This window comes from Ochotona curzoniae, unplaced genomic scaffold (assembly GCF_017591425.1).
Source record: "Ochotona curzoniae isolate NIBS_2020 unplaced genomic scaffold, NIBS_Ocur_1.0 contig_2874, whole genome shotgun sequence".
Lineage (NCBI taxonomy): Eukaryota > Metazoa > Chordata > Mammalia > Lagomorpha > Ochotonidae > Ochotona > Ochotona curzoniae.
Window position 1 is genome coordinate 1 of NW_024465628.1, and position 62,611 is coordinate 62,611.

The 62,611-nt window shown below is 41.9% G+C and overlaps 2 protein-coding genes across 3 annotated transcripts; one reads left to right on the forward strand and one right to left on the reverse strand.

Annotated features, from left to right (window-relative positions):
• Positions 1–401: 401 nt before the first annotated feature.
• On the reverse strand, positions 402–21,066 carry LOC121155203 (protein O-glucosyltransferase 1-like). The gene is made up of 7 exons (XM_040978376.1): positions 20,922–21,066; positions 20,206–20,296; positions 19,209–19,352; positions 11,428–11,563; positions 8,442–8,563; positions 2,600–2,659; positions 402–573 (listed from the first exon to the last, which is right to left on the reverse strand). Exons 1-7 carry the CDS (start codon positions 21,004–21,006, stop codon positions 402–404), a joined length of 810 nt encoding a protein of 269 aa, XP_040834310.1. The 5' UTR covers positions 21,007–21,066.
• A 5,461-nt stretch (positions 21,067–26,527) lies between these two features.
• LOC121155202 (transmembrane protein 39A) lies at positions 26,528–55,808 on the forward strand. 2 transcript variants are annotated; one of them, XM_040978375.1, is made up of 9 exons: positions 26,528–26,613; positions 27,801–27,943; positions 33,222–33,444; positions 37,489–37,572; positions 45,742–45,896; positions 48,798–49,146; positions 49,916–50,103; positions 51,939–52,059; positions 55,260–55,808. In XM_040978375.1, the coding sequence occupies exons 2-9, from the start codon at positions 27,831–27,833 to the stop codon at positions 55,491–55,493; spliced, it is 1,467 nt and encodes a 488-aa protein (XP_040834309.1). In that variant the 5' UTR covers positions 26,528–26,613; positions 27,801–27,830; the 3' UTR covers positions 55,494–55,808. The 2 variants fall into 2 exon arrangements, with proteins under 2 accessions (XP_040834309.1, XP_040834308.1); XM_040978374.1 differs by having other exon boundaries at positions 26,531–26,613; positions 27,757–27,943.
• Positions 55,809–62,611: the final 6,803 nt, after the last annotated feature.

Genomic DNA, 62,611 nt, shown 5'->3' on the forward strand with positions numbered 1-62,611 from the left:
TGAACCACTGGGTAAAAAAATCTCTCTCACCATGTTTATTCCCCTCTTTCTGCAACTCTGCTTTTCAAATAAATCTTAAAAAAGAATAGGGGGGATACATCCACGGTCATTTGGCCACATGCTGTCTATGACTGTTTTGCTATTCAAACAGCAGAGCTGATTAATCACAATGATCACAGACCTCCATAGTCTAAAATAAAATATCCACTGTCTGGCATTTACAGATGTTTGGGTCCTCTGGGTGATGGGTGAAACTATCAGAGGAGTATAATATATTATTCATAACATAACCAGAAAAAACAATGTGAGACTAAAAAAAGAATTTACATGAATGCTAACACCAGTTCATGGAACTTTCTCTATACTCATCTCACCACTGAGAGGAAACCTAGTCACAAATTCTAGCCAGTTGGCAAAGTCCTTTGAGTGAGAATGTTCACTGCTGTAGTTCTATTCGGATGATTGTTGATTACTTTCATAGATTTCCAGGCCTGATTTTTGGTATACTCTGCATCAACAAGTTTTGGATTTTTCCGAGATAGAAGGATGAGAGGATCTCGTTCTGGACTTGTCCTGTAGAAGAAACACAGAACATAAAATTATGTGGCTTATTCCTTAACACTGTTTCCAATCTCTCAAGGGTAAGCAGCACTAGAACCAAACCCACTGCCCAGACGGAGCGCACAGAAGCCTAAGTCACTGGCTGTCGTGACAGTGGAGGAGGAGCAAATGGTACAGTGGCACAGAGATGGCCCAAGACTGTTCCCCACTTTTCCCTTCATGAATTGGTGAGTTTCATCCTTCGTGTTTTTTTTCTTTTTTTATTATATTTTTGACAATCTTTACATAGTTAATTAGGGTAAAAAGGTTCAAGGGCTAAAGGACACTCTTCGTGTTTTATACTTGAACTTTAATAATTAGAGTGTGTCATTCTGGCCCCAAGAGCCATTTTTCAAGGAATAATTTCTTTTTTAGGAAGGTTTATGTCACCTCTGTGGTCACTGGTACTGAACAGCTGGGTGACTAGGTAGTCACCATTCATCAAAATAATTACATGAACTCTGTGGCAAATGCTCAATAGAATCCAGGTTAACATTTAAATTTAAAAACAAAATTTAAAAAATGAATAGGTTTAAAAACCTGAAGACTATACACGAATGAAAGCCCTCCTGCTGGCCCAGCTATTGGAGGGTCTTGACTTGATAGGTGAGAGTCCCTAAATCCGCTGAGAATCAAATCAGAACTGTGAATCAGTGCCCTTCCCACACCCTGGTAAAGCAAGCACATAGACTCATATCATGTGAAGGAGGTCCTCAAACTCCAGAGGTGGGCCCCAAGTTAAGAACCTAAGACCTCAACCGAAGAAACACGTTGGTAAAGGAACACTAATGTTGGCTCGGCAGCAGTCTGTCCACTGGAGGGTGGACAGAAGCTATGAGCTCTGACCAGGATTCACCACAAAACATGATCTATCTCTATTCGTGTGTTCCTAATATAAGGGGACCTAAAAAGAACTCTTGGAGAAACTGAACTAAAAGATATACTTATTCTGGTGCAAAATAGTTTGAAATCTGTGCACAGTCTTATCACAAACTTTTTGATGGCCCTCATATACACAATTTCAAACATTTTGCAGCAGAACAAAGTTATCTTTTAATTTCACTTTACACACACTGCTTAAAGTGCTTTCAATGTGTGGCTTATCTACTTGGTCCTGGCACCCAGGTAGATAACCTGAACAACCTATGCAGAGTCCTTCCATTACTTTTTCACTTTCTTCTTCTCTTCCTTCCCTCCTTCCCTGTCCATTTACACCAGCCTCAGTCTCTGCTCTTTTTTTTTTTTTAATTTTATTGCAAAGTTAGATATACAGAGAGGAGGAGAGACAGAGAAGAAGATCTTCTGTCCATTGATTCACTCTGTAAGTGGCCGCAAAGGCCGGTGCTGAACCAATCCGAAGCCAGGAGTTTGGAGCCTCCTCTGGGTCTCCCACACAGATCCCAAGGCTTTGGGCTGTCCTCAACTGCTTTCCCAGGCCACAAGCAGGGAGCTGGATGGGAAGTGAGGCCTCCAGGATTAGAACCAGTGTCCATATGGGATCCCAGCACATGCAAGCAAGGAATTTAGCAGCACCGCACCAGGCCTGGTCTCTGCTCTTAATCCTCTTAATTACCATTTTGCAGCTACATGGTCTGATGGAAACAGCAATCAGAAGATTTGGTGAGACTTAGCATTAGTCAGGAGGCTGACCACGGTAGGACCATCAGTTTACCGGAGGCTTCTGTAACAAGAAGTCATTCACTTGCTCTGTCAGCCTGAGATAATCAATGTTGAACCCTGTTCTGACACTCTGCAAATATCTAACCAAATGAACCTTACCTCTTTCAATTTCAGTTCAATTAAGAGTGATGTGTGAAAATAATCTGGATTCTTCTCTAGTGTAAGACTCTGATTCCACGTGTATTTCTTAATTATCTCAGCTTCTCTGAGCTACAGTTTATCACACATGCAAGATTAGGTGTACTTTGCACATTAATTGGAAGATTATCTTTGTAAAATGCAAAAAAAAAAAAAAAAGAAAGAAAAACAATAGAATCACCTTGATCCTCGGAAATATGCTGTAGAATTTTTCTTATTCCATGGCCACTGTGCTGCTGACCTAAAATATACAGATTTTGATTAGTTTCTCTCTCCCTCTCTCTCTTTTTTTTTTTTTTTCACTATATAAGGAAGCGTTTTAACCATTTCTAAAGATTGCCCTGGAAACTCACACCCCATTTTGGGGGTCTTGGCCTCAGTCCTGGCTCCTCTACTCCCAGTCAACCTTCCTGATGATGCACATCCTGGGAGCAGCGTGATGGCTCAAATTCTAGCCAATTGCAAAGTGACCCAGCAGAGAGAAACTCTCTACTTTTCTCTTTCTCTCTACCTTTCATGGAAAAAGAAAAAAGAAACCCAGGAATTCTTTGAAAATTTCTGTATGACAATATGTTCTCTTTTGTTATCAGTCCATGGCTTGGAGGTGGTAGCCAATATTATCTAAAAATCTATTTTTCCAAACTATGGCTTGAAAATGTTTTGGACCTCATAATCACAAAGGCCTTTAAACTTCAAAACCCTGAGTGAATGTTACTAAGAGCTTGGAAACTTAACACAATTATGTTTAACGGGTAGGAATTAATGAGAGGTTCACAGGTCATCAGGAAAAGTAGGTCTCCTGTGAGAGTTGTAAAAACCAGAGTTTGGGCCCAAATTTCTGTCTTTGTATCCTAGCTTCCCACATGCTCCTTCCTTCCTAAGCATTCCTATTAGAGGTCAATGCTATTGGAGCCACTGGACCTTGGACCTGAAGCTTCAAAATCTTTTTTGTATGAATATCTCAGGTATTTCAGTGTGGTGACAAAAAGTTGCCTAATGCACCTTGTCAGTAAGTTAACAATCCTGAAAGAAAAATTTCTAAACCAAGGATGACACATTTGGTATTGTTTATTTTGGCACCATGAGAAATTCTGCCCTAGTTTCTGCAGAGGGCTATGAATAAGATTAATATGTGGAGAGAATTACCCCAAATAACAGAAATGGAATGAAAAGGAAACCACTCTGATTTCATTTTTTGGATGTGATAAATTTATTTCTCTGTGCTATGGTTTGAATATGATTAGGCCCCAAACTCACCTAAGACTTTGAATTCCTTAGCCATGATTTAATGGCCTTAAGAGGTTGGAAACTTGATCTCATTTAAGAATAACAGCCTCTGATACTTGTTTAACAGAGACCTATTTATTTTCTGAACGATTTGAGAGAGAGAGGGGGAGATCTTTCACTCATTGTTTCAGACTCTAGATGATTACAATGGGCAGGGCTACACCAGGCTGAAGAGATTCTTCCAGGTCTCCCACGTGTGTCTTCTCAGGCACATTAGCAGAGAGCAGGATCAGAAGCAGAACAGCTAGGACTCCAACCAGCATTCTAAAAGGGATGCTCTGGAGGAATAAGTGTGGCTTATTCCCCTGTGTAACAATGCCATCTCCAGAGATACATACTTCTTTATTTTCTTTATAGGAATACTCACTGCATAAAAAGTCTGTGGGTTGTCTTTCTCTGAAAAAGGAAGAGAAGCCTAAACCACAGTTAAGGAGGCTTTGGTGGGGTATTTTACGGAGAAAATTAGGATATGAACAACTTAGTATGAGCCTTTTCAGATACACATGGTACTTACGTCGTTCAGCTGAAAGCACTGTTCAGTATTTTCTGAGCCTTCACACTTCTCAGCTAACCCAACTCATCATCTCTCCCTCACTGGGTTACCTTTTCTGGATCTTTAGTCCAACGTCAAAATTATCTTTTATTCCCCCCACACTTCCTCCCTCCTACCAAAATATAAACCACAGCACTGGAATTTTTTTGTTTGTTTGTTTTTAGTGGAAAAATAACACATAGTCATTATACAAAATTCTTTTTTCTTTTTTAGATTTATTGATTTTTATTGGAAAGGCAGATTTACAGAGAAGAGAGAGAAAGATCTTCCATCTGCTAGTTTACTTCTCAAGTGGCTGCAATGGCCAGAGCTGAGCGAATCCAAAGTCAGGAGCCAGGAGCTTTGTCTGGGTCTCCCATACAGGTACAGGAATTCAAGGCTTTGGGTCATCATCCATTGCCTTCCTAGGCCACAAGCAGGGATTTGGATGGGAAGTGGAGCAACCAGGACAAGAACTGGCACCCATATGAGATTCTGGGGCTTGCAAGGGGATGATTTTTGAGCCATCATGCTGGACCCCATTATACAAAATTCTAATGGAGAGGCTGGCATTGTGGCATACTACATTAAACCACTATCTGAAATGCTGATTTGAGCCTGGCTGCTCCACTTCCAATCCAAATCTCTGCTAATGTGCCTGGGAAAACAGCAGAAGATGGCCCACAGGCCTGGACTCATGCACCCATGTGGGAGACACAGAAAAAGCTCCTAACCTCAATGTAGACCAAGAACAACTCAAACTCTAATATCCAGAGTCATGAAACTACTAAAAGAAACTATAAGAGCAATACTGCAAGAAACTATAAGAGCAATACTGCATAGGCAAAAATTTTTGGATGCAATCCCAAAAACATAAGAACAGAAGTAAAAATAGAGCAATGAGATTATATTAAGGTAAGGAGCTTCTGCAGGCAAAAGAATCACCAAAGTGAGGAGACAGCCGAGAGAATGGAAGAACATGTTTGCAAACTATTCACCCGACAAAAGATTAATACCCAAATTATATAAGAAATAAGAAAAAACAAACAAGCCAGTTAAGAAATGGGAGAGTATACCTTTCCTGCACTGTAAGAAGAGGGAGCACAGACTCAAGTGTTGCCAGGGTTCAGAGAGGTAACAGAACTAAAGAGACTGAGGGAAAATCTGACAACAACCAGTTAGGAGCCAATTCCCAGCCCAGCATAGTCAGAGCATCTGATTTCGTTTTAAGAATCTGCAAGTTGATATTGTCAGGTGATATTTTGTCATTTTTAAATGTTAGCAACTTAATCAAAAATTTTTAAGTAGCAGATCTGGCACTGTGGTATACAAGTTAAGCTGCTGTTTGCAATGTCAGCATCCCATATGGGCAGAGGTTCAATTCCCAGCTGCTCCACTTCCAGTCCAGTTCCCTGCTAATGTCTGAGAAAGCAATGGAGGATGGCCTGAGTGCTTGGACACTTACACACAGATGGGAGAGCTGGATAAAGCTTCTGGCTGCTGGTATCAGCCCAGACTGTTGTGGTTATCTGGGGAGTGAACCAACAACTTTGACTTTCAGTAACTAAATAAATATTAAAAGAAAAAAAAAATGGGGAAGGATTTTGATATACATTTCTCAGAAAAAATAAAAATGACCAGTACAGGAGAAAATCATCCAATATCAAAAGCCAACAGATAGGGCCCTACACCATGGAACAGCGGCTAAAGTCCTGGCCTTGAAAGCACTGGGATCCCATATAGGCGCAGGTTCTAATCCTCGCAGCTCCACTCCCCATCCAGCTTCCTGCTTATGGTCTGGGAAAGCAATCAAAGACGGCCCAAAGCGTTGGGACCCTGCACTCATGTGGGATACCTGGAAGAAGTTCCTGGCTCCTGGCTTTGGAATGGCACAGCACCGGCCGTTGCGGTCACTTGGGGAGTGAATCATCGGACAGAAGATCTTCCTCTCTGTCTCTCCTCCTCTCTGTATATCTGCCTTTGCAATAAAAATAAATAAAGCCTAAAAATTGAAGAACTATACTTTAGTAATGATATAGAGGAACTAGGTTGGGGGGAATTGGGGCTGGGATAAGGGAAATACCAGGAGCCTATGGAACTGTATCATAAAATAATAATAAAAATAAATAAAAAAGGAGAATATTTTAAAAAACCAACAGATAAACATAAATCAACTGCAAAATGAGGTGTCTATCTCACCTCAGTCAGAATAGCTATTAGAAAGAGACAAATAACAAACAGTATCAAGGATGTGGAAAAAAAAGAACTATTCTACACTGCTTGTGGGAATGCAAATATGAAGAACAGTATGGAGGTTCCTCAAAAACACAAGATATCTACCATTACTAACTAACTATCTCACTTGTATGTGTATCTGAAGGAAATGCAATCAGTATATCTAAGAGATGCTGGCACTTCCAGGTTCATTGCAGCACTATCCACATATGGAATCCACCTAGATGTTCATCAACAGAGGGATAAAGGAAAACATGGTATATATGCACAATGAAATACTATTCAGCCATAAAAACAAAATTCTGACATTTGCAGCAAAATGGATGGAAGTAGAGATCATTATATGAAACAAGCCAGACAAAGAAAGACAAATACTGCATGTTCTCTCTCATTTGTGGTAGTTAAAAAAGAAAGCATTGATCTAAATTTGGAATACTAACTATTAATACATTCGAAAACTGGGACAGGCAAAGGAGGGTTAGATAGCAGGTACCAAAACGCAATCAAACATTCACTAGTTCTTGGGATCGGTGTTTGATGCAGCACCGGACACTGCTTGGGATGCCCACATCCCATTTTGGAGAGCCTGGGTTCAGGTTCCAGCTCTGCTTTCACTTTTAGCTTCCTGAAAATGCACACACGGGGAGGCAGCAGATGACAGGCAGCTCGAGTACTAGGCTCCTTGCCATCCGTATGGCAGACTCAGATTGAGTTCCAGTTCCCCTACCTTCAACTGGCCCAACTGTACAACACTATATAACAAAAACATGGAACAGCAAGGGAGGAGCTGGTGAGAGACAGAGAAATGGAAACCTAACCACCTGGCTTGTTGGCTCATACTATGTACATATAGAAACACTGCACTGAGCTACATAAAGGCATACCAAAAAAGCTGAAAATAAAATAAGAAGCAGCAATTGCATCCTGAAAGCTAAGACCTCCGTGTTTCTAAGAAGTTCCTTAATTAAGCACCAAAACCACTTGAATCGTTAATGTACTATACAACTAGAGAAACAAAACCTACAGCTTGGATGTACCAGAAAATCTAAATCCTAACACAGCAGGAAGGAGTCAACAGGCCCAGGCACGTCTCCGGCATGAATCAGAGAGGATCTGGAATCATGTTATACTGGAGACACCTCTGGGAGAGTCACGCCCTCCACCCCCATCCCAGGGACTCAGCTCTTAACCATCAGCTACTATTACGTTCTTCCAAGAAATTTCCTCTCCTGCACAACATGATCCTTCATTTTTTTTCTTAGCTTGAAAATGATTCAATCTTACTCAAAGAATGTCACAGAAAAAGAAGAAAACAAAAGTTCTCCTCCTTCACTCCCATAGTTTTTTCTCCTCTTTTCTACAGTTATGTAAACATTATTATATGTGTATTGCAAGTTTACCTTGCACGTCCTTGTGGAGGAGAACAACCTAAAAGAAATGGAGGGACAGTGCTCTCTTGGGCAACTGACAAAGTTTATTTCCAGAGTTCCAGTTCTCACACATTTAGCAGATAGTTGAAACACAACTCAGACTTTGGTCATGTCTGTAAGCAGGGAGTTCAAGGAAAGTTAACAAGGTGCCTTGATCAAAGCACTATTGAAATAGGGAATAGATAAGGAGTACTGTCTGCCCTTGGTGAGCTGACAAGACAGAGCACAGATGTTCACCTATCATCAAGAAGAGCACAAAAACACCTCCAAGGACTCACGGGGTACAGCTTGTATCCTGGGCAAGAGGCCCTTCACCGCCTCATCCTGAACCTCCTCTCAACAGCTTCCCATCCTTGCCATCTGTCACCCCAGCTTATCTTGTTGGATGCATTCCGACAACACACACAAAATAGCTTACGCTATCAACAGTCTAATTTTTAAAACTTAGCTCTTTTAAAGCAAGTAACTGGTTACTACCTACTGCTTATTTTAAGAAAACACACAGAGAGGGCAAAAGAAAAACTCTCTAAAGGACTTACTTTATCAGGTCTTCTCTAAAGAGGTCCCATCGTCCAAGGCCTGTGGGATAAATAGGCCAAACAGCAGGTCCCCCTTCCCAGAACGTCCAAGCAGGATACATGATATCGTGGTATTCGGATGTCTTCGACAGAACAGAAAGGTCGTTTAAAATCAGTCTCACAACAGAGGGAGCAACAGGACAGCATTTACCCCAAGACCAAGGTCTTGTTCTAGTGTCACAGTGCCAGACACATTTTGCCTGTTCTTCAGTCTAGATTCTAAACACGAAAAGGCAAGAGAGATCATGGGCTAAAACATATAGAATCACCATGTCTCAGAATATAAAAATATGGGTTTTGTTAGTTTGTTTTAGAAGATTTATTTATTTTTATTGAAAAGGCAGATATACAGAGAGGAGGAGAGACAGAGAGAAAGACCTTCCATCCGATGATTCACTCCCCAAGTGACTGCAACTGCCGGAGCTGAGCCAATCTGAAGCCAGGAGCCTGGAGCTTCTTCCAGGTCTCCCATGCAGGTACAGGGTCCCAAGGCTTTGGGCTGTCCTCAACTGTTTTCCCAGGCCACAAGCAGGAAGCTGGATGGGAAGTGGAGCTGTGGTGATTAGAACCTGCACCCATATGGGATCCCAGTGCATGCAAGGCGAGGACTTTTAGGCACTAGGCTACGGCGCCGAGCCTAGAATATAAAACCATGTTAAAGGTTGACTTTTTCAGCTCCCCTAAACTGTTTTGACTAGAGGATACACCTGTCCAAGTGTTTGGTTTAAGGAAACAGTATACCCAATTCTGTATCATCCCATAGCCCTGTCATATTTTGCTGCCATTCCCCTTGGAGTTTACACTGTCTCACCAGTTCTTGGAGATTTCCTAGTGGACCTTCAGAGAACAAGAATGAGGAAACACAGAGACAGATCCCAGGAGTTTGAACATTGACTCCATCTCTACAACTCTAGGTATATCACCTAATCTTTCTATTCCTCAGTTCCCTTGTCATTTTAATGGAGGAAATAATAACAATAGTTAGTAACAGGAATTCTTTCAAGTATGAAATTTGTTAACACATGTGAAAAGCTTTGAACATGTCTGGGACACACAAGTCTTCAGTAAATGTTAGTGGATGTTACCTAACACCACGGCACTATTAAATCCACAATTGTTGGCAAGTTCTCGGTTACTCATTGATGAGGGTCAGACATGCTCAATGGTAAAATGGGGAAAGCAGCTTTATCACACATCCTTTGAAGAAAGTTGGAAGCCAACAACTTCCTTGCTGGGCTACTCCTATTAAACATACAGCCATTGATAAGCTTTCACTTCTACTGCTTCTTCCACTGAAATCACATGCACGACATACTATTCATCTTCTCCCAAATACTTGAAACATGACGCCTGACTCATCAGCACCTGAAGCACAACAGCTGTTCAATAAGCTGTCCAACTACCTGAGGGACTAAACCCCTTGCCTGGTAACAAGAGTTACTGATTTAACAACATGAGGGAAGTAAAGAGGAAAGGGAAGGGCTGTTGCAATGGTTCAACTGGCAAATCCTCCACCTTCAAGCACCAGCATCCTATATGGGCACCAATTCATACCCTGGCTGCTGCATGTCCCATTCAGCACCATGCTTGTGGCCTTGGAAAGCAGTGGATGATGGTCAAAGTGCTTCGGACCCTGTACCCATATAGGAGACATGGAGGAAGCTCCCAGTTCCTGGTTGGCTCAGCTCCAGCCATTACGGCCCTTTGGGGAGTGAACCAATATATGGAAGATCTTTGTCTCTCCTCTCTCTGTAAATCTGCCTTTCCAATGAAAATAAACAAATATTAAAAGAAGAAGAAGAAAGGAAAGCTAGTACGCTGAAGGTCATAAGGGATAATTTACAGAAATGTCAGGTAAATAACAAATGCCAAGTCCTCACGACATACACAGGAACCTATCTTACCTCCTAGGAGAATTTCATAACAAACAATGGGACCAAGCATTTTTTAAAAACAAGGGAAACACAACCCAAATGTGGTCTCAGCCCACTTGCAACACAGGAAATAAGTCTAGAGAGAAGGTAAACTGTTATCAAAACGTGGAGATTAAAAAGTCCCTCTGTTTTGGAAAAACCAAATGAGAGATGAAGTTCCTTTTTTCAAAGTTCACGGGTTTTTTTTTTAAGTCTACTCTTCCCCATAGAATCTTCCATCCACTTTACACTAGCTTCCTCACTTCTGTCCCTCAAATGCCTTTTTGTGTCAATACATTCTGCCTTAAAATGATCTCTGACAATATACATACTATACCAAATTCTCCACATTATAGGTGCATCCTTCCCAATGAGACCCAGATTCTGAGAGTCTGTCCCATGGCAATCCCCTGGATGCACTGCTTGAAGCCAAACCATCCAGAGCTCCCTCGCACTTTCTTGTTCACTCTTTATCATACTGGTCCCAGGGACATGTTGACAGATCACAAAGATGACACTTGGCACACTGGCAGAGACATCCGTTGCATGAGCTCAACAAACAGTTTTAAAGAAAGGTATGTCCCATCTCCTTGGCTGTAAACTTTCTTGGAGCTCGCAACTCGAGTTTTGTAAGATCTCAAAGCCCTACCTACAGGGTCTTGAAGTTTCCTTAGGCCTCTCACTTCTTGACCTCCACCCCATTCCTACAGACACACCACTCATGGGTCTTTGATTCGGTATCTTCACTCTGAAGCTAACCAACACACAGACCCATTCCAGATCTTTGACCTCATCCTCACCATGGGATAATGATTTCCTGGCCTGTGAAATCATTTTGTCTGGCCTGCAAAGGCAACCATACTTGAGACTTGAAATTCACTACATCTATAGCAGCTGACTTGAAAGTTAAAGCACTTGTATGGATTACAAGTGATACTATCTATATATAAATGCCTCTTTGCAGAAAAAGGGTTCCCACCTGTATCCCAGAGGACTACCTTCCACCCTCCCCCTGTGGATCTTCTTATACTTACCTTACTAAAGGAGAAGACTGGGATAGCAGGCTCCATCCATTTAGGAACCTGAGGATAATCTCGTACATTGATCACCATCTCCATGTCAGGGAGGCGCCCAATAATTTCCAAAATAAAGTGCTCCACGCCACTACACCTGTCAATCAGAAATATTACAGATTCACAAGCGCCTGCAGGCCTTAGGACAAGGCTGGGTCCCAAGCATACTTCACAGACAAAGCAGTGTTCACTTCATCAGCTTGATGGAAAATTGCCTGAAAGTAATGCTTCTAAACAATTGAGCAAGTTATTATTCCAGCTAAGCTGTTTCAACTCACAGTACTTAATAAAATCTTTTAAATAAATCATCATAGCTTTGACAGGAATGCTACTGCTACTCCTACCACTTAAGCTTTTATTCATTCTCCATTTTTTTTCTCTTTCTCTCTCTAACATGGAATTGTTTCATTAGTAGACAAGAAACAAATTTCCATAGGATCTGGAAAAGCTGATTTTCTAATGGTACTTCTTTGGCTTTGGCTCTCACAAAGGTATTTCATTTCCGCTATAATTCTCATTGAATTTTTTTTTTAAATGTATCTGGAAAGCCAGAGAGACAGAGAGGGAGAATTCCCATCTGGTGGCTCACTTTCCAAATGTCCATAGTAGCTGAGACTGGGGTAGGCTCAAGCCAGGAACAAAGAACGCAATGCAGATCTCCCACATAGGTAGCAGAAACCCAATTACCTGAGCCATCACTGCTGTTTCCCCAGGTCTGCATTAACAGGAGCTGGAGTTATGAGCCAGAGTCAAGAATCAAACTAAGTTACTCCAACACGGGATTATGGATATTTTATCCGCTGGGTTAAATGCTTGCCTTTAACTAAATTTCAGAGTTTATGGGGGAAAGCAGAAAACCTACTATTACTTTCAACCTGAACATAACACTATCTAAATCAGTTCCACAAACCACAGAGAGAGTGTTGTGTATATGATCATGAAGGTTGTAACACAGCTTTCTGAAGACTCCCTGGGAATCCTGAGGTTTCTTCAAAGAAACCCAGCTTACTTTGTCTCTGCTCCTCAAGTCTTGATGAGCATGACTATGGGGCAGCATTCCAAGGCTTAATCAAAAACTTCAGGCAGCACGGAAATGACAGATAGCAAATTGCTTTGTAAATAGGAAAATAATTGCAAAAGTATCAATGGTTCATAAGCCAAGGAAATACATTCAAATGTATTATTAATAAAGAAATGTGAAGGACTTCCAGACATTAATACTTGGATGGGCAAGGACTGAAAAGTCTGATAATACACAGATTGATTAGGGGGTGAAGAATTTGGGGGCATGTCATACAGTGGTGGTCGAAGTAGAAGTAGTTACAAGGTAGAAGAAAATTTGCTTTATTTTAAAAGGAATTAGTTGATGAGCGCAGTGTCTTGGCATTGTTAAGCTTCCACCAGCAACCCCAGCATCCTCTGTGGGTACAGATTTGAGTCCCAGTTGTTCTACTTTTGATTCAGCTTCCTGATAATGGCCTGGAAAGCAACAGAATATGGGCCAAGTGCTTGGGTCCTTGTACCCACATGGGAGACCTCGAAGAAACTCCAGGCTTCAGGCCAGCTCAGCTCTGGCCATTCAAGCCATTTGGGGAGTGAAACAGTAGAGGAAGATCTATCTATCTCTTCTTCTCTTTTGAGTTGCAACATTGCCTTTCCGGCCCTCCCTCAGCCCCCCAAAATAATAAAGGAATTAATGAAGCTAATTATATCATCGCTAGGAATTTAGCTGACATATATATTTGCATAAGTGCTCAAGGCATATGTAAAAAGGTTTTCACTATAGCATGGTTGTATTAGCCAAATTGCAAAGAGATGCGGTGAGGTGGAGAGGAATAATTTTATCGTCCATGAAGAGATCTACATAAATAAATCCATCCAGGGGAGTCAGCAGCTATGAAAGAGATGTATTCTATGTACTCTTAGAAAACAAGATCAAATTCCACCATTCTACGAAAAAGTCAGATATGCAGAGAGGAGGAGAGACAGAAAGGACCATCGTCCATCCGATGGTGGCAGAAATTTCCAAGTGACTGCAATGCACGGAGCTGCGCCATTCCAAAGCCAGGAGCCAGGAACTTCTTCCAGGTCTCCCTCGTGGGTGCAGGGTCCCAAAGCTTTGGGACATCCTCGACTGCTTTCCCAGGCCACAGCAGGGAGGTGGACGGGAACCGGGGCTGCCAGGATTAGAACTGCTGCCCATATGGGATTCTGACATGTGAAAGGAGAGGACTTTGGCCGCTAGGCCATGGCGCCAGGCTCATCCACGTTTTAATTTCTTGATGAGTTTATATTCTTCTTTATCCATAAACTATTTCCAGGATATATAAGAAATTTATAATTCTGGTCATCTTCTAAGAAGAGGTCTTAATGATTGGGGATCTAAGATGAAAGAGAAGCTGCTTTTCCATCAAATATTTTTTTTTTTTTTTTGCTTTATCCAAACATCTTGCTATGTGCATGTAACAATATCTTGACACTTTGAAAAGCATTAACATTTTTTTAAATGCTGCATTTAATTTCTACATTTAAGTCAAGATATTTGTATTTGCTGGGGCCAGCATTGTGGTATAGTGGGTTAAGCTATGGCCAATAGCTCTGGAATCCCATATAGATGCCAGTTCCTGTCCAGATGCTCCTCCAAATTCCTGATATTGCACCTGAGAAAGCAGTGCTGGAGTTCCTGTAAATCATGTGAGACATACAGCAGAAGTTCTTGGCTCCTGGCTTCAGCCTGGCCCAGCCCTGGCCACTGTGACCGTTTGGAGAATCAATTCGTGGAGAAAAGACCTCTCTGTTTCTCTCTCTAAATTGGCCTTTCATATTAAATCTTTGAAAACATTTGAGTTTTCTTTCACATTAAGCTTTCAAAAGTATTTTCTGACATACTGTGATTTTGTTTATATAAGACTCTCGAAGGTAATAATGAAAGTGGAACGACAGCTGCCTGAGAGCACAGAGTTGGGAGAAGTCGATGGTAGAGAGTGACTACAAGGAGGCAACAGGTGCCGTATGAGCATCACCTGTAGACATGCATGACGTTATCGAAGGGTACACTTTGTTCAATGACAAATGCAATGTGATGTTTTGATACATGCTTCCATTACAGAATGATCAGACCAAGCTAACCAACATATCCATCACTTCACATCCTTGCCATTATTTTTAAATTGTAGACTTTAAATATGTGCATTTTATAACAATATACCTCAAGAAGGCTGTAATTAAAGTATAACACTTAAAGTCAACCACACCTCACCAAAGCTGTTATTAAAAGATATCACTATTCTTCGTCTCTGAAATGACTTGTTTCTAGTACTATTCAGTCCTCCAGTTACTCAACAAACTTTCAGCTTATTATTTTTAAAGTGAAATAAGTCAAAATAGGTAGGACATGGAAGTCAAATAGGACATGTTCTTCCTTACACAAGAACTAAAATTTTTTAAAAAAAAAAGAAGAAGAGAAAGAAATGTCTGGGTACTCCACCCCTAGGAATATATGCAGAGTAAAATAAAACCGCATATGAGAAGGGGATCTGTAATCCTATATTTACAGCAACACAATCTACAATGCAGACATGGAAACAACTCACATACCCATCCAAACAGGAGTGGTTAAAGAACTGTGGTACATCTACTCTATGGAATATTACTCAACCATTTAAAAAATGAAATCATACCATTTGCAACTACATGGTTCCAATTAGAAATCATTAAGCTCAGTGAAATAAACCAATCCCCAAAGGACAAATACCATATGTTCTCTGATACAAGGCAGCCTTCATGCAAATTGTAAGATCAATAACCCTTTCCATACTGTTTTGCTGCATCCCATGTGTTTTGATGCTTTTGTTTTTATTTTCATTTCTTCCAAATAATTTCTTTTCTCTTGTCAAATTCGTCACTGGCTCATGGATTGCACAGTGGCATCATTTTATCCAAGAGGCTTTTGTGTTTGGTTTTTTTCATTTCATCATCCATGCATTGGTTATTCAGTTGCACATTTTTTTACCCCATGGTGCTATAAATTTTTTGTTTTAACTTCATACCTGTTGTTGACTTTGTTTTTTGGCTTCTCAGGTAAGGGAATGTATACTGATGGCATAATAGAGACTATCATATTCAGATGTGAAGATACAATGCAATATGCATCTCTACTTCCAAATCAAAGATGGATTCCCAATGAAACTGCTGGACACATCTAGACAATGGGATGCTGGACTGTCTGACATTGTCTGTACCAGCAATGTTGGGGCACACTTACATAAGAGACTAATGGACTTATGACTGCTTATGAAAGGGACTATACTATTGTAATAATATAGGGAAAATCAGTCATGGGGGGATTTGGGGAGGAGATAGGGAAATCCCAGACCCTATGGAATTATACCATAAAATTCAAAATGAATCTTAAAAAGCAAAAAAAAAAAAAAAAGAAAAGAATAAGTAAATAAATAAATATCTGGGTGTATCAGTTTTGTTGCAAACACCAACTTTTGTCAAACTTTATCTTTGTGGAACAAATTGAGGGGAATTATAATCTACCATAGTTTATTTTTTGGGATTTGAAAAGTAGAGAGGAAGAAAAGAGATAAAGGTTTCTTCTAGCTGCTAGTTGACTTCTTAAATACCCACAACATCCATGCTAGGTCATACTGAACACAGAAGTCAGGAGCTCAGGTATGTGGGAGTCAGGGAGCTGCCACCTGCTGCCTCTCAGGGTCCACACAGCATAGCAACAGAAGCAGAGTTGTGACTCAACTGCCAGCTCTCTAACACAGGACACTACCATCGCAAGAGACATTCTAATCTTTGGATCAAATGCCTATTCCTCAGCTTATTCTTGGAATGCTGAGTTTACACTTTATTCCATTCAAAACTGATTTTTTACAAATTTCATTCAGACATTTGAAACCAGATGAACTAAAAATAACCAGGCCTGGGCCTGGTACAGTAATATAGTAGCTAAAGTACTGCCTTGCATCCCCCAGGATCCCATATGGGCACTGGTTCGTGTTGCAGCTGTTCCACTTCCTATCCAGCTCTCTGCTTGCGGCCTGGGAAAGCAGTCAAGCATGTCCCCGCAAAAAAATTTTCATTCGGGCCTGACACTGTGGCCTAGTGGCTAAAGTCCTCACCTCAAACATGCTGGGATCCCATATAGGTGCCAGTTCTGATCCTGGCAGCTCCACTTCCCATCCAGTCCCCTGCTTGTGGCCTGGGAAAGCAGTTGAGGACAGCCCAAGGACTTGGGACCCTGCACCTATGTGGGAGACCTGGAAGAAGTTCCTGGATCCTGGCTTCAGATTAGCACCGCACCAGCCGTTGTGGCTGCTTGGGAAGTGAATCATCGGATGGAAGATCTTCCTCTTTGTCTATCTGATTTGCAATAAAAGTTAAAAAAAAAATCTTGATTCATCACACCCACGTGGAAGACCGGGGGAAGCTCCTGGCTCCTGGCTACCAATTGACTCAGCTCTGGATGTTGTGGTGCTTGGGAACAACCATCAGACAGAAGAGCTTTCTCGCTGTCTGCCTTCTCTCTGTAAATCTGAACTGTCTTTCCAACAAAAATAAATTTAAAAAGAAAACTAGGCCTTGAAAGAAGGCATTTGAGGCTAGTTAGCACTCTGTGATATACAACTGTTCATTTCATTAAGGACAACGGTCTGGAATATTTCTATTTGTGTTTTGTCTATCTTTGCTTTGCCTAATTGTGTTTGTAGTTAGGACAGGGGAACTTTCCATGTCACTGGAAATGAAGAGTATTTTATTGTCCAAGAAAGATACTGGGCTCCCTTCAGAACATTTCTGAGAGCATGATTTTGACTAAAATGCACTGAAAACAGAAGTAAGAAATATATGACTTTCAGCCATTTGAAAGTATATAATTTCATTAGGAAATTGTTTAGCAAAGTATCAAACATTGGTTACGCTTTCAAAGTTCAAAGTTTCAGAGAGCATCTACATTCCTATCTCATCTCTCATTTGTAGAAATTAAAAATCTTATGCTCACATTCTATATTTAAAGCCTCCGTCGTTGGACCAATAGTGAAACTAACTCTTGTTCAAAATTCCTCAGGACATGGGCCCGGCGCGGTGGCGCAAGTGGTTAAAGGTCCTCGCCTTGCATGCCCGGGATCCCATATGGTCGCCGGTTCTAATCCCGGCAGCCCCGCTTCCCTTCCAGCTCCCTGCCTGTGGCCTGGGAAAGCAGTCGAGGATGGCCCAAAGCTTTGGGAACCTGCACCCGCGTGGGAGACCTGGCTTTGGATCGGCATAGTATCAGCCCGTTGCACTCACTTGGGGAGTGAATCATTGGACAGAAGATCTTCCTCTCTGTCTCTCCTCTCTGTATATCTGCCTTTCCAATAAAAAAATAATAAAAATATCTTTAAAAAAAAATTCCTCAGGACTTTTCCATACTACAACCTTATTTCTCCTTGACCACTGATTTTCTCAGGGTTGTGGGATATTAAGTGATTTCCACGATATTTTATTTTTACATATTTTTGACAGTAAACGTGTATTACTTTTAAGTAAAGTTGCTATCAGAGACAAATAAGGCCAGTGTTACAGCACGGTCGGTGAAGCTACAACTTGCGACACTGGCCTGCTATATCAGACTGCTGTTTCCAGTCCAGCCACATGGGACACCCAGATGGAGCTCCTGGCTTCTGGTTTCAGTCTGGCACAAACCTGTGGCCATGGCAGACGTTTATGGAATGAACCACCAGATGCAAGATCGTTCTCTCTCTCCTTCTCTATCCTTCTGCTCTGCCATTCTGCCTTTCAAATAAATAAATCTTATAAATAAAGTGAAATAATAGGGGTCAGCGATTGATTAGCTTACTGATTAAGATACCATTTAAGATATCCAATTTCAGCTTCCTGATGCTGTGTATCCTAGCAGGCAGTAGATTATAGCTCTAGTACTCGGTCTGCTGCCACCCAAATAGGAGCCCTGGATTATATGCCAACCTGGCCGTTGGCCTGGCTCAGCCCTGGATGTTATGGGCACTTGAGGAGTGAACCAGTGGATATAAAAATTTGTCCTCTCTTTTTCATTATTACAGTTTCTGTCTGTTGCTCTCCCTTTCAAATAAAAATTGTAGGGCCCAGCATGACAGCTTAGAGGCTAAAATCCTCACCTTGAATGCACCAGGATCCCCTATGGGTACCGGTTCTAATCCTGGTAGCCCCACTTCCCATCCAGCTCCCTGCTGGTGGCCTGGGAAAGCAATCAAGAATGGCCCAAAGCCTTGGATACCTGCACCCGTGTGGGAGACCCAGAGAAGCTCTGGGCTTCTGGCTGCAGATTGGCTCATCTCTAGCCATTACAGCCGGTTGGGGAGTGAATCATCAGACGGAAGATCTTCCTCTCTGTATATCTGACTTTCCAATAAAAACAAATACATTTTTAAAATAAATAAATAATTTAAAAGCATTAAAATAATATCAAGCGTATGACAGATACTCAGAATACACTGCGTCTGTTTTCTCACAGCTCAAACTGTAGCCTGTAGGCCTGGTGATGTGCCTAGCCTCAAGAAAAGGGTGGGGACAAGGGAAAGGACAGCCTTCGATGGAGCAACTAGAAGAGGGAGCCCCAGGCAAGAGCTCCCTTGTATGTCCCTGTATCAGGAGGAAAGTTCTGCTTTCCAGCCCTGAGCCTGTAGCCCTTTGCAGTCTGTATGAGGAAGCAGTAAGGTCAGAAGATCTATCTAGGTCACAACTCTTACCTGGAGGGGAACAAGCAGTCATTTTCCCGGTATAACCTGTTCTGAATGATCTGATAGTGGGTCCCGAGCTTCCGCTGGACTACTTCAGCCATCATCTTCCTGGAGATACCTCCTCGGAAAGGTGTCAGATCCTCTTCAATGACACTGAGAAAGAATGCAGATCATCAAGTAAGGCAGGGCACATTTAAGCTCAATATTAGGGGCTACCATCAGGTGGGCGAATGGGCTGGGATGAGCACCACAGCTGCCTAAAACATCAAACACAAGAAGGCCACAGAACATAAAAAGCCGTATCTTGCCTCCCTCCAATCTTCCTCGGTGATTCTTTTTCCTCCTTGCTACTCAGCCATTCCTGCACACCCACTCTCCACAGTCCCACTGCCTTCCCCTTCTCTGCAAGGAAAGGGATGCTCCCAACCCAACACTACCTGATCCCCTAGTTGTGGTCTGTCTGGCACACCCCCACCAGGCTCCAATGACGAGAAAGGACATGACTGATTTCTGTACCCCTTTTAAGGTTTGGCACATGGAAAGATTTCAGGAATCATCACAAGCATAAGGTGGAGTCAGATAACACCATCTGGAACTACAAGAAGCCTGTTGCTTAACTGAGGAGGAGCCTGTGATCCAGAGAAGTGGTTTGCCACCAGGGTAAGCCACAAGGACAATGAGTGAGAGAACTCAAGCCTGCTTCCCAAGTCCTCTAAGAACTGCCCAGCCCTCAGTTGGTGCTCTAAAGATAACCAACAAGCAAAATGGATGAGATTCACTGATCAGTATGTTCATTCCATAACATCCATAGAGTACTCACTGAGGATCAGCCCCAGGGACATCACAACAGAGACCCTGACCTCAAGAAGCTCAGGTGACCTCCAAGCACATGAGCTGAATCCCTCAAGGGTTTATGCTCGATTATCATGGCCTGTCCTATCCTAGGAAGCATCTGATCCACCTTTCTGCTTGGCTCCTGGTGACAAGGACACATGAGAGAACTCACCCACGGTAGCAGCTGCAGTTCTCACTTGAACATGGTTCATAATTCTCCAAAGACCTGTTAATCTGATCAATGAACACTTTCCATTTTGAACCTTCAAAGAGAGAAGTAAAGGAGAGTTAACCAAACATCCCTGGGCATGCAGGTACACCGAGGAAAGAATCAACAGAAGATCTCCAAGAATTCCCTTCCCATAGCATTAGTGGGAAGGAATGGCCCAGGAGAATTCCCTCTATAACTCCTCACAGTTCTGGTTAAGTCCACTCCTCCACCTGGACCATCAGGTGTCCAAGCATTGGGAAGACTCGCAAGCCTAATGCCTGATCGTGACGCAGATTCTCATCTTCTCCTCCTGAGCCTCATCAAGAGTTGTAAGCAAAGGCCATACATTAACCCACTGCTCATGTCCTCCCACAACACACGCACCGGTAAATGCACAGACACATTCTGCTCCCTACCCCAGTAAGATTTAGGGAGCCCAGGGAGGTGAACAGGGGGAATGCCCCTCTCCTTCTCACTCCAAATTCAGGAGGCCGGGTTCCTCTGCAGGGCAGCGGCTGAGACCCCCACACATCCTCAGTCCAAGCTCCCAGACGCCCGGCGCCCACCGCGCAGCTCTGCGCTGCAGAGGCCACAGCATCCTTCTCCAGGGCACCGTGGCGCCGTAGAGCGCTTCCTGCCCGCCTCCAGATCCCGAGCCCCAGCACCAGGGAGCCCACCTGACTCCTTCTGGCGGCCCTGTCCCGGGGACAAGAGTAGCAGCAGCAGCCAGAGCCGAAGCGGCGAGCTCAGCCGCCGCTCCATGGCCAGCGGCCCGACTGCGGGATCCCCGCGGCGGCGCGTGCGGAAGCGCCCCGCACAAGGATGGCCGTGGGCGCGGCAAGCACGCGGGCGCCGGCCGCCCCGCACAAAGATGGCCGTCGCGCGCTCCAGCAGCTCCGGGAAGGTTTGCCTGGCGAGTGCGGCGGGCTGGAAGCTGGGCGCAACGGAGTGGGCTGGAGGAGCCGGCTCACTACCTCCCTGTCTGCATTGCCGGGACAAATGCGGCTAATAATGCAATTCCTTCCATTCCGTAACAACTCTGAAACTTTTTTGTTTGTTTGTTTTGCCATCAGAAAGCTGATAAAAAGTAGGCGAGGACACGATTCGTGCCTACAGAGAGGCACAACCCAAGTTTGTCGCTGAGCCCACAGTTCTTTTCTTACTAAATAGCGCAAGTTGGTTAAGCAAGTCAATGTGCACAGCACCTTTGGACCCCTCCAAAAGTTGCAAATGGTGTATACCTCAGGTTCCTTTCTTAAACTGTTTGACAACAGTGGGGGTGATTTGGACATAGGACCTAAAAATATATCAGTGGTGTGAAAAGAACTAAGTGGGTCCATTGTGTGGAGTCACTGATCCTAGGTATCATTTAACCAAACAACTTTAACAGGAGATTCACAGCAACCAATCAGAAAGGACACGGTCTACCTGAGAAAGCATGATAAGCCATCTCCTTTGTTTTAACCCTCTGGAGAAATAACTGGGGTGACTAGTCCTCTTTTTGTTCCTTATTGCCGCTTTCACTTTCCCTTTTTTGCCCATCTAGCCAATCCCTCTGCTGAAGTCCGTGAGAACGCCTTTCTGTTTCACGAGTGGGATGCTGTCCAACTTATGAATTGCTTTAAAAAAAAAAGCCGATTGGATCTTTAAAGTTGTCAACATTCTGGCTTTTGACAATGAGTGACATAATATTGAACAGTGCTAAATAGAAAGGCTAAATACATTTATAGCTTTATAAAAGCATAGAAGTATGCATACATTGAATTGTACAAAAATATGAGGGGGTGGTTATTTATATTCATGTTCATTATACAGGTATTTAGGCATCATTTAAAACATGGATAGTAAAAACCTAGATTATGTGTAAATCCCTGGAAGTACAAGATCAAAACTGTGCCCCTAGGGAGTATAGAGCTAACATGGAATTGTTAATATGGAATATGCATCCCTGGGGATAATTTACAATTTAAAGATGAACCACTAATTTCTTTTCTTTTCCCTTCTTTTTTTTTATGATTTATTTATTTCTTTTGGAAAGGCAGATTCACAGAGAGAAGGAAAGACAAAGAGGAAGATCTTCCATCCACTGATTCATTCCCCAAGTGACCAGAGCTGAACCAGTCCAAAGCCAGGAGCCAGGAGATTCCCCCAAATCTTCCACATGTGGGAGAACTAGAAAAGCTCCCAGCTCTGGTTTGAATCAACTCAGCTCTGGCCATTTTGGCCATTAGGTAAGTACACCAGTGGATGCAAGATCTGTGTCTTTTTCTTTCCCTCTGTATATCTGCTTTCCAATAAAAATAAATACATCTTAACAAAAAAAAAAAAGATAGTGAGACAATGGTTCTATATCTGAATAAACATCAGAATCATAGAGTTACGAAGGCTACAGAATCTGGGTCCAATACTATGTACTAATTTAAAAAGAAGGTTGGAGTAAAATGGGCCTGGTGGAGCAATTTAGTGGCTAAAGTCCTAGCTTTGCACACACCAGGATCCCATGCGGGTGCCAGTTTGTGTCCCAGCAGCCCTGCTTCCCATCCAGCTTCCTGCTTATGGCCTGGGAAAGCAGTCGAGGACGGCCCACAGACTTGGGACCCTGCACTGGCGTGGGCAACCTAAAAGAAATTCCTGGCTCCTGGCTTTGGATTGGCGCAGCATCGGCCGGCCGTTGCGATCACTTGGGGAGTGAGTCAATGGATGGAAGATCTTCCTTTTTATCCTCCTCTCTCTATATCTGACTTTCCAAATAAATAAATAAATCTTAAAAAAGAGATAAATAATGAATTTCTCCTAGGAATGTTGATAAAGTGATTTTATTAAATTTAACTTTCTTTGCATAAAGTTAAAATTTCTATTTTTATAAATAACATCAAGAAGTGAGATTGCTAGATCTCCAACTTCCATTCCCTACCCAGTCTTCCACACCTCCTTAACATGGCACCACCACTGCCCTAATTGCTCAGATTCTTCTGTTTCCTTTTTCTATCAGTGAATGAAACCGTGAATTTGCCTACTTATCTTCATCCCCACTATTTCTACCCCCTTTGTCTCCCTTAACATTCTTCTATGGATTTAAACTTTGGCTCTGTCATTTACTAGCTGGTTCACTTTGGACAAGTGCTTGACCTGGTCTCAGTTTCCCTGTATAAAAAAAGAAATGGGGTTGACAATCATCATATTTGCATGGATCATATGAACATTAAATGGCTAAATATTTGGAAACCATTTGGGGTCTCAACACAAAGTAATGATTGCACAGGTCCTCATTAAATAAGATTTCTTTCTTCTTCCCTTAAATTATCAATACTGAACAGCAGAGTTGATGGTAAATCTTACACCTTGTCATTTCCTTGTTTAAGGCCTTATTTTCCCACTAAACTTAAAAATGAATACCCCACAAGTGCTGGGCACCACAGCTTGGTAGGCTAAGCTTTTGCCTACAGTACTGCCATTCCCTATAGCTTCCAGATTGTGTCCCTGCTGCTCTACTTTTAGACTTTTAAAATAATAGTTACATGGTTGACCAGGGTGGGAAAAATTGAGGTTTAGGGAAAATCAGGTGAACTCATTGTTTCCAAATTTGCTATTTCTTCTTGTTTTTTCTGGAGGATGGGGAGAGACAAAGGGGGAAGCCACACATGACTTTCCAAACATCCCAGTACCCAGGGATGAGGAACTGCCACCTCATATCAACGCAGAGTCTCAGTATGTACATATTCTGAGGGTTCTGCCCAAGTGGTTTGGATAGTTCAGAAATGCTGTTGATTTTACCGATCCAAGGATGCAGCCTTCCCAATGTCCATTGACTGACATAACCTCAAATTTCCATTCACTGAGATTTTTTTGCTATCATTGTTTGGGGTAGTTGTCCAGTATGTTCTGCTCTTCTCCTTCTGCCAAAGCACCAAATGAGCTGCCATATTCTTTTACATCAGGGTCTGTGTCCATTGCTCTGCCTTTTTTACTGCAGGGACTGCATCCTGATGAAGGAGTTTCCCAAGCTCCTTCCAGTGGCAGTTCTCACACACACCAGTGGGTCCTTGGCCCAGGATGATTTTGTCACCTGCTGCACTGGTTAGTTGCTGCTCCACTTCTTATCCAGTTGCCTGTTTATGGCCTGGGAAGGCAGGGGAGGATGGCTCAAGTGCTTGGATTGTTGTACCTACATGGGAGACCCAGAGGAAGCTCCAGGCTCCTGACTTCAGCCTGGCACATTCCTGGCCATTGAGGCCATTTGAGGAATGAACCAGTGGATAGAGAGCTCTTTCTTTTTTTCTCCTTCTTTCTGCAAATCTGCCTTTTTTAATAAAAAAAGAAATATATAAATTTTTAAATGTATATCATCATCATGAAGCAGGCCATTAAGCTAGTCACCTTGGACTCAGGCATCGCATATCAAAGTTCCTGGGATGGAGTCCCACCTGGCATCCCAACCGTGCTCCTGTTAATGTACCTAGGAGGCAGCACAAGATGGCTCAAATATGTGGGTTCTTGTGACCCACATGAGAGACCTGGATGGAATGCCTAGCTCCTAGCTTCGGCCTGGTTCAGGCCTAGCTACTGTAACCCTTTGGGAGAGTGTAATAGTGGACAGACGCATGCCTGCATGCCTTCTGCCTTTTAAACACACAAACAAAAACTGAAAGACTCTTCACATTCTTCTATGTGATGCCACATTTTGTTTGCTCACTGTGATCCATATGTAGGTTTTCTTTAAGCTTCACACACATCAAAACTCCAAAGCACGTTTTAATTTGCTGGAGATGTTTTTTATTTTCTATCTGGGCTGTTTTTGTCTTCCAACTTGGTATTGTCAGGTGCTTCCCGATTTTAGGTTTCTGTTTAAATGCCATTGTCTCAGAGCGTTATCACCTCAAAATAGCATGCTTATTTTCTATCAGTCCCTTGCCTCTCCTTCAATATACCTCAAAGCTGCCCTGATTAAATGCTTTCCTCCCCAGAATGCAAGTTCCAGAGGCAGGACACGTTGTTCACATTTACACCAGGGGCCTCAGAAAAAGCAACGAAGGTATTTCAATGTTGCAAGTGGTTGAGTGAGTCAATATGAAAACAAATGTGGGAAATTCCTTACCCAAAATCAACACCAGGAAAATATGTAATTACGCAGGTTGGGTTTCATAGGCAGGAATGAAATCTCTGGTAATGCACTAAGCCACTAGAGGTATTTGGGAATATTACTAACTAGTGGTTTTGGTATGAGGTGATTCAGGTTCTGGCATTTCTTGTAGAGTTAGTTCCAACAGATCACTTCTTGTGCTTCCGTTTGCTTTATAAAACAGGAACTATGCATTGCAGGATTTACATGTAATGTGTAATGCTACCACTTCAGGGTCTCCACAATGATCAAACTCTCAATAAATTTCAACATATAATTAATACAAAAATCTTATTATTATTAAAGGACTTAAACTGATGTTTCCTTTGGTCACTTTGCTCTTTTAACAGGAAAGCTGGCTGTTCCTAAATCTGTCATGTTGTCACCCTCGTTTTTCCCTTTTTTATCTGCCACAAACTGCCTATTCAGTCCTGGAATCCTGTCTTAAACTTCAAGCTCTTAGTAAAGCTTTTCTTGGCCTTGACACCACCGCGGTCTTACGAGTTCATTACATCGCCTTGCAGGCTTTCCGGGTCTCGGTTGGACATTTTAATGTGGCATGTATTGTAATAAATTTTGATTAATGCGTTTTCCTCGTGCCTCGACTCTTCCACCATGTTTTGAGCTTGGATGGTTTTTAGCTTGTCTTATTTAATCTTTACCCAGTACGAGGGCCTTGGACAATAGTTCCCAATGTTCTGCGTGTGAAATAGGACGATGATTTGTATCCGTGGGTCACACAAGGAGTCCGTGAGAAAAGCAGACGGTTGTCTGGGGCCCCAGGGAGGAGACACGTAGGCCACTGCCGGCTGGGCAGGCGGGGAAGCAGGGCGGGATTCTGGAGCGGGAGAACCAGGCGAGCCCTACTGCGCAGGCGCGCGGGAGGCTGCGGGCTTCGTTCCGGAGTCGGGCTTGCCGAGGGGGCGGGCGGCGGTCGCCGAGCTGACGTCATCGCCGTGCGCTGCCACGTCTGCTCAGCTCCGCGGTCATGGAGGCTGGGGACGGGTGCTGACGGGGCCGGGCTTTAGTTCCAGCTTTAGGCTCGGGTTCTGTCCTTGAGTCGGGGACTAGGTCTGGTGGCCTGAGTCTTGGACACTTTTCTCGACGCACCGGGCGGGGCCGTCCTGCAGACAAGCCGTTTGTTGGGCGCACTTGATGCAGAGTGTTAGTTGTATTGCTTGGGGTCCAGCCTGTAGAGCCGCCGCCTTCTCCCGGGGATCCCGCCCCACCGGCCGGGGCCTCCTCCATGCGTGAGTATTCCCGAGCTGACGCGCTGTGCCACTGTCCCGGGGTTCCTTCGGCCCTCCCGGGTGGGCGGCGAGACCTGCTCCGTCGGCCTCTCTGGGGGGACTAGTTGGTGGTCTCTTCGCCTTCCACCTGCCCGCACCCCATCCTTTGGCCTGTGTATCCCTACAGTTTGCCTTCGCTTGGCTCGTGAAGTGGAGCCTGGGAGGCCCCCCTCCCCCCCTGCTCGAGTGCTTTGTCTCACCTGAAGGTTGTTAGTCTGCAGCCCAAAGCTGCTAAGAATGAGAAGTCCCGAGTCAGTCCGCAGTCAGGTTCTGAAAAGCTGAGTTTTTGTAGAGCGTTCGTTCTTCAGTTTTTGCTTGTATTGTTTCGGAAACACTTGGTATCCATGTTGTCGGAACCATACTTTTTGCCATAGATTCCTGAAAACACAGCTTCTTTTCAAGGAATTTCCCCCTTATCTCCCACCTGTCCCTTAACCTTGCACTTATTTCTTCATGATTGTACATCGTTTTGGTATTTTCTCTTTCCTGCATGGAGTGAACACTGGAATGGTTTTGAAGAGCTACAAGGCCGCCTGTTCCCGTCCTGTGCACCCTCATTGGTTCTGAACAACTTTCAGCCTGTAGGATAGAGACAGTCGTTTGTTTTGTTTCTCTACTGAAGAAACAAACTCTGATTAAGAGACTCAAAGTCAGGTAGTATTTGACGCATCTGATCTGGGCACCCAGATGCCTTGATAACAAAGCCTACCATTTTGGAGGGTGCTTGTTGTCCTGTATTTCAAGTGTCGCAAGTGTGACAGTAAATTGGAAATGTGCGAGTGGAAGCTGTGTTTCTCTTAAACGTCCATCCCATTGTGGGTCTTTCCCATAACACAAGTCAGCTGACAGGACACACACTGTGTGTTGCCTGAGGCTGCACAGAGGACTGCTGTCACAACTTAGGCTTCCAGTCCTTCGGAGTTTGAACTTTTCCTTTGATCTGAGAGGAGTAAGTGCCAGAATTGGAGGAAAATTTGTTTGAAAATCTGTCGTTGCAAGGGCTGCACACTGTGTTTTTCTGGTTGTCTTGTTACATTGCTTATTTTAAAAAACAGTCGACTGATATTTAAATGTGGGGTTTTGTTTTTGTTTCTTTTGGTTCAGAGTTGAAAGAGATTGACAACCGTTAACTTGGGTTGCAACTACAGGTGACACTGGAAGCAGCCAGGCTCTAGGACATGCCCGGTGGAAGGAGGGGCCCTAGCCGGCAGCAGCTCCGACGGTCGGCTTTGCCTTCCTTGCAGACCCTCGTTGGTGGAGGCTGTGGCAATGGAACAGGCCTGAGAAACAGGTAAAGACCGAGCGAGGCTATGATCTGCAATGGCCTAGCATCAGAGAAACTCACTTAAAAGTCTTGCTGTTCAAAGATTTATCGATTTTTTTTTTTTTTTTGATAGTGAGGTAGAAATTCAGAATTCAGTTCCTGAAGACTGAAGACTCAGAATTTCAGAATACTTTAGAGGTAGGAAGATGCAACCTGATACTTACAAGTTGAAAGCAGTTCAGGTGTGCTTATGCCTAATCATCCAAGTTCTGGTCCTCACACCTTTTTAGCTGTTTGAAGGGAGGAGTAAATGAAGGTACGCAGCAGGTGTGACAGTTTATTGACTATTGGCAATCTCTGTGTTTTGGGAAGGTAAATTAAAGACTGACAGCCAACACAGTGTTCCAGAATTATGTCAGATTCCATCAAGTCTTCTAAATATTACCCCCCAAACATCAAGTGTTCTAAATATTACCCTCCAAATTATTTGCTGTTAATAAACTGCTAGGTACATCCTAAATGCCTTAAGATTCTTGTCTTGTAGAAAAAGAATTTGGTCTTTTTAAAGGAGGTATTTATCTCTGAACCTAAGATTTGAAAGCTGGAGTGAAATATTTCAGTCTTAGCTAGGGTAACTTCTGTCATCAGGAAGCTTGGTCATGTACCGGTGGCAAGAGATACTTTCCCCTAATCTGTTGTTTGATCAAGATAGTATTTGCCGTGTCATTTCTATTTTTTTCCCTGGGTAGAGCTCCTCTTGTGCCTGCATTTTAATTTTCGGAGCTGGCAGTCAGTGTCATGCTTGTCTTTTCAGGTCCACCTCATGGTGTTTGTGCATGTCTTTCTGTTTTGCGTCACTCGCCGCTTTCTGACTTTCCGAGCCAACTTCTTTCTGATCTTTAAAATCAGTTCTGATGTTGTCATTTCAGTAGGGGCTTTCCCTAAAATTCCAGTTTGAAGGGATTTTTTCTGATGTCTAGTTCTCATTGAACTGATTTTCAATCCAGGTTGTATGTTTGTGTAAACATACATAAAGTAAAAGTAGTTTAGAGTGTGATTTTTTTTACTTTACTGTCCTATGGGTTTCTCATTTAAGAAATGGTGATAATCTTTGCTTCATTGAAGGATTTAAAAATCAATAAAGTAGACCATTGCAGTAACTTTAAAAAAACTTTAAAAAGTTTCAAAATTCTTGCAAATAATGTTGTTTTACATTTAGAAAAACAAGGTTTCTGGCATTGTTTTTTGTTTAAGATTTATTTATTTTTATTTAAAAGGCAGATTTACTGAGAGAGGGAGAGACAGATCTTCCATTCTCTGGTTCATTCCCAAATGGCCACAACGGCCAGAGCTGAAGTGATCCAAAGCCAGGAGTCAGGAGCTTCTTCTAGGTCTCCCACATGAGAGCAGGACTCCAAGGCTTTGGGCCATCGTCTACTCCTTTCCCAGGATACCAGCATGGAGCTGGATAGGAAGTGAAGCTGCTGGGATACGAACTGGCACCCATGTGGGATCCTGGTGCTTGCAAAGTGAGGATTTAGCCATTGAGCCATCATGCTGGGCCAAAGATTGCTGGCATTGTGGTGTAGTGGGGTAAGTTGCTCCCTGTAATTCTGGCATTTCATATTGGAGCACCAGGTAGAATCCTGGCTGCCCTGCTTCTAATCCATCTCCATATTATATAAATGCCTGAGGAGAAGATGACCCAGGTCCTTTGATGGGTGCCACCAATGTGGGAGACTTTGATGGAATTCCTAGCGTCCGTCTGGCCCAAGTCAGACGCTAGAACCACTTTTTTGTCCTTGCATATGCTTTGTAAACTGAATATGTTCAGATGGCCGCTGTATATGCTTTGTGTTTTATTATATCTTTGAATAATTTGTGCATTGTTCATTTGCTTAGCTAAAATCTGCTGATTGCTGGCTCTGTAAGAGTTAGCCTCAAGCCTGCTCTGTTAACTCTTTCCTGAACCCAGGCTTTGTTTGCAGGGACGAAACAGTCATTTAGCATCAGCCACATTGTTTATGTGACTTAGGCACAGTGAACTTGTGTTAATGGGTTAGGGACAGTGTTCTGTTAGTTGAGAGCATTATGTACCAGTCAAGTTCTCAGATGCAAACCTTATAAGTGGGTCTTTCTAAAGGTACTTGTGCTGCGCACCTGCTTTCCGCTTGGGAGTCTGGAATGTTGGTAGTACTAGGGAGAGGGCACGTCCAAGGAGAAATGTCAGGCGTTGAATTCAGTGAGCTTTCCTGCTGGCCAGCAGTTCACAGGTGATGACATAGCTCATTATTGGAGGAGTTTGATGTGTCCTGAGTAGATTTTTGAATCTATTCTTACATCATGTAAGAGGAATAACAATTTTATTTTTCCTAAATAATTCTTGTATAACTAATTTTCTGAGATACATTGACTAAGCCTCTTTATTTTAATTATTTATATATGTATATGCATATGAACTTTGATCATGTCTCCTCTGAAGCTTTCAACTTTATCGATTAAACAGATTAAATCTCACAGATGGTATGGTAATGCTTTGCTTTCCCATATTTACTATTTTTTTCAAGATTTATTTATTTTTATTGCAAAGTCAGATATACAGAGAGGAGGAAAGACGGGAAGATCTTCCATCTGATGATTCACTCCCCAAGTGACCACAATGGCCGGTGCTGCGCCAATCCAAAGCCAGGAGCCAGGAACTTCTAGATCTCCCATGCAGTGCAGGGTCTTAAGTCTGTGGGCCATCCTCGACTGCTTTCCCAGGCCACAAGCAGGGAGCTGGATGGGAAGCAGGGCTGCTGGGATTAGAACCGATGCCCATATGGAATCCCGGCGCATTCAAGTGAGGACTTTGGCCACTAGGCCATGGTGCTGGGCCCTCCCATATTTATTTTCAAATAAAGTGATGCTTTGGATGACTTTAACATTTGTCTCTTGTTTCCTAAAGTTTCAAATAGTCAACACTATGGTAGAGTATTACAAGTGTAGATCTTTGGGGCTCTAGCACAGTAGCCTAGCGGCTGAAGTCCTTGCATTGAACATACTGGGATCCCATCTGGGCACTGGTCCTAATCCTAGCAGCCCTGCTTCCCATCCAGCTCTCTGCTTGGGGCCTGGGAAAACGGTCGAGGATGTCCCAAAGCCTTGGGACCCTGTCCCCTCATGGGAGACCTGGGGGAAGCTCCTGGCTCCTGGTTTCAGATCGGCTCAGCTCCAGCTGTTGTGGCCACCTGGGGAGTGAATCAATGGATGGAAGATCTTCTTCTCTGTCTCTCCTCTTCTCTGTATATCTGACTTTGCAATAAAAATAAATCTTAAAAAAAAAGTGTAGATCTTTGTACTTTGTTTTTAATGTCTTTTTTCAAGCCTAGAATTTTATTAACCTTTTTAATAACAGAAATGTATTGGCCAGCTGTACTTGGGACAGAGTCTCTGGGAACTTTTTTGACCTTTAAACTACACAACAGTTTAACGTGCTTTCCTCCTGGTGTATTTTTTACTGCAGGAATTAGGAATTTTTAGTTTTTTTCTAAGAGGCTCCTCATCATGAAATTTATCATTAGAATTTTTTAATTTAATTATGTTATTAATTGAAGTAAGTGAGTAGATTTGCTTCTGGCATTAATTGTCTCCGTTCAGCTCTACCAGCTTGCATAGTTCCAAAGGTGGCATTCCATGGAGTGTGCCATGGAATGATGGAGTTGTACAGCATTGTGACTCACACCCCAGAACAGACTACAGGGCTGAAGTCTTTGCAGTTGTGGAGGTATGACTCTGCAGCCCTGTTGGTACGTTAGAAATAGACTGCTTGATATGTTTGCTGTATTGGATGGAGAATATTCTAGGAATGAGAAGCAGGTAATTTTTATAGTTTTTTCTAACTCCATCCTTCTCCAGACCCTTATTTTCCGTTCTGGGTTTCTGTAACAATGTTCTTAACTGTTCAGAATGCAGAGTTCATGTTCCCATGAGTCACTTAAAGTACTGTAAATGCCACATACTAGAATTCTATATTTGGAAATTTTAGAATGGTAAAATGTTGTTCCTTCTCTAATGGTCTTTGGAAGTATCCAAACCAGGCCTTTTTTTCCTAGTTCTGTAATCAATAATATACTCTTAGATCTGTGTAATCATTCCCAGGAATATAAACAATAGAAAATACTATTTCTTATCTATATCTTACCATTATATACAGCCTAGCTATTTTTGACCTGAAAAAGCACACAAAATTAGTAATATTAAGATGACAGGAATTAAGATTGATGTTTTATTTTTGTTTAAGATATATCCCTTTGTTATGACTGTTGATCTTCTACTTTCTTAAGTAAGAAAAGTACATTTTCTGTGCTTGAAGCTGTAGTCTAGTAGGCAGGGTATAGTTGTATACAAAATATTCTGTATTAAGTATAGCAATAAAGGCGTAATTTAGGTAGAATGTTGGTGCTGGGGAAAGGTGAATTAGTTTTGGTCAAGTGAAACAGTAAGCTTCACAGAGCATGTTTATAGACTTGAATGCTGAGTGAAAAAGGCTTGAATTTTGTTAGTGTTATATGGGAAGTTTGGGAAGAGCTTATTACACAAAAATGAATGATAAGTACAAAAGTAAAGGGAGGAACATGCAGAGGAGTGATGAGAGGTGAGACTGGGCTGTTATGCAGAGGGCCTCCTAAGGTACATAAAATTTTTTTGGATAGTATTCCATAGGCATTGGAAAGCCCTTAAAGAATTTAAGAAAGTAACACGATCAGTTTTGCTTTAGAAAGAACTCTAAGGCAGGTTGTACATTGTTTAGTGAAAGTAAGTTGAATTTCAGAAAATTACTGCAATAGCTTAGGTAAAAGCAAAAATGAATACTTGAAAGGAACTAAAGTGTTAGATTTAAAGGGAAGGTACAGTTTGGAAAAAGCTCTGTAAAGCAGAAGCTTCCAGCTTTAGAGAGGATTGGATATGAAGAGGCAGAAGAAAAGGTCAAATATGACTCACAGGTTTTGGATTGGGGCAGCTAACTGGATGGACCAGGAACTGCAGTCAACACTGTAATAGGAAGAACCCAGGGATTTCAGTCAACAGTTGGATATAGCATGAGTCAGAAAAGTAACAGAGAACTCTGTGGGAAGTTTAACCTGGAGCATGTGAGAGAGTGGAAGCCAAGGCAACCTCCTGGATTATGGGCATGGTGTTGGGGAGAGAAGAGATTTCAGGTGGGAGTCTTGGGGAAGGCCAACAGTTAAGGAGTAAGTGGAGGAAGCAGCTGTGTGAACCTGAAGGCTGATATCATTTGATTACCCATGGTTTTCTCTTTCAGGAACGGTAATGCTGTTGGCCTACCAGTTCCACCTATCACAGCCTCCATCACCCCGGGTCCTGTTCGTCATTGCCAAATTCCTGACTTGCCTGTGGATGGGAGTCTGCTCTTTGAATTTCTTTTTTTTATCTACTTGTTGGTGGCTTTGTTTATTCAGTACATCAACATCTATAAGACGGTGTGGTGGTATCCTTACAACCATCCTGCGTCTTGTACTTCACTGGTAAGTCCCGGCAGTGGCACACTTGGCTGAATTACAGAGTTACGCTGGAGGGAAGAGAAGACTAGGATCCTGTGTCAGAGTGTGTAGATTTTTTTTTGTGTGTGAGCCAAAAAATTTTTTAATTTGTTAATTTCTTGCACCTGAACAAGTATTCTTCCACAGCATCTTAGGGCTGAGATTCTTTACTGTGGTCCTTAATTAGTTTGCACCACATTGCAGGATTTTCTGTGCCAGTTTTACAGAGGCTCACCCATTCCCCTGGTTTCTTGACATCAGCTCTTAATAGGCTGATTTGGTGTTCAGCACAAGAGATCTCCGTTAACTTGAAATACGTAGGCTTATCACAGTGGTGTGCACACACACGAAGCCTGTCTGAGAGTTCGTGAATTCCATGTGCTAGTTTGTTGTGGATGAGGCAGTGGTCCTCAATACCTCTTGTAAAGCAGTATGATCCTGTACCTCCAGCTCACTGCCTTCCTTGGCCCTGGTGAAAGATTACAGGGCAAATAGACGCTTCAACATATCTGGGCCTCTGCCTCTGTGCAACTTATTTACAGCAAGGAAAAACTGTCCTGTGTAGTTTATGTATGTGTCTGGTATTGGGAAAAGGTTAGAAAACCCCCCTAGCCACATGAACATAGATAGGAAATGAGATTGGCCCAAATTCCTCAAGATAGTATGGGAGGGGACTGAAAAAAATTGTTTAAATGAAAAAAATGGTTTAAATATTTGTATCACTTGATTGTTCCTGGAATTAACTATGTTCCATGTTGACTATCTACTTACTGTCATGAGATGAGAATTAGGAGTTATGATTTAGACTCTCAGTTCTTTGCTGAGATGCCCACTTGGTCTGTCAAGTGTAATCTCTTCATTGGATTTGGCTAGTATATTTAATGCTTAAAAAAAAATCATGATTTAATGCCAAGTTGCATCTTTTTTTCCCCCTAATACTCATTTTTTCCATCCAGGTTATTATATTATTGATTATGACAGCTATATACTTCATCCAACCATCTGGTTTGGTGTTGTAAAATGAAGAGGTTGGATTAGATGATCTTTAAAGCTTTCACCAATCTATGCCTTATTTCTTATGTTTATCTAATATTTACTTTTCAAGAGTTTGTTGTATAATCCACTATAAAGTTTTCATTTCGCTTGACATTCCTTCGGAAACTTCTCATTTGTTTAATTTTCACATTAATCAAAGTGCAGTTCTCCCAGTCTGCCACTTTTGACTAAAGGGTTTTTTTGTTTCATTTTGTTTTGTTTTTTTTAAGATTTATTCATTTTTGTTGGAAAATCAGATTTATGTAGAGAAGGACAGACAGAAAGACTTTGGCCACTGGTTTACTCCCCAGGCAGCTGCAGTGGCTGGAGTTGAGCCGATCTAACCCAGGAGCCTGGAGCCTCTACTGCTTTTCCAAGGCTTTGGGCCATCCTCTACTGCTTTTCCAGACCACAAGCCGGGACATGAACCAGTACCCATATGGGATCCTGGCACATGCAAGGCAAGGGACTTTAGCCACTAAAGGCTATCATGCCAGTCCCCTGAGTGAAATTTTTAAAATGCTTTGAAGTGAAGTGAGCCAGTGCTCCTACTGTACATTAGCCTGAGATCATGTAAAGGAAGTAAAGGAAGGAATGCTTAAGGGAGGCTATGGTGTGGACTGGCTCACTTTTGTGATTTTTGTTATCACAAGCTCTTACTTAATTCAGTTGTGAAACCAGGAGTAAATAGTATAGGTAATTAAAATAAATAATAAAATAAATGCATAAAATAGTAAAGGTAAGTAAGATGTTCACCTCTGGATCTGACGGGGATTCTGAGTCAGTGAACTATTGGGAAGGGGTTACCAGGAGACTAGTTACTTTGCATTTCTGAAGGTACAGAAGTGTAGAATCCCTAGACTGGGATTAATCTAAATGGGGCTTGGGTCTCCAATAGGTCGCCTTTTGTCTTCTATTATGTGAATCTGACCCAACAAATTTGTTATATTAAGTTTTTCTTTTGCTATTTCAAGATCTTCATGACCAGAGAAAAAAAAGATCTCCATGACTGAAAAAGGAAATGTGGTCACCTAAGTGTGAGAAGTGTCATTCTAACTGTAAAGAAGTTAGCCAAATAAATCTAACCCTAAAAAATAGCATCTAACCTTGAAAAATAGAAGTAGCAGAATTTTTTTTTACTACAGCCAAGAGCAGAGAATTCAAGAGCAGATACCCTGGTTATAAAAAGATAGGTGTAAGTAGATAACCCATTTTCATTGTTTAGAATATAATGAGATTTTCTTAAGAAATATTAGACACATTTAAAAAATTTAAATATTAGACACTTTTTTTTAAATTAAAAATATCCTGACTTGAACGGTGATGCATTCTTAGTAAGATCCAGGGGGCCCTAGTGACCCTTTATGCATTATTTTGGAGGTGTGGAGTTAGCAAGGAAAAAGTCTGAACAATGGGGTGTTAGGAATATATATTTCAAATTTGACACTTTGTTCCACCTCCATTGCTGCTAACTTATTCAGTCCATCATCATCATTCACCTGAATTAAAACCAATAGTTTCTTAACTAATCTTGGAAAAATAAAATTGATAAACTCATTTATCATTCATTACCTTATGGCAGTTTTTTTTTTTTTAAGATTAATTTATTTGAAAAGCAGGGTGACAGGGAGAAACAAAAGGGAAAGATCTTCCATCTGCTAGTTTACTTCCCAAATGCCTTTCATTGCCAGCATTCCTTTTTGGAATAAGCACCATCTTATTTCTTTTGAAATCCGGTTTTTAACGATTGATTTATTGGTAGACAGAGAGATGTACTGGTTGACTTCCCAAGTGACCACAATAGTCGGGGCTGAGCTAGGCTGAATGTAGGAGCCAGGAACTCCATCTGGGTGGCCCTTGTTGGTCTTGGGAGCCCAGCTATTTTGGCCATTATCTGTTGCCTCTAGGTCCATTAGCAGGAAAATGGATCAGAACTGGAGTGAGACTGTACAGACTGATTCAGGATGTATAACCAGCTGTCGTACAACACCTACCATTTGCTATTTTCACATTTTAAAGTAAATCCATTTACGTATTTGGGAGGCAGTACAACAGAAAGAGGAAAAGCTAAAGATAGTTTTCATATGCTGGTTCATTCCCCAAATGGCTACAACAGCCTTTCTGGGCCAGTATAAAGCCAGAACCAGGAACTCTGCCCTGGTCTCACATGGGTTGCAGAGGCTTAAGCACTTTGGCCCATTATCTGCTTCCTTCCCGGGTGACATTAACAGAAAACTGTACTGAAAGTAAAACAGCTATGTTTCAAATGGAATTTCTATGAAGAAAACCAGCATCACAAACAGTGTTTTAACCCACTCGGCCACAAAAGTTGGCCCTTTTAGCTACTTTTGTAGACATCTAGGCAGTATTTCCCTATTTCAGTCTTTTTGACACTCATTTCCTCTGCTTTGGGCCTACTGCTCGCAGAGCCTGTCCTGCTATATGTATTACCACAGCTACTAACTGACAACATCTAGGCTATGCTATTTTTTATTTTACAGAAGAAATTAACTATAGGACATGTTTCTAAATCAAGGAGGAACAATTCAGTAAATGTAATTGAGACACCAACTAGCAGACAGCTTAGTAGCTGTCCAGTTAACATAGGCTAAGGGATCAATAGCACTAACTCCCAATTGATCCGTTAAATTTGACACATTGTAAATGTGGCATTTTTAGATGAAGTATTCTTGCCCTGATTCTCTAGGTTATTACTTATTAACTCAAAGCTATAATCTTTTCCTTTTAATACAGTAAACTTTCCATAAAGGAGAGGAATACATTCCAGATAGTTTTAAATCGTGTTTGGAAAGTGAAAGCAATTTGTCATGAAAGGAGGATTAGAAGGTAGGTAGTCTCTTTAAGATCCCTTGAATTCCCGTGATCTGTGAGGGTAAGGTGATCTAAGGAAGATCTTTTTGAAGGAGAAAACTTGTGTCGTTCCAGCTGGATACAACCTTGTCCTCCTTTCTAATGCAGTTGTTTCTCTTATAGAATTTCCATCTCATTGACTATCACCTGGCTGCATTCATCACAGTGATGCTTGCAAGGAGGCTTGTATGGGCTCTTATCTCAGAGGTAACACCTCATTCACTGTATTTTATCATGTATCGCTAGAGTTCAGGCTGAACACGTGAAATGTCCAAATAGAATTTGAATGCGGGCTAAAATTTCCCTACTCCCCTTTGAGTTGCACTAGTGCTTTTGAAAAAGGTCTTCTGCAATATATTTAAAATTTGAGAGCTCTTAGGAATTAGTTTATTGAATATGATACTCCTTTTATCTTTTGAGTTTTTCAGGACAATATATTTAAGGCCTAGGTAAAAACAGGATGAATTTCAGATAGCTATTATTATGAGGAATTATCAGTATACTTAAAGCTGCTTCTGATTATTCAGATTCAGATAACATCGATTCCAAACTATTGATACATCATTTGTGGAGTTTGTGACAAGAATTATTTGTATGCATGTACCAAAAGTAAGCATCTTTATAAGAAAATGTGGAAAGTTACATACGATTAATGCAAAGATTTAAGTCTGATAGGCAGAGGGAGAAAGAATTAGATCATTAGAATGATCTTTGTAAAATTAAAATTTGTTGACAGATTATTTTTATAAATTTGTAATCAATAATCTTGGAATTTTTATTTTAGTGTTTATATGTTATAAACATAGGTAATGAGTCAGCTTTTTCTTTCAAATATACATGGAAAGTCTTGTATGTGTTAGGTCTAATTTTCATGAACCTTATTTCTATAAGTATATTATAGTTGGAAATAAGTTATGATATGCAAGCTGTTTGAAGCCAACTGAAAAACATTGGCAGTAGGATTGTCTTTCTCAGAGTGGGAAAGCTGCCTGTAATATTTTTTTTCAAATTTTTTATTAGGTGATGAAAATGGTTGCTTACTTCTGCATGTATTGAGAAATGTGTTTGTTCTTTAGAGGAACTAAGTGGGGCTTTATGTTTAGATCTATTGAAACAGGTGAAAGATTGTTTTGTTTCATCCCTTCAGATCCTTAGGAATAATACTGTGTATATTGTGTAAATATGTTCAGTGAATGTGTAAAACCCTGCATAAACATGGGTTTCTACCTTTTTCTGTTAAGGCTATTGCTTCTTTTACTAATGGCCCAAAAATAGCTTAGCAGCTTTGGCATACAGCCTTAGTTGAGAATGTTTTAGTTCTTTTGTAAAGAAGTTTGTAATTCTCACTAGGAGCAGAATACTTAAACCAAGTATCAGTGGATGTGTAGTTCAAGACTTCTTCTGTCCCTTAATGGGCACCAGTAAGGGAATGCTTAAATAATTATAAAATGTCTGCATAATGAAATATTGTGCAAGCCACTAAAAAGGTGAAAACATGGAATGGCATTTTGGCTTACAGAGTGAAATCGTTGCTTGGATGTCCACATTTCATATAGGAACAGTGTTTGAGTTCTGACACCTCTGCTGCCTGTCCAGCTTTCTGTCTATGCATCCTGAGAAACAGAGAATGAGGGCTCAAGTGCTTGGTCGCTGTCCCCCATATGGGAAATGCTGATTCTGGACTGCTTGCTGGCTATGACCTTAGCCCAGGTCTTGTTCTTGGAGGCATTCTTGAGTGAACAAGTGAATACACGATATCTCTGTCATTGTCTTTCCTTTTGCCTTTCAAGTAGATGAAAGTAAACTTAAAGATGAATATTAAAAAGATTAAAAAGTATTTATGTATTGACCTCCAAGATGTCAAGTGAAAAAAGCAAAGTGCAAATCTGTATTTAAGACAAGTAGAAGGAATGAAATATATTGGCTTAATTGAATAAATTGTATCTGGAGGAGTAGACTAATAATCAACTGCTTTGCTGGTGTTTGGGAGATAGGATCAATAGGAGAGGAACTTTCATTACGAATGTTAGATGTTTTAATTAGTGTGAATATGTTTTCTATTGAAAATTTTGAAATTAGAATTGTACAATGTTTTCTCTTCTTAAAATAGTTAAATTATAAATCATCTTTCCCTCTTGTGTTTGTCACTTTTTTTTTTTTTGGCTTATGTCACAGAATGGACCCTTACCCTGAGAAAGGCCAAATAATTCAGAGATAAATAAATACTATTCAGAGAGAATTACCTCTCCTCATATAGACTGTAACTCACCGCCTGGCCAACTCTATTTCTGTGCTTGTTCTTTCAGGCCAAAATTCAGCCATGTTTTCTGAAATCAAAAAAATCACATTTTATTGAAAAATAATTGGAAAACACTGTAGAGCAAAATATTTAACATTTGTAAACCATTTTCATGTCATTCCTTCTAATCTCAACATGGTCATTTTTGTAGGCATATTCATATATCCAAGAATATTGTCCGTTTATGTTCTTATTTTCGCTTAGCATTGTATTGTTATTTTTATACTCCTCTCCTGGCTAATTTGCTTATCCTTCAGATCTCAACTTAAATACAACTTCCTAAAGGAAGTATTACAGTCTCCCATTACTTGATTTTCATAGCGGCCTACATTTTGCCTATAATGCTCATCATGATTATGAAGATTATTGTCTGAATTTAAGTTTAATATTTGCTTTTCTGGGCTGGGAAGCTTTTTTAAATTTTATTTTGAATATTGTTTACATAATTGAGAGGGTTGCACACCCAAGTGGGCCTCCAGTTAGAGTAGAAAGGGTCAGGAATGGAGGAAGATGTGTGGGACAAATGTTTCAGGTTTTTTTTCTCCTGTGTCTGAAAGGGAGGATGGGGACCATTGCTTGCTGTCAAACTACATTAGCACTGGGAATGGGGGATGGTTCTTTTTTTGTTTTTTGAAGGTTTATTTATTTATTATTGCAAAGTCAGATATATACAGAGAAGAGGAGAAACAGAAATATCTTCCGTCTGATGCTTCATTCCCTAAGTGACTGCAATGGCGGGTGATGCGCTGATCCAAAGCCATGAGCCCAGATCCTCTTCCAGGTGTCCCACGCTGGTGCAGGGTCCCAAGGCTTTGAGGCCATCCTCCACTGCTTTCCCAGGCCACAAGCAGGGAGCTGGATGGGAAGCGGTGCTCATATGGGATCCGAGTGCGTTCAAGGCGAGGACTTTAGCCACTAGGCCACGGTACCGGGCCAGGGGATGGTCCTTTAGATCTCCATGTGGGAAAGAGTGTTCTGAGAATGTTCTTGAGTGGTTTTGTTATGAAAAGTTGTTTGTTTTGTTCTATAGGGTTGATAAAATCTTTCCAAAGTCTACTGGATGACAAAGTCCTTTAGTGTATCCAAAGACCAGGAACATTGTGTTAGTTTGGCCAGGAGAATTGTCCAAACGGTTCTGCTTTACATCCTGTGACGAGGCAGTCATTATCCCCTTCTGGCCTAGATGAGCTGGCTGTCATGTCCTCTGTATATATCTGGGCATGCAGTCCATTACACAGACATCAACGACTGAGGAGGTCCATGTCCTCCATGTCTGAATCACATATGGGATTTTCAGGGTGGCCAGGGTCTGAGTCCAGTGGTGTGTAGTTGGGGAATTCACCTAGAATCCTCGTTTAGAGTGATCTTAGGCTTGACTCTGGAGTGTGTCAACCAGTGCAGGGTCAGGTTAGCCTGTCATCTGCACCAGCCAACGCACATACCAGTGGATGCAGCTGCCTGGTCAATTCCACCCCACCCTGTATCACACAAACCCGTGGGTGCTGCAGCCCAGCCCAGCCCAGCCAACCCACCTCAGTCCTGGTCCTCGTGAATACTAGTGGATACCATGGCTCAGTCAGGGTGACCCCCAGCAACCCCCATCAGACCCTCCCCCAGCTCCAGTTTTTGTGCATGCTAGCTTCTGCTGTGGCTGACCCCAGCCTACATCCTATCCAACTCTTGGGCACACTCATGGGTAATGCAGCTTAGCTCAGCCCAGCCTGCCCCCAGACCCAATCCACATGTATGTCAATAGGTACTACTGCCTTGTCCAGCCCTGGTTCTTATGCTCATCAGCCAGTGGTATGGCCTCCCAGGAGAGTGCCCACAGTTTCCTACCTAGCATTATTCCAGCCCCAGATCTTGTGCCTTTCAGGGAGTACTGTAATCCAGCCTGGCATGGCCTGCACCCAGTCCTGGTACTTACCAGGTGGTGCTAGAGCTCAGCCAGCCTGGCCCGTACCCATTCTAACTCTTACATACACCAATCCAGGCTGGCCTGCTCCCAGTCCTAGCTCTCATCAGTGGAACAGCAGTCCAGCAAAGGAGTCCCCAAAGTTCCTCTAACAGGCCTGTTCCCAACCAAGGGTCTCAACACATGTCAGGGAGTACTATGGCCCAATCTGAGATAGCCTGCCCTAGTCTCATCATTCACTAGTAGGTGCTCTAGCCTGGCCTAGCCTGGCCTGCCTTACCCTCCAACCTCAGCTGTCATGCTCAACAGCAAGAGCTGCAGCTTAGCAAGGGAGTTCCCCAAGTTCCCTCCTGAGCCTGCTCCCAACCCCATATCTCACATGTGCTGATGGGTGCTCTGGCCTAACCTGACATACTGGCCCCCAGTCCTGGCATTAACCCACAGATACTGTGATCTAGCCCGCTGGCCCATCCCCATCCTGGCTCTCACCAATGGATGCTACAGCCTATCCCAAACTGGCTCACTCCCAGACCTGGCTCTCATATGACCCAGTAGCCTAGCCCGGTCCATCTCACACCCATTCTGGCTTTTAGGAAAGCAAGCAGGTGCCCCAGACCCAGCCAGTATGCATTGGGCAACCTCTTAAAGTTAGTTTTGTTTGTTTTGGTTACCAATGTGTCTGCAGCACCTAGTTTAGGGTTAGTTTTGTACAATACAGAGGTTAAAAGTGTCAGCATTGGAATAGGATAATAAGCCAATTGAAGGTCTGCTGTTCTGGTGACACTGAGTAAAAGCAATTTTTTTTTTTTAAGATTTATTTATTTTTATTGGAAAGTCAGATATACAGAGAGGAGGAGAGACAGAGAGGAAGACCTTCCGTCCGATGATTCATTCCCCAAGTGGCCGCATTGGCTGGTATTGTGCCTATCCAAAGCCAGGATCCAGGAACTTCTTCTGGGTATCTCTCACGGGTGCAGGGTCCCAAGGCTTTGGGCTGTCCTCAACTGCTGTCCCAGGCCACAAGTAGGGAGTTGGATGGGAAGCAGGGCCACTGGGATTAAAACCGGTGCCGATAAAGGATCCTGGCTCATTTAAGACGATGGCTTTAGCCTCTAGGCTATTGTGCTGGGCCCAAAAGCAATCTTTTTTTAGTGGCTTAAAGATTTCCTTTGGTTTTTGCATATGAGATAAATTGGCATGAGGCATATATCAGTTCCTGGTTCCTGGCTTTGGATTGGTGTAGCTCCGGCCGTTGTGGCCAGTTGGGAAGTTAATCAACAGACAAAATATTTCTCTCTGTCTCTCCTCCTCTCTGTATATCTGAGTTTTTAATAAAAGTAAAAATCTTAAAAAAAATGTGAATTATGAAGTTTTGTACTATACTTTTTTTTTTTTTTTTAAAGATACAGTCATTTAATTTTTTAAAGGAAGAGTTACAGAGATGGAGAAATCTCCTATCCACTGGTTCACTTTCCGAATGACTACAGTGTCCTGGTCTGGGCCAGAAGGACTTTATCTGTGTCTTCCATGTGGATACAGGGTCCCAAGAACTTGTCCATATCCCCTTGCTTTACCAGGCCTGTTAGCAGGGTGCTAGAATGGAAGTGGAGTGAGGACTGAAACCAGCACTGACATGGGATGCTAGCATTGCAGGTGCCTGTTTCCCCCACTTGGCTGCATTGCCAGCCCCTCAACTTCTTTTTAGTGAGCAGAAAGTGTATGCTAAAATAATGACCAAATATATTATAGTAAATACATAACCAGTAACAGACATTTATTGTAACAAGTATTGTGTACTGTACAAAATTGTAGGTGTTGTACTTTTAGCCAACTGACAATATAGTTGGCTTACTTGCACTAGTATCACTACAAAGATGTAATGTACGGGGCCCTGATGTTAGGACAACTATGACAAAATTATGGATTTTAAGCCCTATTATGGTCTTGTGGCCCCACTGTCATAGATGTGATCCATTGTTACCTAACATGTCACCATTTGGTGCATGGCTATAGTGTTAACAATGGACCAAGAAGCTGACGCATAGGAGGGATCTGAGAAGTTCCTTACCCCCCAGATATTAATGACTAAAAGGAGTTTTTCTTCTTTGTCATTTCCAACACTGCACTTTTTAGAGGTTAGAGGGACCCACCATTTTCCCCTGCCTTTTACTCATTCTCTTACCTAGCTCATTTTGAGGGGGAAAAAAAAGACAACTTTATGTTTTGACAAGTGCGTTTTCTTACAGTTTAGTCAGTTTTAAGATTTGGAATTAAAGAATAATATTTGAACAGCTGTGATGTAAGAATTGAAAGTGGTCATTCATTATTTCTATGTTTATAAAAGTTAAACGTATTTGTACAGGACTTTGGTAAAGAAGATTTGATTGTTTTTGAAACTTTTGTGGTTTATGAAACAATTAGGATTAGTGGGGAGGATTCAAAGAAAAGCAAATATTGTTGTTGCTATTAAGGCATTTTCAGTCTGATAGGAAGTAAGTTAGTAACTATCCATTTATGTATGTGAAGTTTACTCAGGAAGCTGTTAAAATTAGAAATTTCTTAGAGGCTGCCATTTGGCACAGAGGGTGAGATGGTCCCTTGTTGAAGTGATGGTTCCAGGGATTGCGTCTCTGCTCTATTTCTGGTTGTAGCTTCCTGCTAATACGCACCATAGGAAGCAGCAGGTCCTGCTTCAAGTGCTTGCTTCCTCGACAGTAATGGGAAACTTGTATTGAGTTGAAATCTCTTGACTTCGGTTTGGCCATCAATAGCTATTGCTAGTATCTACCAGCATATGTACTCACTCTCTCTCTGATTTTGAGAAAATTTTAAAAAGATTTATATTTATAGAAAGATTTACAGAGAGAAGGAGATAAAGAGAGATCCTCCATCTGCTGGTTCTCTTCCCCCCACCTCCATTGGCCATAATGGCCAGAGTTAGGTTAATCTGAAGCCAGGTAATTTGGATGATTATTTGAGAAGTTCCAATGTAAACAAATTGGATAATATCACAAGAGCTTAAAGGAGGTGTAAAGGGGTTGTGGAGATTACAGAAGGAAATAACTGGCTGCCTGAGACAGCTTGAATTTTCTAGGATTAGGAAGATGAGGTGGGTGGAGCAGTTTTTCCTTTTAAAAATTTTTAAAAGATATAATTTAACTTCTGCTCAACCTAAGTCCTTACCTGATGATGAAGCAAAAGGTAATAAAACATTAGAATTGGGCCTGAAATGGTAGCCTAGTGGCTAATGTCCTTGCTTTGCATGCATCAGGATCCCATATGGGTGCCAGTTCTAATCCCGGCAGTTCTGCTTCCCATCCAGCTCCCTGATTGAGGCCTGGGAAAGCAGTTGAGGACGGCCCAAAGCCTTGGGACCCTGCACACACAAGGGAGACCTGGAAGAAGCTCCTGCCTCCTGGCTTCAGATCAGATCAGCTCTAAGCCATTGTGGCTAGTTGGGGAGTGAATCAGCGGACAGAAGATCTTCCTTTTTGTCTCTCTCCCTCTCTGTATATGCATTTCCTATGAAAATAAATAAATGTTAAAAAATTTTGGATTTTTTTTTTGTTCTTGTTTTCCATTATACAGTTTTACAGGTATGGGTCTTCCCCTGTTTCACTACAATTCCTTCTCCTCGTTGTCCCCAGTATTTACAGAAGTGTAGTCTTTCAGCTGCAGTCATGACTCCCAATATTCTGCTCTTTGTGTGTGGCATGACAGTGTGGTTATAGGCAGTGGTAGAGAATCTAGTATCTTGTTTTCAGGTGTATTTAACAGTTGTTTTGGAGGTCTTTGATTAGGGAGTAGGGATACATACTGCAGTTCTTTGTTTCCTGGTACTGGGGTCTCCATTACACTGTTTATGAGAATGTAAATGATACTTGTTTACCTACTTATATTTTTGTTTTGTGTTTTGCCTAAGGTTGTCATATCAGAAAGTACCTGTGATATTTGTCCTGTTGGGAGTGGCTTATTTTATTGAGCTTAATGTCTTCACTTGGGACTAATTTTTGCAAATGGTAGACTTATTTTTATAATGGCTGAATAGTATTCCATAGAGTATGTGTACCACAATTTTTTTATCCAGTCCTCTTTTGATTGGCATCTGGGTTGAAAACATTTGAATTTATAAAATGTTTCTTTGTGACTTTCCAACTTTCAGGCCAATAAAGCGGGTGCAGCGTCCATGATTCACTACATGGTTCTGATATCGGCTCGCTTGGTGCTACTCACTTTGTGTGGATGGGTGCTCTGTTGGACCCTTGTAAGTCTCTTTCGAAGCCATTCAGTCCTCAATCTCCTTTTCCTTGGCTATCCGTGAGTACTTCAGTTTTTTATTTTCTATCTTATTAGTATATCTTAGACATTATTTCAGTCATGCAGACAATTTTGTAAAAAAAAAAAAAACAGGAGAGGGGAGAGATGAAATTCTTTGGCTATAAATCAGGAATTTCAGAAGTTGAAAATCATAGTGTATATGGTGACCATATAGTTTGTTTTTTATCCTGGGGCAAGAGGTGTAAACCAGGAAGGCTGTCCCAGAGAGCCTACCAGTGACAAATATTCTAATTAGCTCTGCCCCTGGAGCAAAGCTTCTTATACTACCTCTGTTAAGGTGAATGGTGGTCAGTTTTAGGTGAATGAACTGACTGAGTCAGTTTTACTCTTAGTGAGTCATTTTGTTGATCAGATTACTTTCGTCTTTGGGTTCATGTAAGAATTATATTTATTTAAGTCTTTCAACATGTGTATGGAAAATAAAAAGAAATTTAAGCTTTGTGCAAAAACAGTTTTGAGATCCATGCATGTGAAGAAGTCTTCATGAAGTTCATTAAAAGTGGAGCTGGTGTTGTGCGGCACATTTTGCTGCTATTTGTGATGTCAGTTTTCTATATTGGAGTGTCATTTTGAGTCCTGGTTGTTCTGTTTCTGATCCAAGTCCTTGCTGATGTGCTTGGAAAGGCAGCAGATAGCCCAAGAATGTGAGAGACCAGAGTGGAATTTCTGACTCCTGTCTTGAGTTTGGACCCTACCTATCTGTAATGGGCATCTGGGGAGTGAACTGGCCAGGGATTAGCTCTGTCTCTCTCTTCTCCTTTTCTGTTTCTCTGACTTACAAGTAAGTAACTAAATCTTTTAAAAAGTTCATGAAAAATCAATATTATGAAAAACTGCTTAGATTTGAGGTCTTCTTTTGTTATCAGTTTAATTCTGTTCTTCCCACAGACATTTTGTGTGTATATATGTATCAGTGTTTTATTATGGAAGTTTTATAGTATTCAGTGAGATTGAAAGAATTTTACTGTGAACACCAGTGAAATCTCCACCTAGAATTTACGTATTAATGTTTTGCTAGAGTTGAGTAGTACATATCTAATCCATTTGTCTATTCTTCTATCAACTGATATTTTGATATATTTCAAACTCAAATTTCCAAACTCAGTTCTCTTGCCCTGAAATATTTCCAGTATTTACCTACAATTTTTTTCTTTTGAGGTTAAATTTATATATCATAATACTCACAGATCTTGTGTACATTTGATGAGTTTTTCTGCCCAGTTCTTCTGCTGCCTCTCCCGCCCCACAACGTATGTTCACAGTGGGTTCCAGATCTGTGCCGTCCATCCTTTTCAGGAATATATTCATATGTGTTCTCTCTGTAGAAGATGATGAACACATATCAGTTGTTAATGTTATATAAAGTACATAGTTAAGTAAGACATCTTTTATTTCCTTTTCTTCATATCTGAATTTATTTCAGTGCAGTGACCATTTTATTTATAAAACCTAGATCAAAATTTGAAAGTTATTTCATGAGGACTGAGGAAATATTTAAAATATTTTTAAGGGATGGTTGGAGTTACTATAATAAGCTGTTGAAAGTCTCAGAATCCAGTCCCTTCAGTAACTCTTCTAGAAATTTATCATATTTTTGAAGTTTCGGTCATTATTTGATCAACTATTTCTTGAGTGTGTCTTAGTTTCAACCAGTATGCTAGACTGTTGCATTGCAGTAAGCAGAATGAATTGTCTGTAAAACTTCAAGACTAGGGGGAACCTTTATTTTGCCAAGCAATATTTGGATATTTATAAGATGATTTTTGATCTATACAAACTTATTAACTTAAAAATTAGCCTGCTGCTCCTGGCACAGTAGCCTAGTTACTGAAGTCTTTGCCTTGCTTGTCCTGGAATCCTATATAGGCACAGGTTCATGTCCTGACAGCCCTTCTTCCCATCCAGCTCCCTGCCTGTGGCCTGGGAGCTGGATGGGAAGTAAACTAAATGGAGGCGTAATTACATGGAGAAAAATAACTGGCAAAGAGGAACTAGGAGTACATGTGGGAGTAGTGTGCGTGGTGTAATATCAGGCAAGGGAGTGAATCCTTTGTTTATGGTAGGGGAAAATAAAAACTACATTTAACTACATTTCTGAAAAGACAAATGGTTAAATTATGATACAATGCATGAGAATTCCTTTTTCCCCTAAAGATTTATTTTATTTGTTTGATAATGGGAGAGGCAGAGAGAGATCTTCCATCTGCTGATTCACTCCCTAAATGACCACTAGCAGCTGGGGCTGGACCAGATCAGAGCTAGGCGTCAGGAGCTCCTTTCCAGTTCTCCCATGTGGATGCATGGACCCCAACTACTTGAACCATCCTCTGCTGCTTTCCCAGGCACATTTTCAGGGAACTGCACTGGAAGTTGAGCAGCTGGGACTTGAACCAGCACCCACATGGAATGCTGACACCATATAGCTTAAGTTACTACACCACAGCGCCAGCCCTAAGGGTTCTTTAATATTATTAGAGTTTGTGCAGATGGATGTTTATGCATGAGAAAATGCTTTGTACCTGCACACATATACCCAGTTAAAACAGTGGAATATAAAACAGTTTGTATCATATGGTGCCAAATATAAAAGAAAAGTGTATGTAACTATACATAAAATTTATACATTGAGAGAATACCCAGTTGTAAAATTGATTATTTATGGGTAGTCTATATTTTGTCAATGCAACTTCTCTTTTCCTATTACTTCATAATAAACACATACTATTTTTGCAGAGAAGTGAAAAGCCTTCCCAAACAGGGCATTCTCCACTGGCAGATTCCCTCCTGAGTCCTGTGTGCTCTGGTGCATCGTGACTGTCTTTAGGTGGACATTGTTGTAAGATGGCGGGGTCTGATTTTCATATTCACCTTGCTTTACAGGTTTGGTGTTTATGTTCCTCTCTGCTGTTTCCACCAAGATAGCAGAGCTCATCTTCTTCTCACAGACTATAACTATGTGGTTCAGCAGCAGGCGGTTGAGGAAAGTGCCTCACCTGTGGGTGGCTTACCCAAATCCAAAGACTTCCTCTTCTTACTGCTGGAGTCCCTGAAGGAGCAGTTTAATAATGCCACGCCCATCCCCACTCACAGCTGTCCCCTCTCTCCAGACCTCATTCGCAATGAGGTGGAATGTCTGAAAGCCGATTTCAATCACAGAATCAAGGAAGTTCTCTTCAATTCTCTCTTCAGTGCCTACTACGTTGCATTTCTTCCCTTGTGTTTTGTGAAGGTAAGTGGTTATCTGTCCTGCTTTTATGTGCTTCCTGGATTTGTGTGTTCTTTAAGTCAACTGGCTATTTCTTGTTTAATCCCCCTTTTCTCTGTCTCCCCTTTGGCAGCCTGGATGGTGGAGTTCGGCTGCATCTGGAGTGCACTAATACCGCTCCTGGTTGGCGGATAGGTATTTCCATAAATGTGATGCACCCCGTGGTGGTCCCTTCTTTTTTCCATTCCTTCCTTCTTTGTTTCTGTTTTTAGTTTCTGGGGAGAGCAAATGTTGTACTTACTTAGATTCAGTATGTAGTGGCTTCAGAGAACCAAAGTGGTAATCAAATTCAGCCTACTGCGTGCTTGATCTTCACATGGTTATCAGAAATTTCTTTGAATCTAATCTTCATCTAAACTTCAGCTTAACTTCAGTAGAAAGAAAATGGTCTGGATGTCACCTGGGCCCAAAGCCATTTGGGATATTTTAGTGCACTTCTATCACCCATTCAGAAGCTCTTCTGCAGCTGGAGTGGTCCTTCAGAAGCACTCAGTTCTCCTAGGAAGGAAACACTTAAAATATAATTGCCTCTCCCTCCCAGCCCTAACTCCTACAGACAGAAAGTCAGGTTGCAGGATTTTGGAGGACTCTGCTCTTGAACTTTCTGCACGGACAGCAGGACAACCAGTGCATGTGTGACTCAGTGTGACCTTGACCTGCAGGGCGTGTGTGCACGCACCCATCCCTGAGGTTGCCAGTGCATGGATCATTTCTCTCTTACCATCTCTTCCAGAGCACCCAATACTATGACATGCGCTGGTCATGTGAGCACCTCATTATGGTGTGGATCAATGCTTTCGTCATGCTCACCACCCAGCTGCTGCCTTCCAAATACTGTGACTTGCTGCATAAATCAGCTGCTCACCTGGGCAAGTGGCAGAAGCTCAAGCATGGGTCCTACAGTAATGCTCCACAGCACATGTAAGTAGGGAGAAGGTAAGACCATGTGACACTTTACATGTTGCTGGCCACGTGTGTTTGCTCTGTATGTCATTCTTGCTCTTGGCTTTGAACATTTTTAGTTTTGGGGCTACATGGATGCTTGTCATCACACTGAACTGATCACAGGGTGCATTAACTCATACCTTTTACCATCTTCAGCCTTTCCTTAAATGCATCCTAATTTTCAGCTGCCCAGTCATTCTTGAGTTTGTAATGTCGCCCAAGCTATATTCTTAGAGTTCTTTTCCAGTCTTAACCCTTTGCCCAAAATAATTCTTTTTAGAGTTAAGATTCATTTTCTCATTTTCTTTGCCACAGCCAAGTAGAAGCTAGCTATTCATCTCACACTTAGATAGCTGCAGTTTGCTTCTCTTCTTTCTAATACATGCAGGTTTGTTGTAGCAGTTCTTTTGCCTGTACTTTTTACTATTTTTTCCTACACTCTATCCTGAATTTTCCCCTGCTTTTCATGTGTTAAAATGAAAACTGTCCCTGACTCTGTGTTCTCTTTAAATATTCCTCATTGTGTCCCCTGGCCACCCATTTGTCTGCATGCTCCCTGACCCAAAATGGCTCATTTTGGAACCCTTCTGAGCCCATCATCAGACCTTTTTATCTGATTTGGACCATCTGCATCTTCTTTCCCTTTATAATTTGAGCATTTCACAAATCTCATCCCCTGGAATTTTTTCCTAATGAACTGGGACAGATTGAGGTGGCCCTCCCTTCTCTACCCCTCACCCTTCGGAATTCTCCCTTCAATTATCTACCTTGATGTCTGATACAGATTAGCACAGGCCTTCAAGCCCAGGAACTGAAAGAGATTGGGCCAGGCTGAAAAGAAACCCGACTGTGGGCAAAGGACAGATTTCAATAAAAATTGAAAATACAATACACAGTACTAGTACTGTGCATCTTCAGGCTCCTGGTGGCGCATGGCCATAAGGTGTATCATCACTTTAATGCTGGTAAGTGGGAGCAAGGCCGGCGGAACATGTTATCAACTGGGAAAGCCTCAGGGTGCTAGATTGTTTTTTTTTTTTAAACATATCTAAACTGCTATCCCAGTTCTTGTCCTGGAAAACTAACCCTTGCAAAATCAAGAAGAGTTGAATTAACTAAATTAAAAAAAAAAAAAAAAAAGAAAAACCTAACCCAAAGACTCCCATCATTACATTGTTGCTAGAAAGAATGAAGATGCTTTTTTCTTTGTCTTCCTTTCCCTAGAGAAACCTCTATAAAAACAAACCAGGAAAGCTGAGAATGTCAGTATGTCATACCTTGGTTTGTCTTTGTGCCCAACAATGTAGCTTCTCATAGCTGTGAAGTATTTGCATTATGTGATAGGTAAACTGATTTTCTAGCTCTTGGGGTTATCACTCTGCAGTAAATGTCATGCTAGTTTAACAGCATATTAGCTTTCTCAGTGCTCATATTGCCATCAGCTCTCTTGTTTTTTCCCTCTGGCATTTCTACCAGTGGACTGTTCTGTGGGCTAGTGATGGCTGTCCACCTGCTCACACTGTTCTGCCTCATGTACCTTACCTACGCCAGTGTGTCTTATTCTCCTGAGCCTCTTCAGTCCTGTGACAGAATTGACTGTGTAATTTTGTAACGTGTGTACTGTGTAGCAGTGAATTAAGCAACAAGTTATAACTCCCTCCAGTTTGGCTGTGGATGGAATTACAATGTTTTCACAGTTCAGACAGATTAATCCATTTTTAATCCCTTCCAAAGGAATATAGTTGGCTTTGCCAGACACTGTCTTACCTGTAATTGCTAGTGCCCTAACATTGCGTTTGTTTTTCCCTTAGTTGGTCAAAAAACACAATATGGCCTCAAGGAGTGTTGGTGCGACACAGCAGATGTTTATACAGAGCCATGGGACCTTACAATGTGGCAGTGCCTTCTGATGTTTCCCATGCCCGGTTTTATGTAAGTACTTGTTTACTTTTAAAACAAAGAAGATCACAGTCTTTTTTTTTTTTTAATTTTAAAGGCCCACTTGTTTGATGGACAAAGTGACAATGAGAGGGAGAAACTGAGAGAGATCTTCCTTCATTTGGTTTATGTCTGAAATGCACACAGCAGCCAAATCTGGACCAGGCAAAAGCCAGGAGCCAATTACTCTATTCTGGTCTCTCCCGGGGTGACAAGGTTCCAAGTACTTGAACCATGACCTACTTCCTTCCCAGGAGCATTAGCAGGAAGCTGGATCAGAAGCAAAATAATCTGTTTCAAACTTGTAATAGCCCTTGTCCTTTGAAGAGGTTTTCTGAAGGACAGGTTGAAAGTTGTATGACTGTTATTCCTGTGTCAGTACCCGGGCTGATTTTTGTTCCGTTGAAATTTGTTGAATTTAGTATTACTTGAAACAGTAGATAATCATCTCAGACTTTTTCATTAATTTTTAATCATTTGGTTTAATGGTAATCTTAAGGGATATCTAATACAGTAGTAATGTGGTTTGGGGCTTTTTTTTTTTGTATTTGTGATATGGATTGTCTCCTTTAGTTAACAGCCTTTTTTAAAAGTCAGCTGCCATGATTGGCAACGTAACTTTTGCTTTTTTTTTTTATTTGAAGGAGAAAAAACAAACAAAAAAAGGAATAAGCAATAGATAGATAGCTACTAAATCCAACTTCTGTCCTGTTTGAACGTATGCCGTGGATTATATTACATTTGATCTTTCGTTTGCCAGAACCGGTGGCTCCAAGGGACAGAAGTGTGTTTTTACTTGTAAAGAGCCAGTTCACTAAATGACAGGATAGGAGGCGTGCGGAGAACAGTTTTCCGTGTAGTACCCTGCCCTTGAAGGGAGATCATCTTTAAGAAATTCTTGGAGGGTTTTTTTATTTGTTTGTTTGTCTTTGAGATTCTAGTGTGAGACTATGATTCTACATGTGTTTGTAAACTAGGTACCTGCTGGGAACTTGGAGCGGGGGCATGGTCCTTGTCAATAACATGATGGGGAAGGCTGAGTTTTCCAGGTCTTCAGTGACTTTTTCTTAGTCTGTACAAGCCAAAGATTTTTTAAGAATTTTCTACTGGAAAAGCGTTTGCTTGCTAGCATTGAACACTGAAGAGTCAGGTGGAATCCATTGAAAAATATTAAGTAAATTAATGCAAAAAGATCAAAGAGTACTTCTCAGAAATCCTTGGCCAACAACATGTAACTCACTTGGCACACAATTTTTTTTTTAAAGATTTATTTTTATTTTTTTTATTGGAAAGGCAGATATACAGAGAGGAGAGACAGAGAGGAAGATCTTCCGTCCGATGATTCACTCCCCAAGTGAGCGCAACGGCCGATGCCATGCCGGCCGATCCAAAGCCAGGAGCCTCTTCCGGGTCTCCCACACTGGTGCAGGTTCCCAAAGCTTTGGGCTGTCCTCGACTGCTTTCCCGGGCCACAGGCAGGGAGCTGGATGGGAAGTGGGGCTGCCAGGATAGAACCGGCGTCCATATGGGATCCCAGGCGTGCAAGGTGAGGACCTTAACCACTTGCGCCACCGCGCCGGGCCCGGCACACAATTTTATATAATTTTTTTTTTTAAAGATTTAATTATTTATTGGAAAGTCAGATATACAGAGAGGAGGAGAGACAGAGGGGAAGATCTTCTGTCTGATGATTCATCCCCCAAGTGAGTGTAATGGCCAATGCTATGCCAATCTGAAGCCAGGATCCAGAAACTTCTTCCGGGTATCCTGCACGTGTGCAGGGTCCCAAAGCTTTGGGCCATCCTCGACTGCTTTCCCAGGCCACAAGCAGGGAGCTGGGTGGGAAGTGGAGCTGCCGGGATTAGAACTGGTGCCCATATGGGGTCCCGGTGCGTTCAAGGTGAGGACTTTAGCTGCTAGGCCACGCCGCCGGGCCCAATTTTATATAATCTTTTAAAATGTTTGCTTATTTGAAAGGTAGAGGGAGTGAATTGTTTTCCATCTGCTGTTTCACTCCCTGAACTTTGGCCCACAACAGCCAAGTTTCAGCCAGGCGAGGCCAGGATTTGTGAACTCATTCTGAGTACTTGAGCCATTACTTGCTGCCTCCGAAAGTGCTCATTAACAGAAAACTGGGTGAGAATTGGAGCCAGTCCCAGAGTCAGACACTCTGGTTGGGAAGCGAGGTCCCCAAGCAGCATCTTACACTGCTGCTCCAAGCACCTGCCCCAGTCCACTCTGGATGATTTGGGACCTCTGTCCCATGCATATGAATGAAGGAATCTGGAAGATTCCAGTGATTTTTATATTTGTAAACGATTCTCAAGCACACTAAGATTTGAAGCATTCATTTAAAATGTGTTAGATTTTTGAAACCTGACCTCACCTTACCACTTCCTCTGTAGCTTACTGGCACAGATAATTCTAGGCTTAGCATGGAATCCTTTTGGAGCATTAATTCTGGACCAGTTTTATCCATGACATTACTGAATCTCATGTAATATAACCCAAGTCAAGGATTTGATTTGAGGGATTGCAAGCCTCTTTTTGTCAAATTCTCATTTTTCCTTCTTCTCTCCTTGTCCTGTCATTGTACATCCTATTTTTAATATCTATAATAAATAAATAAGCAAGTAGAATTACTCGGTGTACAAGATTTTAGTCAGTGACTGGTATGGGTAGAGTTTAAGGAAAAGTTGAAAAACTATTGATATGTAACTTGGCCTCTTTCTCCAAACTTACCTACTGTTGATGTTTTTATTTTAGATCAGCCCACAAGCTAAGGATAGTTTTTGCATTTTTAAATGGCCCTTGTTTAACTTACTACATAAATACCCATAGTATCAACTTTTACCTCTTGAGTTGCACAACTTATTTCCCATTTAGTGCTTTATCAAGTCTCTATTTAGAGAAGTATACGTTTAGTCATTTTAAATAAAAAGATATTTCAAAATATAAGAAAAATGTCTACAGGTAGTGTCCTGGAAATACTATCTCTTCAGGCCTCAGAAACATTGAAATTAAATTTATTCCATTATTTCTGGAGCAAAGGGAAAAAAGTTTGGTTCTATATGTTAATAGTTGATAAACTGATCTGTTTATTAGTGCATATCACATAATAAGAAATTGTGAAAAAAAGCTGAATAACTGTAACCTTTACTCTGGTGAAATAACATCTTGCCTCTTCCTTACAGTTTCTCTTTCATCGTCCGTTAAGGCTGTTAAATCTGCTTATCCTGATTGAGGGCAGTGTCGTCTTCTACCAGCTGTATTCCTTGCTGCGGTCGGAGAAGTGGAACCACACGCTTTCCATGGCTCTCATCCTCTTCTGCAACTACTATGTTTTATTTAAGCTCCTCCGGGACAGGATAGTGTTAGGCAGAGCGTACTCCTACCCACTCAACAATTATGAACTGAAGGCAAACTAAGCTGCCTCTCAACAATGAGGGAGAACTCAGATAAAAATATTTTCATACGTTCTATTTTTTTCTTGCAATTTTTATAAATATTTAAGATATTTTATATTTTGTATACTATTATGTTTTGAAAGTTGGGAAGGGTAAAGGATATCAGATGTATCCATAAACAAGGTGATGTGATCTTTCATGTGTTAGTATATCTGACTTATACACATATGAGATGAATGCCTCTCCAGTAAAGAGATTGATTTGTTTGTCTGGCTCTGGAATAATTCATTTATCTATGAACACACCTCGTGTATCATTTGACATGGTCCCGTTGGTGGGTTTGCTTTTTGTTTTTTTTTTTTCAGTCCTTTTCATGATTCTGTTTAGTCTGGCCAGCCAGTAATTATGGTGGGAGACAGTGGGTTTCCTGCTGGTTCCTCTCCACTCTCCAGTCAGCCCGCTAATGGTGTTGGAACACACAGAGGAAAGAGAGAGTCACAGTCCTGCAGTGGTTCTGTTTTCTGAGATGCTTGCCTACCCCCCTGGCGTTTAAAGGCACTCTGCATGCGCTGCAGCTCTGAGGCTCAGGGCTTTGGTGTCACATACCATACTCTCACTTTTCTTGTTTCCAGAGAGTGTCCTTTCATTCTGGGTAGTTTGAAATAAAAGGCAGAGAGTCTCTAGAGTGACCACACTCAGGAAGGAAGTGGTGTGTGCCTGGGCCAGTGGGAGATGTGTGTGCCACGTGGGTTAGCAGACGAATAGGTTGAAAATACCAAGAAATTTGAAGAACAAGTGAGTCCTTGGCCAAACCAGGCAGCCAAGCAGCAGCCTACCCACTGTGCCATTACTTCTGGAATTATGAGGGAACATGAAATACCAAAAGTTCCTGTTTTCTCGTCAGAGTATATGATAACATGTTTTCCAGAACCTTCATGTTTGTGAGCATTGATTTTTTTTTAAGTATCACTTCCCATATTCTTGGAAAGTGATATATTGCTCCACTGTAATCTCCATTTGCAGATAAGAAAAGTCAAGGTAAAGGAGGCTGGATGTCTTGCTCCTCTTCACCAAGATCTTTAACGATCTTATTCACTAATCTCGCCATATCAAGAACTACTCATCAGTGATCTACTCTGAATTTTGGGAAAAGAATGGTGCCAAGCAATAGATTTATTCTTTTTATGATAGTGATGAATTATAAGGGAAAACAAAAATCAGAAATGTAGCACCTAAATGGTATTGTGAGTAAACAAACATTATACTTTGGGGATCACCTTTGAAGTAACAAACAGCCCATTTTAATTCATAGATGGGAAAATGAACAAGAGTCAGTGAAGAAAAAAAAATCTACAAAAAAGAAAAAAGAAAAAGAAACAGGGAAGGCTACCTATTTGACAACACAGTGGTCTTGCTGATGGAGGTTTGGTATTATGATACAAGGAGAATTAAGACAATACCAAGCCCATTCGATTTTTTTTTTTTTTTGGATAATACTAGTATGTTTTCCATATTGTTACCTTCATGTTAAAAAGGGGGGTATTAAGGGAGAAGGCCCACCCAATTTCCCACCCTCCCCAAGTCCCGGGTGTAGGGCATGCTCTGAGGTTCTTCCTCGAGTGGTTTTGATATTGCAACAGTTATGAATCGCTGTCAATCTTGCCACTCCAAGCACTATGAGGTCTTTGAAAAATCCACTGATTCACATAGTCCATCATAGCTGAGATGGTTGGTTGACCTGTTCTGTCTTCTCTCTTTTCTTCGTTAGGGTTCTGAGTCCAGCATTTAGATTAGGAAGATCTCCAAAGAAACTTCTTGTATGTGCTAACAAGTACAGGGCCAGGCACCGTCCATCGCTCCAATCAGCTGGTGGTTGTAATTGCTGGGTTGGTTCTGTTTTCACTCCCGACTTCCACTGGAACCAATGGGTGTTGCGGTCCAGCCTGGTTCTGCCCCGCACATATTTGGCCCTCACCTAAACCAGTGGGAGCTGCAGCCTAGTTGGAGCGACCCACAATAACCCCCACCAGGACCGCCCCTACCCTGGTTTGCCAGTAAGTGTAGCAGTAATCCAGTCTGTCCCACACCCCATTCCACCCCAGCCACTGTTTAGTTTTATGTCCTCCCGTGGAAGTGGTAACCCAAGAGGGATGAGCCCACTATTACCCTCCCAGGCCTCTCCCACTCCCAGATTCCAGTTACTGCTGCCCAACTAAACCTTGCCCACTTTAATTCTGTTTGCACCAGTAGGAATAATCAGCCCAGCTCGGCTTTTCCCTGATCTAGTCCACATGAGGCACGCAGGTGTGGTAGCTCTGCCTAGTCTGGTCTGCCCCCATCCCAGCCCATGCTCTCCTGCGGAAGTAGCTATCCTGCAAAGGAACCCTCCCTTATTCCCCTGCTGGCTCTGCCTACTTCCTTTCTTGTTCTCAGGCTGGTTGGACGCTGCGGTCCCCTCTGGTACAGGCAACCTCACCTCGGCATTCCATATTGTGCACTAGTCTTTGTTGCGACCGAACCTGGGTCAACCCACACTGGTGCCTGGATTTGCCAGTGGATGACGTGGACAGATTCAGCCTGGTCTTGCCCCCACGTCTGCCAAGTGTATGCCAGTGGGTAGCTTTCCATGGCCTTTTCTGGGCTGTTTCCTATCATGTTTCTTGTGCTGACCTGTCGGGTCTGTGTCCTGCCAGAGGAGTTGCCCAGGCTCCTCCATCAGAACCTCTCCCAATGCCAGGTTACACGCTTACCAGTGGGTCCATGAGCCAACCATACTCAGTCCACCTCCTGTCATAGCAGGAACTGTGGCTTTTCCTGACTGGCCTTCCACCCAATCTGGTTCTTGCTGTTGGATGTTCCGGCCCAGCCATGGTTTGTCCATACCTACGTATGGCTCACACATGGCTCAGTAGGGGTTTGAGACCTTGCCTAGTCTATCACACATCTGCCCTGGTCCTCCAGAACACCAGGGGGAGTCGGGGTCCAGCCCGGTTCGGTGCATCCAATCCCAGTCCACACTTGTGCCAAGGGAGACTACAACTGTATCCAGATCAGAACGCAGCCCCCCTTCCAGGCCATGCACCTCTTTGTGGGAACCTCAGCCCAGCTAGGGTTGTCCCCTTTGCTCCCCAACCGAGTCTGTTCCCAGCCATAGATCACTCGCATGCCAGTGGTTGCTCTGACTCAGCTTGGCACAGCTCCTCACCTGTCCCGACCTCTGCCTTAGACACTGTGGCTTCGTGTCCCTGGCTCCTGCAGACCAGTAGGTACAAGAGCCTAGCCTGGCATGACCTTTGCTCCCTCCTGGTTTCTAGTTTTACTTGTGGGCTAAGGTTTGCTCATTCGTACCAGATCTGCTCTGTTCCCTACCAGTTGACACATTAGCCAGCCGTTGGAGCTACTTTTGCAGGACAAGCCCCAAGCCCAGGCTTCTGCATGGACTGGTATTTGGTGCCCAGCATTATTAGTGATTACAACTTTTACAAGGAAAGAGTTACTGCCTGTTTGATGTCCGAGAATCACAATGGGTTCAACCTGGAGCTAATTAAGCAGCGAATCAAAGAACCAAATCCCCAGAGCTCCCCAGCCGGGCGGCCAGCAGGCGGAGCCTGGCACCAATGGCGGACTGGCCGCCCGGGGAGGACGGCTCACCATGTGCCCATGGCGGCCGTCCGGAATCCAGGCATGAGACGCCCCGTCCTGAGACCCGCCAGCCGCCGGGAGGCTGCTGGAGGTTTAAAATTCCCAGGCCCAAGGTCGCGCCCCTCCCAAATCCCCTTCACCGCCCAATGAGGGCGGTGGCTGGGTGCCGGACCTGCCGGGTCCCAGAGGCCTCCCCCCTCGGTCTACTCACCCCAAAGGAAGCAGCCTCTGGAACCCAGCAGGCCCGGGGAGGACGGCTCACCATGTGCCCGTGGCGGCCGTCCGGAATCCAGGCATGAGACGCCCCGTCCTGAGACCCCAAGCCCATTCGATTTTACAATTAGGAAGAAATTGGTAATAGCCAAATTTAAATGAAAGTGAAAGAGCTGAGTAAGGAGATTAAGTCAATTGTTTTGGGAAATTTGGCTTCAAAGGAATGAGAAATTCATTTATTGGTAGAGAGGGTGCCATTGCAAAGTAGAAAAAAATCAATTAAAAAGAGTTTTAGTGATTTAAGGTAGAACTAACTAAGTAGGAATAGAGAGATTGAAAAGGTAAAGAGAGATCGATACCCAGAAGCAGAAACAGAGGGCCATTTAAAACATAGGAAGAGACCAGACGGACATGAGAGAAAGGGAAGACGGGTAGTGGAGGAGGAGGCAACTGAGGAAAGATGAGGTTGGAGCTACTCCATCAATTCTAGAATAAATTTCAACTTATACTACTAGAGCATTTGAGGAGCAAAAGGAAATGGCAATGCTGATGTCCAAGGGGCAGGGATATGAGGTCAAGGAAGTAAAGAGCACTGTAGAATTTCTAGGTTAAACAAGAATAGCAAATTCTTACAACAGGCATTATTAAATTTGTGAGAGATTCAGAAATACTTTGTTTCCAGAATTTCAAAGCTCAGTGACAGTTCTGATAATCTAAGAAAGCAAGGCTTTGTTGGCTTTATGATTTATCTTGGAAGAAACTTTGGATATAAAAATATAAACAAATTAGATACTATTATTTAGATTAGAGACCTTAGAACATATTTTTTATACAACATTGGAATGAAGATATAAGGGAAAATGATGAATCACTATTTCTTAAATTCCCCAAGAACTGATTAAACAATGAAATCATCAGTACTGTGAATCCATGAATAACAATTTTGCTCACTTTGTATTTTCTCCACTAAACAGACCAAAAGACAGAGAAATTATTTATTTTCATTATATTATGAGTTCCCTTTGTTCAAATACTTATCTTTGAATCAAATCAGTGCTTCATAAATGTTTGCTAATTAATTTTACATGTAAATAGATTTGGGGAAGATTAAGACACCCTCAATAAAACATATGATAGATTTACTTGAATTATTAGCACATTTATTTCATGGTTTTTCATATGCAATCCATAACATTAAATTCTTTTATTTCTACTTTCAGTGAGATTTAGTACCTGCAATTCATTGTATATTCTTAGAAATAATGCTGGTCATATAAAATAAATGAGATTCCTATCTGAATAAGGTTTTTATCATGTAGTGATATACTTGAGGCAGGTTACTTTATTACGAAAACAGGTTTATTTTGATACATAGTTCTGGAGACACAAATTCGAGAGGCCACATCTGTTGATGGTTTTTCAGCTGGCAGACCTAAAATGACACAGGGCATCCCAAGGCAAGACAGGAGTGTGTTTGTGTGTGTGTGTGTGTGTGTGGCATAGGGAGTGATGTCTCTCTCCTTTGGCTCTGCATATGAAGTCACTAGGATCTAATCACAAGGGCTTTTCCTTGATAATCTTATTTAATCCCAGTTACTTCCCAAGTTCCCATCACTAAAGGCATAGTGCAAGTACTTTCAAGTAACTTACCAAGACATTGCAATGTCCCCCTAGAGTTTATTGAGAGATTTTGGTATGTAGAAAAGTGCTCGTTTCTACTTAGCCCATGCATTCTCCTCTTTACCAATGATCTCTTCATTCAAGCTGTAAATTTGACATAATTTAGACTTTTATAAAAAATGACACACATTTTTTTGTAGTTTTTCCATAAGATTCAGAAATTGAATTGTTCTCTTTAGAATTTTGAAATTTTCCATAATTCTTAATTCTGCAAATAGATAATGTTTTGCAACTCAATTTTTTTTTCTATAAAAGAACAGTAAGCACTCTAATGATCTCTGTTTGGTGTTTGTATTTCTATTTGTGCAGACCTAAAATGGTCTTATTTTCTACCATGAGACCCTGAATATTGTGGATTATTTCTATATTATCTTTCACATATATCCCCTTCAGTTCTGGTTTTGTACAAACAACGAGAATTACTAAAAAGCAGCAAGGCGCCTGAACCATCTTAGGACACTTAAATACTTTGATTAATTCCTGAGACCTTGGCGTTATCTCCACCAAGCCTATTTAGGTTCATTCACCTCTGTTTTCCATCTAAAGGAGACCTTGGTCCTTGGGACTTCAGACAGGACAAGCCCCAAGGTCCCAGCTGCCTTCCCCTTTTATCCCCTAATCAGAGTCATCTCTCACCTCCCAAGGCCGCGCATCTTTGGCTGTTCTCTGTTGCATGAAGTGGCCTTTATGCTTCAGAAAATTTAAAGGTCATTTTTCTTTTTTTGAAACTTTCCATGTTTTGTTACTTACAGTGTCAGTTTCAGGGTTTTTTTTAAGAGGTGAATTGTTATTTCACTGGTTATAACCAGAGGTTTGAAGAATATCTCTAGCAGTTGTTATCAAAATGCCACTGTCCCGTTCCCATTGAAACTCCATACATTATAGCCAAAGAAAAGAAAAATTTTAAAAAGACTTTCCACAAGAAATTATTGCACCAGTGAAAATAAAAAGAGGAAGTAAGCTCATTGATCAAACAGAATTAAAATTAGGAAGGGTTTAAATGTCCTCTAAAACCAATTTCTCAGGAAAGCTACCATTGACAATTAGTTTTATACTAATAGTCTTTCTTCAAGTATGCCATCAGACATTTAGGTAAAGTTGGCCTTTAGAAACAAAAACAAAGCAATAAGTTATGCACTCTTTTTTGCTTGTTTTGGGCTTCTGCTTTTTCACATTTTTTACAGTATATTCTCACACACAAAAAGCACATCTTTTCTAAAACTATAAAATCCATTTTCTGGCCTTGCTAACCCTGTAGATTTTTTTTTTTAAGAATTTCACTTCGATCTATTATAATTATATTGCATACATGAATGTTGCCCTTCATCTGTTTTTTTGACATCAACAAGTTACCAGGCATGTGAAATGAATACTGATTGGATGGTGTCTACTTGTCATGAATTCTGATTGGCTAGCTGTTCACAGGCATGTGAACTTAGATGTGCTCCACAAGCTGTTGGTATGTGAAGTGAATGAGCCAAGTGGAGTCGTTTTGGCACTGGAAGACCCCTGCTGGGCAATTCGAATATTGCCATTCACCAACACACTCAGTTCCCCAGGCATCACATACACTTTCAGGCATATGTGCTGCCAGAGCCATCATG

Bases quoted from the DNA above. Each gene is read 5' to 3' on its own strand.
- LOC121155202 (XM_040978375.1), top strand. From the start codon at position 27,831: ATGCCCGGTGGAAGGAGGGGCCCTAGCCGGCAGCAGCTCCGACGGTCG. The intron at 27,944-33,221 runs GTAAAGACCGAG...TTTCTCTTTCAG, and splicing joins GGAACAGGCCTGAGAAACAG to GAACGGTAATGCTGTTGGCC. The intron at 45,897-48,797 runs GTGAGTACTTCA...CTTGCTTTACAG, and splicing joins CTCCTTTTCCTTGGCTATCC to GTTTGGTGTTTATGTTCCTC.
- LOC121155203 (XM_040978376.1), bottom strand. From the start codon at position 21,006: ATGGAGCGGCGGCTGAGCTCGCCGCTTCGGCTCTGGCTGCTGCTGCTA. The intron at 8,564-11,427 runs GTAAGTATAAGA...GTTCTGTCGAAG, and splicing joins CAGTCTTCTCCTTTAGTAAG to ACATCCGAATACCACGATAT. The intron at 2,660-8,441 runs GTAAGTCCTTTA...TGTATATTTTAG, and splicing joins TTTAGAGAAGACCTGATAAA to GTCAGCAGCACAGTGGCCAT.